Consider the following 72089-nt stretch of genomic DNA (forward strand, 5'->3'; position numbering starts at 1 on the left):
CGGTATATATAATACTTTTGACCCCATATAAGTAGTGCCTCCAAGTCTTTAATGCAAAAACAACCGCGCCTAATTCCAAATCATGCGTCGTATAATTTTGTTCGTGAATCTTCAATTGTCTAGACGCATAAGCAATCACCTTCGTTCGTTGCATTAATACACAATCGAGACCTTGCTTTGATGCGTCACAATAAATCACAAAATCATCATTCCCTTCAGGCAATGACAATATAGGTGCCGTAGTTAGCTTTTTCTTCAATAACTGAAACGCTTTCTCTTGTTCATCATTCCATTCAAATTTCTTCCCTTTATGCGTTAATGCAGTCAAGGGTTTTGCTATTTTGAAGAAATCTTGGATGAATCTTCTGTAGTAACCAGCCAATCCTAAAAACTGGCGTATGTGTTTCGGAGTTTTCGGGGTTTCCCACTTTTCAACAGTTTCTATCTTTGCCGGATCCACCTTAATACCTTCTTTATTCACTATGTGACCGAGGAATTGAACTTCTTCCAACCAAAATGCACACTTTGAAAACTTAGCGTACAATTCTTCCTTCCTCAATACTTCTAATACCTTTCTCAAATGTTCACCGTGTTCTTGGTCATTCTTTGAGTAAATAAGTATGTCATCAATGAAAACAATGACAAACTTGTCAAGGTATGGTCCACACACTCGGTTCATAAGGTCCATGAACACAGCTGGTGCATTAGTTAAACCAAACGGCATGACCATAAACTCGTAATGACCGTAACGTGTTCTGAAAGCAGTCTTTGGAATATCATCTTCTTTCACCCGCATTTGATGATACCCGGAACGTAAGTCAATCTTTGAATAAACAGACGAGCCTTGTAGTTGATCAAATAAGTCGTCGATTCTCGGTAGTGGGTAGCGGTTCTTGATGGTAAGTTTGTTCAACTTTCGGTAGTCGATACACAACCTGAATGTACCATCTTTCTTCTTGACAAACAAAATAGGAGCTCCCCACAGTGATGTGCTTGGTCGAATGAAACCACGCTCTAAAAGTTCTTGTAATTGGCTTTGCAGTTCTTTCATCTCGCTGGACTATTGGTGCAGCTCCTGGTACAAGATCTATTTGAAATTCAACGGATCGATGTGTGGGTAATCCCGGTAATTCTTTCGGAAATACATCGGGAAATTCTTTTGCAATGGGAACATCATTGATGCTCTTTTCTTCAGTTTGTACTTTCTCGACGTGTGCTAGAATAGCATAGCAACCTTTTCTTATTAGTTTTTGTGCCTTCAAATTACTAATAAGATGTAGCTTCGTGTTGCCCTTTTCTCCGTACACCATTAAGGGTTTTCCTTTTTCTCGTATAATGCGAATTGCATTTTTGTAACAAACGATCTCTGCTTTCACTTCTTTCAACCAGTCCATACCAATTATCACATCAAAACTCCCTAACTCTACTGGTATCAAATCAATCTTAAATGTTTCGCTAACCAGTTTAATTTCTCGATTCCGACATATATTATATGCTGAAATTAATTTACCATTTGCTAATTCGAGTAAAAATTTACTATCCAAAGGCGTCAATGGACAACTTAATTTAGCACAAAAATCTCTACTCATATAGCTTCTATCCGCACCCGAATCAAATAAAACGTAAGCAGATTTATTGTCAATAAGAAACGTACCTGTAACAAGCTCCGGGTCTTCCTGTGCCTCTGCCGCATTAATATTGAAAACTCTTCCGTGGCCTTGTCCATTCATGTTCTCCTGGTTTGGGTAATTTCTAATAATGTGGCCCGGTTTTCCACATTTATAACAAACTACATTGGCATAACTTGCTCCGACACTACTTGCTCCGCCATTACTCATTCCGACACCATTTGTTCCTTTCGATCTATTAACCCCTGGTCCGTAGACCTCACACTTCGCCGCGCTATGACCATTTCTTTTACACTTGTTGCAAAATTTGGTGCAGAACCCCGAGTGATACTTTTCACACCTTTGGCATAGCTGCTTCTGATTGTTGTTATTATTGCGGTTATTATTGTTGTTGGGATGATTGTTGTAGTTGCTGTTGTTGTTGTTGTTATTGTTGTTGTTGTTGTTGTTGTTGGGCCGTTTGTTGTAGTTGCGATTGATGTTGCGATTGTTGGGATAATTGTTGCGATTGCTGTTGTTGTTGTATTGGTGATTCTTATCACCGTTTTCCTCCCACTTTCTTTTGACTTGCTTCACATTGGCCTCTTCAGCAGTCTGTTCTTTAATTCTTTCTTCAATCTGGTTCACTAGTTTGTGAGCCATTCTACATGCCTGTTGTATGGAGGCGGGCTCGTGTGAACTTATATCTTCTTGGATTCTTTCCGGTAATCCTTTCACAAACGCGTCGATCTTCTCTTCCTCATCTTCGAATGCTCCCGGACACAATAGGCACAATTCTGTGAATCGTCTTTCGTACGTGGTAATATCAAATCCTTGGGTTCGTAACCCTCTAAGTTCTGTCTTGAGCTTATTGACCTCGGTTCTGGGATGGTACTTCTCGTTCATCAAGTACTTGAATGCTGACCATGGTAGTGCGTACGCATCGTCTTGTCCCACTTGCTCTAGATAGGTATTCCACCATGTTAACGCAGAACCTGTGAAGGTATGAGTAGCGTACTTTACTTTGTCCTCTTCAGTACACTTACTTATGGCAAACACCGATTCGACCTTCTCGGTCCACCGTTTCAATCCGATCGGTCCTTCGGTTCCATCAAATTCCAAAGGTTTGCAGGCAGTGAATTCTTTGTAGGTGCATCCTACACGATTTCCTGTACTGCTAGATCCAAGGTTATTGTTGGTATGTAGCGCAGCCTGTACTGCGGCTATGTTTGAAGCTAGAAAAGTACGGAATTCCTCTTCATTCATATTCACGGTGTGTCGAGTAGTCGGTGCCATTTCCTTCAAAATAATCAAATGGAACAAGTTAATCATACAGAATATTAAGAGTAGTTAATAGTATTTCGTAGCATAATATGAACTCATTTATAAAAGCTTTTTCTTCATATTAGCGTTTTATAAGTTAAAATTCGGGTAGTACCTACCCGTTAAGTTCATACTTAGTAGCTAATATACAATTCAACTACTACAATTCTATATGAAAAACTGATTATAATAATATTTCGCGTTCAAACTTTTATACAATATTTTACAAACTTACAATACCGCTTATTTTACATAAAGCATGAAATATAGCACACAATAATTTTGATACAAGATAGTTGTGAAGATAATTCTAGCTAGTACACAAGTCGTTCAGCAAAGGCAATAAAGACACGTAATTCATACGTCCAGAAACAAGTCATGCATTCTGGTTTTACTAGGACTACTTCCCATCCTTGGTCTTGTGGAACATAACTGTTATGGCTGTTGATAAGACAGCGTGTTGTAACGTCGTCAAAGGGACGAGGGTTACATAAGGTCCAACAGTCCCGTAACAATCTAAAAACCTCATTTCTTACCCCAATTACCGACTCCGTCACTTGTGGGAACGTTTTGTTTAATAGTTGTAGCCCGATGTTCTTGTTCTCACTTTGGTGAGAAGCGAACATTACTAATCCGTAAGCATAACATGCTTCTTTATGTTGCATGTTAGCCGCTTTTTCTAAATCACGAAGTCCAATATTCGGATATATTGAGTCAAAATAATTTCTTAACCCATTGCGTAAAATAGCATTTGGGTTCCCCGCAATATATGCGTCAAAGTAAACACATCGTAACTTATGGATTTCCCAATGTGATATCCCCCATCTTTCGAACGAAAGCCTTTTATAAACCAAGGCATTCTTAGAACATTCTTCGAATGTCTTACAAACTGATCTCGCCTTAAATAGTTGTGCCGAAGAATTCTGACCAACTCTAGACAAGATTTCATCAATCATGTCTCCGGGTAGGTCTCTTAAAATATTAGGTTGTCTATCCATTTTGTGTTTTTATACTGTAAAATAGACAAGAGTTAGATTCATAAAAAAAAATACTTATTAATACAAGCAATTTTTACATATATCATAAAGCATAAGCACACTATATTACATATATTACACCATGAAAGGATCCGAAACTAATCATCCGGACGGTGTCCATATTGATTACAAACGAATTACAACAGTTGATAACATCGCGAGGTACTTGACCTCTAGAAGATACATTTTACAAACGTTGCATTTATTCTTAAAAGGCAAACTATCTTTACATCAAACATTACTAAACTCGTCTAACATTTCTCAATATCCGAATGACCTATTCTGTCGTTTACTTAATAAATGTCTTTAATGAACTTCAATGACTCGAAATGCAACGTCCTTGTATCATGGCTTAAAGGGTCCCAAGTAGTATCCTTAACATGAGCTAATGCACAGCGGAAGTCTTAATTCATACCTGAGAATAACATGCTTTAAAATGTCAACATAAAGTTGGTGAGATATATAGGTTTGATGCTAGCAGCGATATAATAACCATGGACCACAAGATTTCATATATAAACATTTTCATAAAAATATTCTAAGTGGTTGAGCACTTGGTAACCATACTTAACAATTAATCACGTCGCATATTCCCTTTAATATGAAATCTTACTACACTGTACCAAGTGTAGTCACGAAACGAAGTACTGTGCAACCGTTGAATACTGGTCGTCCAGTCCGGTTGGGGTTGTCAGGCCCGATAGATCTATCAACAGGATTCGCGTTTACAATACCGCTGTAAATATTAGTTACCAAGCTACAGGGAAGTATGCCAGTGGTACAACTCAACGTAGAATATATTTTTCAGTTACTTGTGTCCATAACGTAAAACATAAAATACATGTATTCTCATCCCGAAATATTTAGAGTTTAAAAGTGGGACTATATACTCACGGTTGTCTTGAAGATATGAAATTTGACTCGGTCTCCGGTTGATATCACGAACCTATCCATATATAATATATCAATACCTTTTCTTTTTAAACAAACGTTACATATATATATATACTTGTTATACTTTTAATACTTTGAATAATTCCTTAGTCCGTAGTTAGCATTTCGATGTTAGTAATTCAATTTTAATGGTTCATTTTTAGATGTTTAATATACCCGCAATGAATATATACAACCCCCAACGAAATAAATAAAATCCCATCGTATATGTATTGGTCGAGATTAATCTTGACCCACGGTACCGGTGTTGTCAAATGACGTATTGCGTACATAAAGTACCGGTGTTGTCAAATGACGTGTTGCGTACAAACATGGGATCTTATAATTAATCTTCTCGTGTTGTTTACGGGTGATCCTGAACCATATAAAATTGAATTATAAGTACATATATATAAAATATCATGTTATCTTAGAAATATGTGATTTATATAATTTTTTTCCAATTGATCCCGAAGTTGAAAAAGTCTAGGATAACCAATTTTGTTTCGGTCATAGTTTCTTCGTTACAAGTCCGTTTTCGTTGATTCAAATTGCCATCTTCTTGGATCGAGTTCTTCTTTAAGACTATGAACTGGAAATACCTTGGTTTGTATTCAAAATCATACGGCATAGGTGAAACATTAGTGAAACATATGAAGTTAAACATTTTGTTACAAAAAAAATCATTTAATGACCATTTTTCTAAAAATACTTATACTTTGAAAAACCAAGTTTTACCTTGTTAAATTAGCATATAATTAAGTTATATTACAGGTCTTGAAGTATTTTAAAAGTTAAGTTAGAAGGATCTATTTAGTTTGCAAACAAGTTTGAAAACATTCAAACTATGTTCTTGTTGTTTAACTTTTATACCACAAAATAAGATAGCTATATATATATGAATCGAATAAGGTTACGAACATAGATTCTACCTCAAGTTCCTTGGACTAGGTTGCTGTAAAAGAGAAGTAAAAAGCTAGAATCAAAAGAGTGATGGAAGTGGATGAAAGATTGGAAGTAAGTTGGTGTTCTTGGAAGGATTTCTTGAAGTGTTGTTGTAAGAGTTTTCTTATGGTGTTTAAGTAAGGTTTTTATGGCTAGATCTTCTTGGTAATTTGCTGGATTGTTATGGAGTTCAAATCTCTTGAAAGTGTGTGTGTTTTTAGCTAGAGAATGGAAGTAAAATGAATCAAAAATGATGATACATATATACTCCTAAAAATGTGATCTTTAAGGATAACATGACAAAATTTTAGTTTGTATTTTTGTAATTAGTCTTACAATCATTCAAAAGTAATTACCTTATACATAAGGCATTGAACAAGGCTGGTTAGGTGGTGATTTGATGTGTATATACCAATAGTAAATACGTATAGAAGCTAGGTATGATACGAGTACAAATACTCTAGATATACGTATAGAAATTTTGTGAAAAATGGAATGAGGATTCAAATATAGCTATCTTTTGTGAATACACTTATATGGTTTTATGTATTTAAGTCCTTAAAAGTGATTAAATACATTACTTATACGATATATGTATAAACATTATAAGTCTTAAGTATTTATGTCAAATAACGTTACGTATGGTTATCGTTTTGAAAACTTAAGTTAGTAGTTTCAAAATATACTTATAACTTGTTGTTATTAATACAAAATGAGGTATTAAAACATTCTTAGATCATGTTAAATATGTATATATACATATATATACACAAACGTATAATTATCATATATTGTATAGTTCGTGATATCATCGGTCAAACTAGACGGTCAAACGTTGTGTAAAACTCTTTTCGAAAATATAAATCTCAACAATTTGGATTGCTTATCATGTTGGTAAGGTTTAATTTATGTAAATATTAATCTTATAAGTATAGAACGATCGAAAAAGTGTGGGTCAACTTTAGGGTTTTTGCTTATCGTGTCGGAACCATATAGAGATTAGAGTTTAAATTTGGTCGGAAATTTCCGGGTCGTTACAGTACCCATCCGTTAAAGAAATTTCGTCCTCGAAATTTGGTAGAGGTTGTCATAAATAACAATAGGAATGTTTTCATGACAAATATGAGGTAATAATGAAATTTTATCATTATTGAAAGATTTAGATAAAACGATTTGGTTATGTGAGACGCACGAGCGAAGCTATCACAAAAGAGTTAAATGAGTAAATATAGAATTGTTGTAACCGATGACGTGATTAGGATTGATTTCCGGAATTTATGGAAAATCTTACGTAATAAGATTTGGTTCTTTGGCGATCAAGATCTTCTTTGATTTAGTGCGGCGATCTGTTTCGATTTCTTTGTCGAATATATTGCTATAAATCCATTTCCTTCTCTTCCTTATTTCCACAACTCACATCTTCTATCCTTTCTCCTTCAACTCATACCTTAAAGTATTCTTTTAAATGCTCCATCCCGTTCTAATTCTTGTTATACTTCTAACTTTCATATCTTTCATTCTTCTCTTTCATTTATCGCCAGAAGAATCTATTTACTTCTATCCTTTCCTCGGAATTATAATATTTTTAATTCTCCCGTGTCTTTACGTTGCAATACGTATTGATATACACGGTTTGTAAATCCTGGGTGATTTTCGGCCTTTGTATTCTTCATTATTTTTCAAAGCTTCATACTTTCGTTTTCTCTTCCTGACTTCGAGTCAAGCGAGTAATGGTCCGGAATTTGTAGATATGAGATTCGAAATGAGTATAGCTAATGCTCTAAGAAAGAAATGGTAATAGGACAAATTTTAATTTGTCAAATTACCAGAATACCCCGGAAAAGATAGAACTGTCAGGATGACATGTTCCTATTATGTTTGAGAATTGGATAGAATGTAAGAGCCGTGTAACATGGCACATGATGATGGTACTGTGAATCATCACATTTCATTAGAAACTTAACATGACTTACTGTAATATAATGAAGTTGATCAAGTTTCATTATATTATACTAATTCATGCATCAGTTCCCAACACTGCTTCAGAACATTCCTATTTTAAACTTGAAGGTTTTAGAACTTAGAAACTAACACAGTTTCTTTTATGTTGTAACGCAGATATTACGGAGAGATAAATATTCTCAGATAAGAATAGTTGTGAAAATATCTCCAGAAATATGGAGAATATGTATAACGGAAGATATGAAGATATCTTATAATATCTAAGATAAGATGATGATGAAGAATATCATCGGAAAAGGTTTAGGATAAGGGGTAGGGTTTTTACTAATGGTTTCAGCAGGCACTGAATCGTTTGAATCCTTTGAAAGCAGATTCAGTTCTTGTGATTTATCTACATCCTCCTTCATACTTTGCTCAATCCGTTTTCCAGTTCCAACTCTCCTCTTTTTCTAAGCTTTACCAACACAATGTACTTCATCATTAAACTTTTGACTGTTAAAGTCGTTTACAGTTTTTGCTGCTTCTTCAGCATTTCAAGAACTACTTCATAGTCCAGGATGTTTTTCAGAACTTTACATTCGAAATATGTAATTCTTAGGGATAGTCGTTCTTGGTATAACTGGGAGAATTTCTACGAGATTTTCAAAATACTGATTGCGGATTTCGCCAAAGAGATAACGAGTTGCTGGTACGTCTGCTGATGATGTTGTGAAAAAGGTTCTCCGGTAACAATGGCGAAAGGACAAAGTATAAATATCGAGATTATAATAGGAGTAGTCTCACTGAGAAGTCGAAGTGGAGCTGTGACAAAATTAGCTTCTTGAAAAAGAATCGTATGATTGTTTTTGATAATGAATAATAAGGAATTCGACGCGGATACATTTTAACTATAACTTCGGTTTCGAAAATTTTTCAGGTGCATCACTGTATGCATAAATCTTTCTTCCGTAAACGAGGTGAGGCTGGTTCAACTTCTCGATCGAGGTGTTTTCAAGAATCATGAAAAGATTTGAATGAGGATTATAATTATCGAAGTACAAATGAGGTTTAGGATGAAATCAAGTGGCAAACTTGAAGAATTGTTTAGTTTCATATGTTATAATCAACATTTTATTTTATTTTAATTGTCCAATGTTTCTTCTTTATGCCACTTGTTGGATTTAGATAGGTAAAAATTCAAATATGAAATTTAAATGGAAATGGTTATTCTGGGGTGAACGGATACGTATATCGATGGTTGTAAGTAGAATAACAAATGACCGTTGAATCAGATTCAAGAATGTACAATATAACTTATTAATGTGAATTCTAAATATTCCTCGGGTACTACCCACCCGTTAAAATATTTTCATCATTAATAGTTTGTACGAAGGAATTTTTAATTACTATCTTTATGAAAATATACTTGCATATATATTTTCTTCAGAGATAATCATAGATTTAATGAGTCAATAAGATATTAAACTCATTTGATTTATCGTTAATTCTAGATTACATAATCTCTAAGACTTTAAAAATTACATAATCGTCATACGATACGTAAAGCGAAGATAATCGATGTAGAACGATATATAGAACGAAGATCATACTCGAAGTACAGATATTGAGTCGTGTGATGTTGATATTCGAGATACAGATTGTGATGTTGAGATTTTGGGGTGACAAGAGTACTGTCGGCGTTGATGATGGTGGTATAGATTATGCTGCTGGTGCTGCTGCTGGTGTTTGTAACCTTCGCACCGTATTTTCTAAAGCCACTACCCGAGCGCGAAGCTCGTTGACCTCTCCTATTATACCGGGATGATTGACGGTTGGAACGAGCGAATGAACAAGATTCGAAATATGGGATAGTATGTAATCATGACGAGATACTCTAGAAATGAGCGAGAAAATGGTGTTTCGAATAGGTTCGCCGGTAAGTGCTTCAGGTTCATCGTTAAGAGGACAATTTGGTGGATGGAATGGATCACCTTCTTCTTGCCTCCAGAGATTTAGTATATTACGAACCCATCCCCAATTCATCCAAAATAGATGATGGGAAATTGGTTGATCCATTCCGGTGACGCTGTTCTCAGAGCTCGAATGGAAATCCATATCGGCGTAGCTATCGAAGTCGGAGGAATTCGAACTGGATGAAGAATCCATCTTGTATAGTCGGAGAAATGAATTTTTTTTTTTTTTTGAAATAGATTATAGGAGTTGGGTTTGGTACTCTTCAATACATAATTTACATATGTATATATAATATCAAAATCCCATGATTTACGGAGAATCTTTGAAATACGTCAGGCAATGTCTATAGTAACAGATACGCTAAGATATGAATTTTGTCTATACACTATCGATGCACTAAATGCAGTAAGACGTGTCTAGACTTAAGAATGATAAGCAGGCAGTTCCCTAAGGATGATAAGCAGATGATTTCTGACTAGGATTGATAAGCAAAACTTTTGACAGGCAGACACGGTCAAAGTCCAGACTCACTTAATGTATCCTAACAACTACTAGTTAGACACACTAATGCAAGGCCTGGTTCGCTAAGACCAACGCTCTGATACCAACTGAAAGGATCCGAAACTAATCATCCGGACGGTGTCCATATTGATTACAAACGAATTACAACAGTTGATAACATCGCGAGGTACTTGACCTCTAGAAGATACATTTTACAAACGTTGCATTTATTCTTAAAAGGCAAACTATCTTTACATCAAACATTACTAAACTCGTCTAACATTTCTCAATATCCGAATGACCTATTCTGTCATTTACTTAATAAATGTCTTTAATGAACTTCAATGACTCGAAATGCAACGTCCTTGTATCATGGCTTAAAGGGTCCCAAGTAGTATCCTTAACATGAGCTAATGCACAGCGGAAGTCTTAATTCATACCTGAGAATAACATGCTTTAAAATGTCAACATAAAGTTGGTGAGATATATAGGTTTGATGCTAGCAGCGATATAATAACCATGGACCACAAGATTTCATATATAAACATTTTCATAAAAATATTCTAAGTGGTTGAGCACTTGGTAACCATACTTAACAATTAATCACGTCGCATATTCCCTTTAATATGAAATCTTACTACACTGTACCAAGTGTAGTCACGAAACGAAGTACTGTGCAACCGTTGAATACTGGTCGTCCAGTCCGGTTGGGGTTGTCAGGCCCGATAGATCTATCAACAGGATTCGCGTTTACAATACCGCTGTAAATATTAGTTACCAAGCTACAGGGAAGTATGCCAGTGGTACAACTCAACGTAGAATATATTTTTCAGTTACTTGTGTCCATAACGTAAAACATAAAATACATGTATTCTCATCCCGAAATATTTAGAGTTTAAAAGTGGGACTATATACTCACGGTTGTCTTGAAGATATGAAATTTGACTCGGTCTCCGGTTGATATCACGAACCTATCCATATATAATATATCAATACCTTTTCTTTTTAAACAAACGTTACATATATATATATATATACTTGTTATACTTTTAATACTTTGAATAATTCCTTAGTCCGTAGTTAGCATTTCGATGTTAGTAATTCAATTTTAATGGTTCATTTTTAGATGTTTAATATACCCGCAATGAATATATACAACCCCCAACGAAATAAATAAAATCCCATCGTATATGTATTGGTCGAGATTAATCTTGACCCACGGTACCGGTGTTGTCAAATGACGTATTGCGTACATAAAGTACCGGTGTTGTCAAATGACGTGTTGCGTACAAACATGGGATCTTATAATTAATCTTCTCGTGTTGTTTACGGGTGATCCTGAACCATATAAAATTGAATTATAAGTACATATATATAAAATATCATGTTATCTTAGAAATATGTGATTTATATAATTTTTTTCCAATTGATCCCGAAGTTGAAAAAGTCTAGGATAACCAATTTTGTTTCGGTCATAGTTTCTTCGTTACAAGTCCGTTTTCGTTGATTCAAATTGCCATCTTCTTGGATCGAGTTCTTCTTTAAGACTATGAACTGGAAATACCTTGGTTTGTATTCAAAATCATACGGCATAGGTGAAACATTAGTGAAACATATGAAGTTAAACATTTTGTTACAAAAAAAATCATTTAATGACCATTTTTCTAAAAATACTTATACTTTGAAAAACCAAGTTTTACCTTGTTAAATTAGCATATAATTAAGTTATATTACAGGTCTTGAAGTATTTTAAAAGTTAAGTTAGAAGGATCTATTTAGTTTGCAAACAAGTTTGAAAACATTCAAACTATGTTCTTGTTGTTTAACTTTTATACCACAAAATAAGATAGCTATATATATATGAATCGAATAAGGTTACGAACATAGATTCTACCTCAAGTTCCTTGGACTAGGTTGCTGTAAAAGAGAAGTAAAAAGCTAGAATCAAAAGAGTGATGGAAGTGGATGAAAGATTGGAAGTAAGTTGGTGTTCTTGGAAGGATTTCTTGAAGTGTTGTTGTAAGAGTTTTCTTATGGTGTTTAAGTAAGGTTTTTATGGCTAGATCTTCTTGGTAATTTGCTGGATTGTTATGGAGTTCAAATCTCTTGAAAGTGTGTGTGTTTTTAGCTAGAGAATGGAAGTAAAATGAATCAAAAATGATGATACATATATACTCCTAAAAATGTGATCTTTAAGGATAACATGACAAAATTTTAGTTTGTATTTTTGTAATTAGTCTTACAATCATTCAAAAGTAATTACCTTATACATAAGGCATTGAACAAGGCTGGTTAGGTGGTGATTTGATGTGTATATACCAATAGTAAATACGTATAGAAGCTAGGTATGATACGAGTACAAATACTCTAGATATACGTATAGAAATTTTGTGAAAAATGGAATGAGGATTCAAATATAGCTATCTTTTGTGAATACACTTATATGGTTTTATGTATTTAAGTCCTTAAAAGTGATTAAATACATTACTTATACGATATATGTATAAACATTATAAGTCTTAAGTATTTATGTCAAATAACGTTACGTATGGTTATCGTTTTGAAAACTTAAGTTAGTAGTTTCAAAATATACTTATAACTTGTTGTTATTAATACAAAATGAGGTATTAAAACATTCTTAGATCATGTTAAATATGTATATATACATATATATACACAAACGTATAATTATCATATATTGTATAGTTCGTGATATCATCGGTCAAACTAGACGGTCAAACGTTGTGTAAAACTCTTTTCGAAAATATAAATCTCAACAATTTGGATTGCTTATCATGTTGGTAAGGTTTAATTTATGTAAATATTAATCTTATAAGTATAGAACGATCGAAAAAGTGTGGGTCAACTTTAGGGTTTTTGCTTATCGTGTCGGAACCATATAGAGATTAGAGTTTAAATTTGGTCGGAAATTTCCGGGTCGTTACACACCACACGAATACAACTATCTTATTCCGACTCGCTTGTTTCTTCTTCTTCGGTTTTGGTTCGTTTTGCCAAGTTTCTAGGGATATATGATGTTCCCCTAATACGAGCCGTCGTTTTCCACATTGGTTTAGAAAAACCTGGTGGTTTAGAGGTTCCCGGGTCATTGTTACAACTTAAGGACTTCGGGGGTTGACGATACATATAAAGTTCATCGGGGTTGGAATTAGATTTCTCTATTTTTATGCCCTTTCCCTTATTATTTTCTTTTGCCTTTTTAAATTCAGTTGGGGTAATTTCTATAACATCATCGGAATTCTCGTCAGAATCCGATTAATCGGAGAATTTGTAATCCTCCCAATATTTTGCTTCCTTGGCGGAAACACCATTGACCATAATTAACCATGGTCGGTTGGTTGAGGATTTTCTTTTACTTAACCGTTTTATTATTTCCCCCACTGATAATGCTAAAAACGAACATATATTTCATAGCATTATTCCTCAAGAAAGACAAGCTTTTAGTAGCAATTGTTCTATTTACAAGTAATATTCGTTTAAATAATAAAAGGTGAAGACAAAAGACAGATTCGACGAATTGAAGACGCAAACGACCAAAAAGCTCAAAAGTACAAAGTACAATCAAAGAGGTTCCAATTATTGATAAGAAACGTCTCGAAATTACAAGAGTACAAGATTCAAAACGCAAAGTACAAGATATTAAATTGTACGCAAGGACGTTCGAAAATCCGGAACCGGGACCAGAGTCAACTCTCAACGCTCGACGCAACGGACTAAAAATTACAAGTCAACTATGCACATAAATATAATATAATATTTAAATAATTCTTATAATTATTTATATATTATATAAATAATAAAAATCCGTCGGCAAGAAAGACTCCAAAGTTTGTGAGCTGGAATTTCAAACTCCGCGACTCGCGGAGTTTGAAGGCAAAAAATGCCGCGAGTCGCGGAGTACCCCTGAACTCAATTCCCTATAAAGCCAACCGAATTCTGATCATTTTTTATAACATATATCTATCTCTCTCTCTATATATACGTAAAAATATATATATAATTTATATTTTAATTTTAATTTTAATTTTAAATCCTAATAATAAGGGTATGTTAGCAAATGTTGTAAGGGTGTAAGTCGAAATTCTGTCCGTGTAACGCTACGCTATTTTTAATCATTGTAAGTTATGTTCAACCTTTTTAATTTAATGTCTCGTAGCTAAGTTATTATTATGCTTATTTAAAACGAAGTAATCATGATGTTGGGCTAATTACTAAAATTGGGTAATTGGGCTTTGTACCATAATTGGGGTTTGGACAAAAGAACGACACTTGTGGAAATTAGACTATGGGCTATTAATGGGCTTTATATTTGTTTAACTAAATGATAGTTTGTTAATGTTAATATAAAGATTTACAATTGGGCGTCCCTATAAATTACCATATACACTCGATCGGACACGATGGGCGGGGTATTTATATGTACGAATAATCGTTCATTTAACCGGACACGGGAATGGATTAATAGCCACTAGAATAATTAAAACAGGGGTGAAATTATGTACAAGGACACTTGGTATAATTGATAACAAAATATTAAAACCTTGGGTTACACTCAGTCGACATCCTGGTGTAATTATTAAACAAAGTATTAAAATCTTGTTACAGTTTAAGTCCCCAATTAGTTGGAACATTTAACTTCGGGTATAAGGATAATTTGACGAGGACACTCGCACTTTATATTTATGACTGATGGACTGTTATGGACAAAAACCAGACGGACATATTAAATAATCCAGGACAAAGGACAATTAACCCATGGGCATAAAACTAAAATCAACACGTCAAACATCATGATTATGGAAGTTTAAATAAGCATAATTCTTTTATTTCATATTTAATTTCCTTTATTTTATATTTAATTGCACTTCTAATTATCGCATTTTTATTGTTATTGTATTTAATTGCACTTTTAATTATCGTACTTTTTAATTATCGCAAGTTTATTTTATCGCACTTTTATTATTCGCAATTTCATTATCGTTATTTACTTTACGCTTTAATTTAAGTCTTGTATTTATTTTTAATATTTTACATTTGGTTTTAACTGCGCCTAAAGTTTTAAAATCGACAAACCGGTCATTAAACGGTAAAAACCCCCCCTTTTATAATAATAATATTACTTATATATATATTTGTATTTTTATAAAAGTAAACTAATATAGCGTTAAGCTTTGTTTAAAGATTTTCCCTGTGGAACGAACTGGACTTACTAAAAACTACACTACTGTACGATTAGGTACACTGCCTATAAGTGTTGTAGCAAGGTTTAAGTATATCTATTCTCTAAATAAATAAATATCTTGTGTAAAATTGTATCGTATTTAATAGTATTTCCTGCTAAAATTAATAGCTATTTTATATACACCTCGCAATAACATCAAGTATTTTTGGCGCCGCTGCCGGGGAATCGCTTAAAAGCCGGAAGCGCAACGCTAATTAAAAAAAAAGATTTTTAGTTTACTTCTATTAAAATTCGTTTTTATAAAAATACGTTTTAAATATTCGAAAATATTAAAAGAAAAAAAAAATATAAATATTTTTAGGAGTTTGATAAATATTTAAGTTTTATAAAGTTTTTTTAGTTTGTAAAAATATAAGTTTTATTTAATTTATTTTATAAATATATTTTATAAATAAAAAACCAAATTTTTTTTAATATATATAAATCTATTTTTAAGATATTTTTAAAATTATAAAGTAGTTTTATTTTTATTCTAGTTTTTAAAATATAAGTTTTTATTATATAAAAATTTTAGATTATAAAACAGAAAATATAAAAAAAAAAAAACAAGTCGAATTAAAAACTGTACCAGAGTTGAATTTTGAAACCCCGCGACTAGCGGGGTTTGCTGCTTGGAATACCGCAACTCGCGGAGCCACCCTGACACGCACCTGACAGAACCCTAATCTACATTAAATACGGAGTATTATTAATTGTTATTAATTAATTTGTATTTAGGGTTAAATATTTAATTAATATAGTATTTAATTTAAGTTTTATTTAATTTATATAATTAGTTAAATTAGTTTAACTAAATTGTAAAATTAATAGTTTTAATAAATAAATAATATAAAAATAATATTTTTATAAAAATTGTACTTTTTACAACTTTTTGTATATTTTTATATTTTGTCCCTTTTTAATTGTTTTAGCGTAATATTTGTATTTTTCGCTCATATTTAGTTTTAAACTTAGTTTTTTTTGCCATAGTTATTTTTACTTCTAGATTTTTAGGCTTTGCCGTAGAATTCCTTAAGTGCTTTTTCTTTAGACTAAGATTTAGGTGCTTTAGAATTTTGCGACGCCTTTTTAAGTTTTAGTTTCTTTTTAAGTTATTTCCATTTGGAATTTAGTTCTTCTTGTAAGCTTTAATATTTTTAGACGACTTTTACCTATGTATCAATTATCATTCCAATTAGTAATCTCAATTTGCGATTATAATTTTAAGTTAGTTGTAGTAATAAGGTTAGGTTAGTCAAGTGTTTTTAAGTTTTATAAGTTTCTTTTATTTTTCCGTCACCTTTTATTTTTCAACCATTTTTCTTTTTCGACCTTTTTCGACGAACTCTTTTTCTTTCTTATTTCTCGCTATTCTAGTTTTAGGACATAGATTTTTATTCTACTTCTTATCTAATTTTCTTAAAATTATGAAAATTTATTTTAAGTGGTTAAATTGATAGACATCAAAATTTTCTGGTTCGTACTAATAGTTGGATTTGTACGTGGACCGGGTTATTGGAGCCAAACATTCCTCAATTATATTGAGACCAAACGAATCCTGCCCCTCTGCTGCATCTTTTGGCTATTCGAAACGTGGGCAAAATCAGAAAAGTCTATTGATTAGATAACTTATTATAATTTTTCTTTCCTTTTAAAAACTAATAGGATATTCAGTGAATGCACCGAGCAAGACGTTCACCACCTTTTGTACGTTCACCACCTGTAACTAGATCAAGACATTTAGCAAATATTACTGCCGTTGATTTTTCTTTAGAATCGTCATCCAGTCGACCAAGTACTCCAGTTCAAATTTCCGATAATCCATTTTTTGAACCCGACCTCACAATTGAGAATCCGGAGAATATTCAGGAACGATTCGTAGATCCTGAACCATTAAATTTTCCTCCGGAACCACCAATCATTCAAACAGAGATTGTTGAGGAACGAACCATTAAATCAGAATCCTCTAGTGATTTCGATTCAACAAATTCAATTATGGAGAATCTGGAACCTTTAAGTATGGAAGACCGAATGAGAGCTAAACGCACTGGCCAAGGTCACGCAATTACTCATCCAGACATTAATGCGCCAGATTATGAAATCAAATGACAAATTCTACACATGGTGACTAATCAATGCCAATTTAGTGGTGCACCGAAGGAAGATCCAAATGAACATCTACGTACCTTTAATAAGATCTGCACACTATTTAAAATAAGAGAAGTGGAGGATGAACAGATATATCTCATGTTATTTCCCTGGACTTTAAAGGGAGAAGCCAAAGATTGGTTGGAATCGTTACCTGAAGGGGCGATCGATACATGGGACGTTTTAGTTGAAAAATTTCTTAAACAATTCTTTCCTGCATCTAAAGCCGTAAGACTTCAAGGAGAAATTGTTACGTTCACACAGAAGCCAAATGAAACTCTATATGAGGCGTGGACTAGATTTGGAAAGTTGTTAAGAGGATGTCCGCAACATGGTTTAGACACCTGTCAAATAGTACAAATATTCTACCAAGGATGCGACATCACTACAAGGAAAGACATAGATATAGCAGCTGGTGGTTCTATTATGAAGAAAACCGAAACTGATGCTTACAAAATTATTGATAACACTGCTTCCCACTCACACGAGTGGCACCAAGAAAAAGATATCGTTAGATCATCTAAAGCAGCTAGAGCCGATTCTAGCCATGACTTAGATTCCATTTTCGCAAAGATAGATGCTGTCGAGAGACGAATGGAAAAGATGACTAAAGATATTCACTCAATACGAATTAGTTGTGAGCAGTGTGGAGGACCACATTTGACAAAAGATTGTCTCAGTATTGAATTAACAATGGAACAAAGAGAGAATATTTCATACATAAACCAAAGGCCTGGAAATAATTATCAGAATAATTATCAACCGCCAAGACCGATTTACAATCAAAACCAGAACTATAACCGAAATATTCCATACAACAACCAACAAGGTCCTAGCAATCAACAAGTATCCAATAATACTTACAATCAGCAAAGACCTAATTTTCAAAACAAACCACCACAACAAACCGATGATAAAAAGCCGAATTTAGAAGATATGATGACGAAGCTAGTTGAAACTCAAACGCAGTTTTTCACATCTCAGAAACAAACTAATGAACAAAATGCTCAAGCATTTAGAAATCAACAAGCTTCTATTCAAAATCTGGAACAAGAAGTAAGTAACCTAGCAAGGTTAATAGGTGAAAGAAAACCGGGAAGTCTACCTAGTGATACAAATGCTAACCCCCGGAATGAAACAGCTAAAGCCATTACCACAAGAAGTGGTACAACACTTAAACCACCTGAAATACCTGTAACTTCTGATGAAGCTATTCCTACTCCACAAGAACCACAACCTGATCAAGATAAGGAAAAAGGACCGGTAGTTGAAAAGGTTAATGAAGATAACACAGTTAAGGCTAAACCTTATGTTAAACCATACCAACCACCACTTCCTTACCCGAGTAAAATGAAGAAAGAGAAACTTGAAGCCGAGCAATCCAAATTCTTGGATATGTTTAAACAGATAAATGTAAATCTTCCTTTCATTGATGTGATTTCAGGAATGCCTAGATATGCTAAATTCTTGAAAGATCTAATCTCAAATAGAAAGAAAATGGAAGAACTCTCGGCTGTTACCATGAATGCTAATTGTTCAGCAGTGCTGTTGAATAAGATACCAGAAAAATTATCTGATCCAGGAAGTTTCACAATTTCTTGTTTTCTGGGTAGTCTTAGTTCAATAGAAGCATTGGCAGACTTAGGTGCTAGTATAAATCTAATGCCGTATTCACTATACACTAAACTAGACCTTGGAGAATTGAAACCAACCAGAATAAGCATACAACTAACCGATAGATCACTAAAATATCCTAGAGGGATAATGGAGAATATGCTAGTTAAAGTTGGTACTTTAGTATTTCCAGTAGATTTTGTTGTTCTGGACATGGAAGAAGATTCTCAAGTTCCTCTCATATTAGGAAGACCATTCTTAAACACGGCTAAAGCAATGATAGACGTGTTCGGTAAGAAATTGACCCTAAGTATAGAGGATGAGAGTGTTACCTTTTCAGTTGATAGAGCAATGCAACAACCACAATCTGCAGATGATACATGTTATTATATTCAAACTATAGATGCACATGCAGAATTATTAGAAGAATTTCCAGAATTACAAGGAACAGGAGAATGTTCTTTAGGAGAAGGTAATGAACCAATTAATGAAGCTGAAATGTTAGCTACACTTATAGCTAATGGATATGAACCAACAACAGAATAAATTCAAATGCTAAAAGAAGAAGACAGATATCGATATAAATCATCGATAGAAGAACCTTCGAAATTAGAATTAAAGCCACTTCCAAACCATTTGGAATACGCTTATTTACATGGTGAATCTGAATTACCTGTAATAATATCGTCTTCTCTTACTGAAAATGAGAAATCACAACTCATTTCTGTGTTGAAAGCTCATAAACCAGCCATTGCATGGAAGATTCATGATATTAAAGGAATAAGTCATTCGTATTGCACACATAAAATCCTTATGGAAGAAGGTCATAAAACGTATGTGCAACGCCAACGAAGACTAAATCCTAATATGCAAGATATAGTTAAGAAAGAGATTATTAAACTGCTAGATGCAGGTCTAATTTATCTAATTTCTGATAGTCCATGGGTAAGCCCAGTTCAATGCGTGCCTAAGAAGGGTGGCATGACTGTCATTACAAATGAGAAAAATGAGCTTATTCCTACTAGGACTGTAACAGGATGGCGTGTGTGTATTGATTATAGAAAATTAAATGACGCCACCAGAAAAGATCACTTTCCCTTACCTTTCATAGATCAAATGTTGGAATGATTAGCCGGAAATAGTTACTATTGTTTTCTAGATAGATTTTCCGGATATTTTCAAATTCCAATAGCACCCGAAGATCAAGAGAAAACCACATTCACGTGCCCTTATGGTACTTTTGCTTACAAATGCATGCCATTTGGACTTTGCAACGCCCCTGCAACCTTTCAAAGGTGCATGATGGCGATTTTTCATGACATGATAAAAGAATCAGAAGTTCAAAAGAATTTAAAGAAGGAGACAGAGTTCTTCTTTTCAATTCACGATTTAAGCTATTTCCTGGAAATTTGAAATCAAGATGGTCTGGACCATTCATAGTCAAAAGAGTTTTCCCATACGGAACCATAGAATTAATAAATTCAAATGGGATGGAATTTAAAGTTAATGGTCACAGAGTTAAACACTACATAGATAGTCCGATGGAAGTCGACAACGAAGTTAATCACAATTTCGACACCACAGCTAACTAAGTGTGGGGAGAATCAAGTCTTTAAAGGATAATATGTATTTCTGTTAGAGTTAGATTGTCTGTTTTCGTGTAGTTCTCAAAAATGGAACCCGAATGGTCTTTCCCTAGCAGACCCTAAAGAACTAGTCTTCTCCCCCCATTCCGAATTTTTATTTTTTTAGGAAATGAAGACTGCCTGTGAACTAAACCATGGTCTAATGCTACACGCTTTGATCACTAAACGTAATAATGACACACTACCGAGTGAAATAGTATCAGTAATCAGAGAAAGATTGGACGGAGTTAGAAAAGAATCCAGATGCGAAGATAATAAGTTACAATTTGGAAAAGGAAAATCAAAATCCGCAGCGAAAAGAAGAGCACGACACCTAGAAAGATGTCACAAATGCGGAAAATGGTCACATGGAGGTAAATGTTCAAATAATCAAACCTATTCAAATACCGAATTTGTTACTTTATGCAGAGACGTACCGTTCATATGTTTAGAAGAAAAGACACTGAATGCTCAAGGTTACGCCTATGTAGCTATGGAAAACTAATTAAACCGACTATCTTATGAATGGGATAGATCATATAACTAAGAATACTATCTCACAGGTAAGTCTGTACAGTTTTTATTTTTTTTTATTTTTAACCTTTTGATAATAAACGCTAATTTGTTCGCTATAAAGTATTAAATTGGTATTGAATAAAATTAGGTTTGGCGACCGAAATTATTGATATCATTCAAAAATTTATTACATCACTGCGAAATTTAACGTTTATTCTTAAGGTATAAATATCTTTAAACAATCAACCCAAAATATTTCAAAAATTCGTCATGAGTTAAATTAGGTCTTGGAACCGAAATTACTTTACCGAAAAGAGGGGCGTATATTTTTGATAATATTTGATTGATTAAAGTGGGATAAAAAGCCAAAAAGATTTTTAATTTTATTTTTACCATGTTTTTAAAATTAATATTTAAATCTTAAATTAATATTGTAAACTTTATAAAAACTATATATTTAAAATTGTAAATATTTGAAAAATTAATATAAGTTTGGTGTGAATTTATAATATGAATTTTTAAATTGTAAGTTTGGTGTGAATTTTTAATTTTTAAAAATATGAATTTTATTTTTATGCATTTCAAATTTTAAGTTTGGTGTGAATTTTTAATATTAATTTTGAATTTTATATTTAAATTGTGTGAATTTAAAAACAAAAATTTACTTTATCTCATTAAGTTAAAAATATGATTTTTAAAATTCATCGTAAGTTGAAAACTAGGTCTTTAAACCGAAATTGCTTTACCCAAGGGAGGGACGAGAACTTTTATTATCATTATTTTTAATCTTATTGAATTAAAGTATGCCAAAAACATTAAAAAACCCATAAATCTTAGCTTTTAAAACAATCGCTACAAAAAGCAAATTTTAAAATTTTGTCGAAGGACGGACTAGGACATCGATCCGAAACGACCTCGTCCTAAATAACAAGGGAAACAAAATTTTAAAATTAATTACTTAATTGTTTTAATTAATATAAGATGTTATAAAAAAATAAAAAAAAATAAACAACTCCGCGAGTCGCGGAGTTTGAAGGGTCAAATACCGCGACTCGCGGGAGGACCAAAAATCAGAAAAAAAAATAAAAACGCAGAACAGCTCAGTTGCAACCCACCAACAAGAAAAATACTGCGAAAATACTCCACAAAAACCCGAAAAAACACCCCCAAAATCACAATTTTTAACCGTTAATCATCAAATCTTTTACTAAAATCATGTTGAGAAGGATGCTATCAAGGAATTACTCAAGAAAAACGGTAAATTTCTACACCTAAACACCATTTAATCCGAAAATTAGTGTTCTTGAGCAAGTTTTTTCCCAATTTGATTTTGATGCTTTTTAGTGTAATTATGCTTAAATTATTTATGTATTATGCTTGTATAACCTAGATTGATGCTATTTAACATGATTAGAAGCCTTAAACTTCAAATTTTGAGTAATCTAGGGTTTGTGTTCTTGAGAAAATTTGGGGCTTTTTGATATAAACAGGTTATGGTCGATTTTTGTCATGAATTGTTGCTAAATTAAGTAGTGTAACATGTTTAGGTAGTTAAATGATCCAAACTTTGAGCCTAAACATGATTTTGAGAATTAAAGTGGACTTTTTCAAGTCTAAAATTCATGAACTTGATTTTTGAGAGATAATGCCATTTGAAACGTGTTTAATTGCTAGTAATGATTATTTTGACATGTTATTTGAGTTGAATGCTTATGAACTTGGCGAACATTTTCGTATATGCTTATTTAAAAAAGTGTAGATTTGATAAAAATATGAAAATGAGCTTAAGTTTGATATAAATTGATCATGTCATTGTAATTATTCTGATTGATGATTTTGCTGACACTAATGCATATTTGGATGCACAAAAATTGTGTTTGATGTGTTTTGCAGACTGAAAGGGGTGAATCTTCATCCCAAGCTCGCAATGCTCCTGCTGAGAATGCGGAACAATAGGAGGTGGATAGCTACTACAAGCAAGATATACCTCATCCAGTTATGACATTTTCTGATATGCACTTGGAAGATTTGCACCCGAACCTGAGATTTGACAGACTTTGGATAGATTATCCAAAATACCAAAGGGGTTTGCATACTCTTCATTCTAAAGTTGTTGAGGTACCTAGGGTCATAGAATGGGGACCATTAGAAGCTGTAGAATTGGCCGGGCCAATTAGGGAATTACTTGCACAGAGGTATGGTAATTCTACTTTTAACGACTGGGTACGTTTATTCACCATGCGTAGACCTGTATATAAAGTATGGTGTGAAGAATTGTTGTGTAGTATAGAATTAAATGATCGGGTAGCTAGTTTAACCGATCGATCTTTTATTAGATTTTTGTTAGGAGGTTCGATGCGCCACATGTCTTTACTAGACATGGCTCAGGCTTTACGTATATATACGCCTGAGGAGTTAGCATCTGCCGATTGTAGAGGGTTGATACTAAATGGTAGAAAGATAGATGAAAATTTTGATACACATGGTGTATGGAGTCAAATGACAAGTCATCACCGATTCAAAGGGGGAAATTACTCTTATTTGGATATAGATAGAGCTGAATTAAGAGTGATTCATAGGTTTTTAGCTAATTCGATTACACAAAGAGGTAAGAACAAGGAAAAGGTAAATGAACAGGATTTGTTTTACCATATGTGTATTCGAGACCCACAAAGCGCTGTAAGTATACCTTATTGTGTGGGTTATTATTTATCAGCTATGGTTAGGGGGATGAGACCGCATAGCATAATAGGAGGTGGTATTTTTATTACTTTGATTGCTGAATATCTCGATGTGGATATAAGTCGGGGGGGATTATTAGTCGAAGAACCAGAACCCCGCGATACTATAGGTTTAAATGTATACCATGGTGCGAAAGTTTTGAAGAGGCGAAATAACGCCGCAGTACGATACCATGGTAGACATCCACAGGTTGAGAGAAACCAACAGCAAGGTAATGTAGGAGGGAGAAATGAAATGCAAGAAATGCAAAGGTTTATAGCTTCACAGGAGTACGAAAATGCTAGACAGAGAGCATTTGAAGATTGGCAAGTTCATCAAAACCAAATCATAGCTCATTGCCAACATATAGGTAGAAACTATATTCCTACTCCAAAACCCATATTCCCTCCCTGGTCTATAGAGATGCAACCACCGTATCCTACGTATAACCCTGCTGAAGCATTTTATAGCACCTATGGTTATGCATGGAACCCCTATTGGTATCAGTATCATCCCTAGTCTACTTAGTTTTATTTATTTTGTAATTTGTAATGTTGATACGTTTAATACTTATGTTAATATTGTAATAGTTTTTATAATTTTCTAAATTTTATTCTTAGATTTTAATAATTTTTGAATGTGGGGTAATATACCAAACTTCAAAAATATGTATATATGTTTGCAGTTTATCTTATGTACACAACAGGGTAAAACAACGCATTTTCAAATACTGGCATTAAGTTCAGCAAAAGCAACTAATTTTGACGAAAAGATGCAAAATATATGTGAAATAACAACAAGACGGAATGAACAAATGATGTGCAACATTTATCATTCAGCAAACAAACGCCAATATATTTGGAAACTTTGGTAAAATTTAATCATTTTCACACAAATCACCCTCAATAATTTAAATTGTTACTGATTTCTTGCAAATGAGGGCATTGCAAGATCTTAAGTGTGGGAAGAGGTTAAATTCTTTCGGATTTTAAAATTTTTACTTTATACACTTGGTTACCATTAGAAATACTAGTAAAGTAGTAGTTGTATTAGAATCTAGTGCTCTCTGATAATAAAGAACAGCCCTAGTCTTATATACTGACTACCCAATTCTAGTAAAATTTTTCAAAATCTTCAATTAAATGAACTCAAAATCATGTTTATACATATTTATGAACGATAAAACTAGGTTTTAACACCGAAATTATTGTTACCTCAGAAAGGACATAAATTGAGAAACAAACCAAAATGTTAAAATTCATTTAAAATTGAATAGAGGACGATAAAAAGGAAAATAAAAGCCAAGTGTGGGAAAATTTACCAAGTTATCTTAAACATATGTCACATATATCTGTAACAAATAACTGAAAATACTTTTGCTTTGGACTAAACTAAACTGTTTTACCTGATTTACTGTAAGAAAGATGGATCTACACGATGAATCAATTCCATCATTAAAAGGAAGTAAAGTCTTCTGAAAAAGACACGTGCTTCTTGATTTAGGTCAAGAAGTTGTCGTCCAGACCAGCTGTAGGTTGACGAAAAATCTAGAAAAGTCATCACTAAAATCAGCAGGAAATCCACGGACCTCAGCATTAAACAGGGTCGCCAAGTGGTCAGATTTATCCTAACCATGAGAAGGATTTATCTCGTAAAATGGGGGGCACCATGCAAATTAGCTGGATAAGACTAATGAATCAGATCCCCAGAAAGGATAATCTCCTTAAAAGATCAAAAATCAGCTTTTAAGCCTGATATTACTCAATCCTTAAGATTGACCTTAAAGATTGAGAATTACAAACTCATGGAATTCAATGATATCTAAACTCGAGCTTGAACGAGAAAATATTTTGATCAAAATTACAAACCGATTTGTTTTCTGAAAACCCTATTTTCAATGCGTTCATTACCATTGAACGTAAAATCCTAGGAATTCACCTAGAATTCATTAGGTCACCTGAACTAAATCGGGTGTCAACCGTAAGAACGGTGGTTGCATAGTGGTCAAAGACAGGACCTTGTGCCAGACCGAAAAATCATAAGGGTGAGCTTTACTATTGCTCCTACCAAGGATAGTAATTGCGTCCGACACGTTATAGACCATAATTAAAAGCATGTCAGGGGACATTGCCTTAACAGTTGCTTGTTCAACTCTTTCCTTTACAACCGGACGGTAGTTACCGAAAGGTAATATACGGGACAAGTAAACTGGACGTGTTGCTTTCCAAATACAAGGTTAGCAAGTGGGTGACAAAAAACCGCAAGTTTTGAGCTAAAATTTTCAAATCTGAAACCCACCAAACCCACAAAAATATTTTGCAAACACCGGTGAAGGGTTATTCCGGAAAACTTATCTAGGGTAAAAACTAGATTTAATTTTCAAAAGATCAAATGTTTTCATAAAGATCCAATTTTCTTAATGGATCTAAATTTTTATAGTCATGTGGGACTGTAAACCATATCGTTACTACCATTGTTTATACCGCCGTATAGAAATCACTGATGTACAAAGTGTGAAGAATAAAGAAGTGATTCTTGTATTTCAAGACGATATTGCTTGAGGACAAGCAACGCTCAAGTGTGGGAATATTTGATAATGCTAAAAACGAACATATATTTCATAGCATTATTCCTCAAGAAAGACAAGCTTTTAGTTGCAATTGTTCTATTTACAAGTAATATTCGTTTAAATAATAAAAGGTGAAGATAAAAGACAGATTCGACGAATTGAAGACGCAAACGACCAAAAAGCTCAAAAGTACAAAATACAATCAAAGAGGTTCCAATTATTGATAAGAAACGTATCAAAATTACAAGAGTACAAGATTCAAAACGCAAAGTACAGTATATTAAATTGTACGCAAGGACGTTCAAAAATCCGGAACCGGGACCAGAGTCAACTCTCAACGCTCGACGCAACGAACTAAAAATTACAAGTAAACTATGCACATAAATATAATATAATATATAAATAATTCTTATAATTATTTATATATTATATAAATAATAAAAATCCGTCGGCAAGAAAGACTCCAAAGTTTGTGAGCTGGAATTTCAAACTCCGCGACTCGCGGAGTTTGAAGGCAAAAAATGCCGCGAGTCGCGGAGTACCCCTGAACTCAATTCCCTATAAAGCCAACCGAATTCTGATAATTTTTTATAACATATATCTATCTCTCTCTCAATATATACGTAAAAATATATATATAATTTATATTTTAATTTTAATTTTAAATCCTAATAATAAGGGTATGTTAGCAAATGTTGTAAGGGTGTAAGTCGAAATTCTGTCCGTGTAACGCTACGCTATTTTTAATCATTGTAAGTTATGTTCAACCTTTTTAATTTAATGTCTCGTAGCTAAGTTATTATTATGCTTATTTAAAACGAAGTAATCATGATGTTGGGCTAATTACTAAAATTGGGTAATTGGGCTTTGTACCATAATTGGGGTTTGGACAAAAGAACGACACTTGTGGAAATTAGACTATGGGCTATTAATGGGCTTTATATTTGTTTAACTAAATGATAGTTTGTTAATGTTAATATAAAGATTTACAATTGGGCATCCCTATAAATTACCATATACACTCGATCGGACGCGATGGGCGGGGTATTTATATGTACGAATAATCGTTCATTTAACCGGACACGGGAATGGATTAATAGCCACTAGAATAATTAAAACAGGGGTGAAATTATGTACAAGGACACTTGGTATAATTGATAACAAAATATTAAAACCTTGGGTTACACTCAGTCGACATCCTGGTGTAATTATTAAACAAAGTATTAAAATCTTGTTACAGTTTAAGTCCCCAATTAGTTGGAACATTTAACTTCGGGTATAAGGATAATTTGACGAGGACACTCGCACTTTATATTTATGACTGATGGACTGTTATGGATAAAAACCAGACGGACATATTAAATAATCCAGGACAAAGGACAATTAACCCATGGGCATAAAACTAAAATCAACACGTCAAACATCATGATTATGGAAGTTTAAATAAGCATAATTCTTTTATTTCATATTTAATTTCCTTTATTTTATATTTAATTGCACTTCTAATTATCGCATTTTTATTGTTATTGTATTTAATTGCACTTTTAATTATCGTACTTTTTAATTATCGCAAGTTTATTTTATCCCACTTTTATTATTCGCAATTTCATTATTGTTATTTACTTTACGCTTTAATTTAAGTCTTGTATTTATTTTTAATATTTTACATTTGGTTTTAACTGCGACTAAAGTTTTAAAATCGACAAACCGGTCATTAAACGGTAAAAAACCCCCTTTTATAATAATAATATTACTCATATATATATTTGTATTTTTATAAAAGTAAACTAATATAGCGTTAAGCTTTGTTTAAAGATTTTCCCTGTGGAACGAACCGGACTTACTAAAAATACACTACTGTACGATTAGGTACACTGCCTATAAGTGTTGTAGCAAGGTTTAAGTATATTCATTCTCTAAATAAATAAATATCTTGTGTAAAATTGTATCGTATTTAATAGTATTTCCTGCTAAAATTAATAGCTATTTTATATACACCTCGCAATAACATCACCCACCGGTTCCGATTCTTCTTCCGGTTCCGATTCTTCTTCCGGTTCCGACTCTTCTTCCGGTTCCTCTTCGGGAACTTGTGAATCAGTCCACGAATCATTCCAATTTACATTTGACTCTTCATTATTATTAGGTGAGTCAATGGGACTTGTTCTAGAGGTAGACATCTATCACATAATATCAAACGCGTTAAGATATTAATATATCACATAATATTCACATGTTAAAAATATATAGTTTCCAACAAAATTTGTTAAGCAATCATTTTTCAAGTAAACACGGTCGAAGTCCAGACTCACTAATGCATCCTAACAAACTCGATAAGACACACTAATGCAAAATTCTGGTTCTCTAAGACCAACGCTCGGATACCAACTGAAATGTCCCGTTCTTATTGATTAAAAACGTTCCATATTAATTGATTTCGTTGCGAGGTTTTGACCTCTATATGAGACGTTTTTCAAAGACTGCATTCATTTTTAAAACAAACCATAACCTTTATTTCATAAATAAAGGTTTAAAAAGCTTTACGTAGATTATCAAATAATGATAATCTAAAATATCCTGTTTACACACGACCATTACATGATGGTTTACAATACAAATATGTTACATCGAAATCAATTTCTTGAATGCAGTTTTTACACAATATCATACAAACATGGACTCCAAATCTTGTCCTTATTTTAGTATGCAACAGCGGAAGCTCTTAGTATTCACCTGAGAATAAACATGCTTTAAACGTCAACAAAAAATGTTGGTGAGTTATAGGTTTAACCTATATATCAAATCGTAACAATAGACCACAAGATTTCATATTTCAATACACATCCCATACATAGAGATAAAAATCATTCATATGGTGAACACCTGGTAACCGACATTAACAAGATGCATATATAAGAATATCCCCATCATTCCGGGACACCCTTCGGATATGATATAAATTTCGAAGTACTAAAGCATCCGGTACTTTGGATGGGGTTTGTTAGGCCCAATAGATCTATCTTTAGGATTCGCGTCAATTAGGGTATCTGTTCCCTAATTCTTAGATTACCAGACTTAATAAAAAGGGGCATATTTGATTTCGATAATTCAACCATAGAATGTAGTTTCATGTACTTGTGTCTATTTTGTAAATCATTTATAAAACCTGCATGTATTCTCATCCCAAAAATATTAGATTTTAAAAGTGGGACTATAACTCACTTTCACAGATTTTTACTTCGTCGGGAAGTAAGACTTGGCCACTGGTTGATTCACGAACCTATAACAATATATACATATATATCAAAGTATGTTCAAAATATATTTACAACACTTTTAATATATTTTGATGTTTTAAGTTTATTAAGTCAGATGTCCTCGTTAGTAACCTACAACTAGTTGTCCACAGTTAGATGTACAGAAATAAATCGATAAATATTATCTTGAATCAATCCACGACCCAGTGTATACGTATCTCAGTATTGATCACAACTCAAACTATATATATTTTGGAATCAACCTCAACCCTGTATAGCTAACTCCAACATTCACATATAGAGTGTCTATGGTTGTTCCGAAATATATATAGATGTGTCGACATGATAGGTCGAAACATTGTATACGTTTCTATGGTATCTCAAGATTACATAATATACAATACAAGTTGATTAAGTTATGGTTGGAATAGATTTGTTACCAATTTTCACGTAGCTAAAATGAGAAAAATTATCCAATCTTGTTTTACCCATAACTTCTTCATTTTAAATCCGTTTTGAGTGAATAAAATTGCTATGGTTTCATATTAAACTCTATTTTATGAATCTAAACAAAAAAAGTATAGGTTTATAGTTGGAAAAATAAGTTACAAGTCGTTTTTGTAAAGGTAGTCATTTCAGTCGAAAGAACGACGTCTAGATGACCATTTTAGAAAACATACTTCCACTTTGAGTTTAACCATAAATTTTGGATATAGTTTCATGTTCATAATAAAAATCATTTTCTCAAAATAACAACTTTTAAATCAAAGTTTATCATAGTTTTTAATTAACTAACCCAAAACAGCCCGCGGTGTTACTACGACGGCGTAAATCCGGTTTACGGTGTTTTTCGTGTTTTCAGGTTTTAAATCATTAAGTTAGCATATCATATAGATATAGAACATGTGTTTAGTTGATTTTAAAAGTCAAGTTAGAAGGATTAACTTTTGTTTGCGAACAAGTTTAGAATTAACTAAACTATGTTCTAGTGATTACAAGTTTAAACCTTCGAATAAGATAGCTTTATATATATATGAATTGAATGATGTTATGAACATCATTAATACCTTAAGTTCCTTGGATAAACCTATTGGAAAATAGAAAAATGGATCTAGCTTCAACGGATCCTTGGATGGCTCGAAGTTCTTGAAGCAGAATCATGACACGAAAACAAGTTCAAGTAACATCATCACTTGAAATAAGATTGTTATAGTTATAGAAATTGAACCAAAGTTTGAATATGATTATTACCTTGTATTAGAATGATAACCTACTGTAAGAAACAAAGATTTTTTGAGGTTGGATGATCACCTTACAAGATTGGAAGTGAGCTAGCAAACTTGAAATTATTCTTGATTTTATGTAACTAGAACTTGTAGAATATATGAAGAACACTTAGAACTTGATGATAGAACTTGAGAGAGATCAATTAGATGAAGAAAATTGAATAATTAAAGTGTTTGTAGGTGTTTTTGGTCGTTGGTGTATGGATTAGATATAAAGGATATGTAATTTTGTTTTCATGTAAATAAGTCATGAATGATTACTCATATTTTTGTAATTTTATGAGATATTTCATGCTAGTTGACAAATGATGGTTCCCACATGTGTTAGGTGACTCACATGGGCTACTAAGAGCTGATCATTGGAGTGTATATACCAATAGTACATACATCTAAAAGCTGTGTATTGTATGAGTACGAATACGGGTGCATACGAGTAGAATTGTTGATGAAACTGAACGAGGATGTAATTGTAAGAATTTTTGTTAAGTAGAAGTATTTTGATAAGTGTATTGAAGTCTTTCAAAAGTGTATAAATACATATTAAAACACTACATGTATATACATTTTAACTGAGTCGTTAAGTCATCGTTAGTCGTTACATGTAAGAGTTGTTTTGAAACCTTTAGGTTAACGATCTTGTTAAATGTTGTTAACTCAATGTTTATAATATCAAATGAGATTTTAAATTATTATATTATCATGATATTATCATGTATGAATGTCTCTTAATATGATATATATATATACATTAAATGTCTTTACAACGATAATCGTTACATATATGTCTCGTTTAAAAATCATTAAGTTAGTAGTCTTGTTTTTACATATGTAGTTCATTGTTAATATACTTAATGATATGTTTACTTATCATAGTATCATGTTAACTATATATATATCCATATATATGTCATCATATAGTTTTTACAAGTTTTAACGTTCGTGAATCACCGGTCAACTTGGGTGGTCAATTGTCTATATGAAACATATTTCAATTAATCAAGTCTTAACAAGTTTGATTGCTTAACATGTTGGAAAAATTTAATCATGTAAATATCAATCTCAATTAATATATATAAACATGGAAAAGTTCGGGTCACTACAATCCATCTTCATTTATTTCATTAGACTCAATTTGAGTTGGCATTATTTCCATAGCATCTTGTTCTATCACATCATCATCTTCTAAAGGTTTAGTCTTAGGTGGAGGAGGATTTTCATTGAATGTGACATCTAGGGATTCTTCTATGACATTGGTGTATTTATTTAGAACCCTATATGCCTTACTCTCTAATGAATATCCTAAGAACACTCCCTCGTAAGCTTTGGGTTCAAACTTTGTAAGATATTCCTTTTTGTTTAAGATGAAACATCTTCACCCAAATACTCTAAGATGACTTACGATTGGTTTTCTACCATTTAAGACTTCATAGGGTGTTTTATCCATTGATGGCCTAATTAAGACTCTATTTTAAATGTAGGTGGAGGTGGCAACGGCTTCACTCCAAAACTTTTGAGGTATAGATTGTTCATTTAACATTGTTCGACTCATTTCTTGAAGAGTTCGGTTTTTTTCTTTCAACAACCCCATTAGATTGAGGTGTGCGAGAAGCCGAGAAATTATGAGAAATACCATTTAAATCACAAAATACTCCAAATTGAGCATCATTATCAAATTCTCTACCATGATCCGTTCTTATTATTACTATAGACCAAGTAAGTTTTGTATTTTGGTAGCAAAAATTATAAATCTTTCACACGCTTCATTTTTATGCTTTAGAAATAGTGTCCATGTATATCTTGAGAAGTCATCTACTATTACTAAAGTATAAAAATTCCCTCCATAACTTTGAATGGCCGATGGCCCAAATAAATGCATGTGTAGAAGTTCTAGACATCTTTTAGTAGAGATAAAATTCTTAGGCTTATGACCTGCATGAACTTGTTTTCCTACTTTGCATGCATCACAAAAATGACTTTCATATTTCAATTTAGGCAAGTCTCTAACTATGTCTTTTGATGAAATGTTATGAATTAATTTCATATTAGCATGCCCTAGTCTTCTATGCCACAAACTAGTAGTATCATGTATAGAGGTTAGACAAATATCTACATGTTTGAAGTCATCTAGTTTACATGTATAAATGCCTTTCTTCCTAATTCCATTATGAAACTTTTACCATCTTTTATTATGTGTGAGGAGTTTTTGGTAAATGTCATGTTATAACATTTATCACATATTCTTCCTACACTTAGCAAGTTAAAGCTTAGGTTTTTAATGTGTAACACATTGTCAAGTGTAATCTTTTGATTAGTAATATTACCTTTACCGATGATTTTTCCTTTTACATCGTCACCAAAGATTACATCACCTCCATTGTGCTCCGTATACTTTGTGAAGAACTCTTTGTTGCCTGTCATGTGTGTTGTACATCCGCTATCAATTATCTAATCTTCATTTTGTACAACACCATTGAGACAAACCTATATTTGATCAATTAATAACTTTGGTACCCAATATTTATTGGGTCCGGGATGATTAGCATCAAAGATTCCTACTCTAACCCATCTTTTCACAATTTTGACATTATTATTCTTTTAGATATGTGTCTTAGTTTCGGTCTTGTTACTCGTAGTATTTTGATTAACCATTCTTTTTAAAGGATTTTGCACAAGTCACTTGAATTCTTTCCTATTTGTTTCAACTCGATCAATCATGTTAGCCTTTGTTGATTTTTCTTCTTTTGATTTTTCTATTACTTTGAGTTTTTCTTGGGGTTTAACAAACACAATTGTTTTATGTTTAGATGTTTCTACTTTAAGAGTATTCTCCTTATATCCTAACCCTTGTTTGTTATTCTTTGGTTTTTGAACATTCAAAATATTTTATAGCACTTTACTACTTCCATCATATTTTGAAAATTTAATTCGATTTTCGAGTAGTTTGTTAGCTTTGTTTAAAATAAGGTTTTCATGTTTTAAATCATCACATGTGAGACATTCTTGTGAGTTAGAGATTCTTTCTTTGAGTTGTAAGATTTCTAGCCTAAGTAAGTTGTTTTCTTCCTTAAGGCTTGTGTTGTTATTACTTACTCTATTACTCAAAACACATAATTTAACAAAGTTGTCAATATTAAATTCAAATGTATTTGAAAGTACCTCATTGTCAGTTTGTCCGACTTATGATGCTTCCTCGTCGTCAATTGGATTATTAATGGCCACGAGACACGTTTCTTTTCCCTCTTCTTGTGTATCGTTTTCTTCATCATCCCATGCACCTCCAAGAAATGCCTTTTCATTCTTTCTCTTGGGACATTCACTTATCAAGTGATTTGGATCACCGCAACCAAAGCATTTTTGCACAAACTTCTTCTTGGAATCGAACGGTGTCTTCTTTGGTTCGATTGGAGGACGAACATGGTTTCTCGGCCTTCGATAAAATTTCTTAAATGAGAGAACAATGAATTCAAGTTGTTCTTCATCATTTAGAATGTCGTCATCATCATCATCATCGACATCATATTCTTCATGAATCTTAGCCTTTAGAGCAATTGACTTGTTCGTCTCTCTTTTGGCCTTTTCTACTTCATCATCTTTGTCTAGTATGACCTCATGTACTTTGAGATTTCCAATGAGTTCATCTAGAGTCAACTTTTCCGCATTCTTTGATTCGTCAATGGCCGTCACTTTTGGTCTCCATCTTGATGGTAGAGCTCTCAAAAATTTTCGAACATATTGCTTATCCGTATCGATTGTACCTAGAGCTTTCAAACTTGAACAAATATTGTTAAATCTAGTATAAGCACTATCTATTTTCTCATAATCTTCAATAGCAAATTGTTCAAATTTAGTTATAAGCAATTCTACTTTATATTCTATTACTTGCGGGTTTCCATGATGAGTAACCATGATACTATTTCAAATTTCTTTAGCACTACCCATCATAAAAACTCTCTCATATTCTTTCCTAGGCAAAGCATTAAAAATGGTCATTTTTGCTTCATAGTTTTTGCCTACATCTACTTTGTGTTCCTTAGACCACTCTTCCGTGGGTATAAGGATTTTAGTTTATCTATCATCACCAAGCTTAAATGGAACATAATCACCTTTAGTAGTGATGTTCCAATAGTCTATGTCTTTGGAGCGGACATACGTTTCAAATTGATGTTTCCAATAACAAAACCCTACACTTTCAAGAAGTAGAGGCCTTTGCATGGAGCATCCTTCACTATAGTTCAAGTTCTCAAACTTTTGTTCCATGATCTTAAACTCTAAAATTTTCAAAAACTAGTCTTAATTCCAAATTAGTAATTTTTAGCAAAACGTTTAGAGCAACCGCTCTGATACCAATTGTAAGTAACTAGAGGGGGGTGAATAGTTACTTAGTCGATTTTAAAAAAAATTCTTTACGTTTTGTTGAACTTGATATAGTGTGATTTGAAATGTTTGTTCTTAAACTCTACGTATAAAATATATGTATGCGTAAATGTAATCAAAAAGATAAGGGAAGAGATAACAAACACAACGATATATAGTGGTTCGGGAAGATGTTAACTAATCTTCCTTAATCCACTCCCCAATTCTACGAATTGAGATTTTTCTTCACTATGGTACTCCAAACTCGGTAAAGTGTCCGGATACAACATTAGTACTTTGATAAGCCGCAACTTGTGAACCCTTACGTCCCTTTGAAGACATCACAATCACCTAAAGCTCTTACCACAAGTGCCTAATGCACTATCCTAGTGAAAACACAACTGCCTTTTAGATCCCTTTAAGAAGATAATTTATAAGTAAACTTACAACTTAAGCTTACAAGTACTCTTGCTAGAATCACTCTAAAAGATTACAATGAATTATAAGAATGATATCAATAAGTATAAGAAAATATGAGTTCAAGAGGTGAGTCTTCAAATGCTCTAAGCCTTGGCTTTTATAGAAAGAGAAATCTGTCTGGAAGCTGTACAGCTCACTGCACGGTCGACCGTGTACCTCTGACATCTGATTCTTATAGCCGTTTTTATCCTTTGAAAATTGTCATTCTCCGTGTTGAATAGCTGCAACTAAAAGCCAATTATCTCTGAAATTATCCCCATTACCCCTTTTGTTTTGGACATAAGTATAGAAGTTGACATGTCCATAAAAGAAGAAAGTCTTCAAGCTTTGACCATTTGTCATTGATTACTTAATAGGGTAATTGCAGAATTTTGTCTCTTAACAAAGCATTATCTTCCAAAACTTCATCAACCTTTCTTTATTACTTGTCACTTTGCTAATGGAAGCATTTTGTCCTTTGAAATCTTGTTTCATTTCAATTGAACTAGGTTGAATCTAGTTTGAGCTTACTTGGAGATTATTACATCAATAACTTACTAGTTCATAATTACACATACAAAAAAAAATGATACATAAAAGTTATGGGAGAGCAACTCTTTTGTTGGGACTTTTAATGACCATCATTTGTATGTATTTGAATGACATTTTGTAACAAGTGAAAAATAAAATACTTATGTGTTTAACCTTAATTGAGCTTAAAATGTCATTAAGATGTCATTGGGTGTGATTAGTAAAAATTAATATCTTTTGATTCAAAACTCTCTTGAGATCAAAAAGGACAACTTGTGATAACTCGGATTTTTCCGACTTGGTTTTCTTAACCTAACTTGAATGACTTAAGTTCCGACACGATGAGAAATTTGATTTCTTGAGTCTTTTTAGCCTTTTGTGAGATTTATATTTATTTTGTAAACATTTAGGGAACTACTACATTCACCCTAACTTTAATTCACAAGGTAACAACAAATAAAAGACTATAACATTTTTATTCATGCCCATTACATAAGTGTATGTATATTAATTTACTAAGTACTTACTATGGTATATAAAAGACCTTATTAACAAGTAACATGTAAAATACATCTTTTAATATCAAAGTGATACATGAACATGTACATTAAAATGATACTTGCATCATTTAAACAAACTAGCAACCATTAACTTTTAAACACGTGATTAGGTGACTAGTTACAATTACTTATACTTAATCAAGATTAAGCTTCCACGCATGTCATTAGCATCACTTAAGCAAACTTAACCTCCAAGTATCCTTACATGCAAGATCACATCATGTTATTTAATAATTGCATGGAACTTTTGACTTGTCTCCTCTTTTTCCTTCCCTAAATCACGACACCACCACCACACTCTCACATCATTTTCTAAATCTTCTTACTTACACTTCCTTTCAACCTTCATCCATCTTCATATACCTTCAAGTAAACCTTCAAGCATCTTCATCTTCATCTTCATCTTCATTCATCTTCATAAAGGTATAAAAATCTAACTAATTTCTTCATCTTTTACAAGCCCTCTAACAAGATCAAACTTGGTGAGAATACTTGAACTAGTGTTTTAAACACAAGGATGTTCATGTGCCAAGCCATGATCTTGTCAAGTTATGGATATATTTATATACTTACATATATGTTATATATCACTAATAAAAGTTATTTTCAAGATTTGAACACTAAAACACAAGAAAAACTAACTAAAACACTTAGAAACTTCATAACCTTGAATCTGTCCAAAACAGCTTTTGTAAGTTCATCACTCAAAAACCAACTAAAACTTTAGATCTGGGCTTTATAAATTTAATACATGTTCATATATATGTTCTAAGCTCTCTGTAAAGTTTTCTTGATTTTTCTCAAAGAAAAAGGTATTTTTAATTTTTATTTTCTCACTATGTGTCAGACTTTGAACTGATCTGACCAAGGTCAAAGATTGGGGTATAAATTAAAAACTAAAAAGGTTCTGGAAAAACAATATTTTAATATTTAAATAGGACACATAGTGGAGTAAATCCCAATTTGAACCACTAAAAAACATGTAATATACATGGAGAAATTACCTTTTCTAATTGACCTATGAATTTTTTGTTGTCTAAATTAGGTCTAGAACACCACTTGTAAAAACTAAGTAAATGGAGACCCGGAGTCAAATCTTTTTAAAAATATGTTATTTTATGTCTTCTAAACCCTTTGTAAAGATCTTAAGTCAAACAAAAGTGTTTTACTAATTTTAAGCTTGCATGAGAACTAATAGTGTAAATCTGGACAGTTTTGCACACCTGTGGAAACATGCAGTTTTTACCGACTTTTGTTTTGATTCTTAAATAGAGACTTACATATTTGTAAAGAGGACTCAAAGACCTTTCCAGAGGTGGTAATCTCATACTAAATGGATGTGTATATTGGGAGAAACACTACAATAAAAATAGTGGTTCAAAATAATAAAATCTGAAAACACTAAGTTAGGAAACTAAGTACTAAACGAAACCAAAAACCAAAACGAACATGTAAAACTTACCAACTCAGATAATAAACTTCACTAAATACTATATTAAATATAGTATAACCTCTGACTTTAATTCATATATTTAGGTCTCGATCCCGGATCACCGCGAAACATTTAAAACCACACTTTCTGAGCTTCGCACCGTGTTACATCGATAGTGAGTTTCATAGTTTCCCATTTTCCAATATTTTTGGGATGAGAATCATGCTTACTATTTTAATACATACTTGATGTTTATTTCATACTTTTCCTTATCAAAACATGTTTACTATTTTACTACATGCTTTATACGTTTCTAAAAGCGGTTTATTGTTTTAAATACTTTTTATGTATTAAGTATTCCATAGTTGATATATGTGAACTTTGTGGTTCTTTTTAAATACTTTGTATCTTGAAATGAGAATTATGTTCTCTTATGACTTACGATGTGGACGCAAGTAACCAAACTATATTCTATGGAGTAACATTTATAATCCACTCAAATCCTGATTCCAATATTGTTAATTACTGGGTTATGGTAAACACGAATAATGGGGATAGATCTATCTGGGTTTGACAACTACATCCGGACTTAGTAGTTAAAATAATTGGATGCTCAGACTTCGTCATTGGTCACTTTTAGATTATAAGTGACTAAACTTTTCTGGTACGGATACTTATGTATCTAATTGGTTAAGTTCAATATTGGGAGCTCTAGTATATGGAATATGTATTTATCTGTTTTCAAACAAACTTGATAACCGTTTGGAAACTAGCTTCAAACATGAACTGTTATTATATTAAAAAATCTTGTGGTCCACACAACTGTTTGATAACTGTGAAAACTTATTATCCGTAGAACTGTTTATAAAATTGAAATTTTGTGAAACGTGAAATAATTTATAAACTTGAGATTTGGTTAACTATATTACAGTCAAACTATTTATGTACTTGAATTCTTGCAATCCGAGTTACTAGTCAGCTATTTTAAACTTTTGATCTTATGATCCTACTTACATTCAGGCTGTTAGAAATATTAAAACTAGTAAATCATGAAACCTTTCATGAACTTGCGAACTTGTGATTTGTTTTACTGTTAACTTAAGTGTGATCTGTGAAACCTTTTAACTATTTTCATGATAGATCACTAACTGATTTGAACTGTGAACCCTTGTGGTCAAATGGTTTTACTTGTGTAATTAAAACCTATGAACTCACCAACGTTATGTTTACCGTCTTTTTATGCATGTATTCTCAGGTTTGTAGCTAGCTTCCGCGCACTCTGATAGGAGACTGCCTGGGACCATGAAGTCACGCCACGTCATAAAGGGTCAGGCGAGGGTGTGACACAACTATTATAAGTATGTTTAAAAAGGTTTTGTAAATTATATATGCCTCAAAGTGGTCTAACTTAAAGTGGATGAATTTGGTAACAGAGAAAACTGCGGTTGAACTTTGGTCATCCGTGAGGTTGGTCGCAGATCATATTTTTGAAAAGGATTGCAGCCGTTGGTACAGGGCATCCACGGTTAGACCCACGGTCGACCGTGGTGCAGCCGCATAGCAATTTTACCAAGTAAATTATTTATGCATTGGTTTTTTGCTAGAGATAGTGTAGGCTTATGAACTCATGCTGTCTTACATATGATTAAGCACTTATCTCTTTTGTGTCATCATCAAAATAAGGTGATTAAATTTTGAATATTATGATTGGAATCTTAACCAACACACACTATCTAACGAAACGAAAAGCGCGTTATGTGAACTTTTGGCAAACAACGCAGACGTGTTTGCTTAGCAGGAGTCAGACATGACGGGGGTGTTGCGTAGCGTCGCAGAACACTGTTTAAATGCTAATCCCAGTTTGACTCCGGTACGGCAAAAGAAACAAGGTATGGCGCCGGAACGCAGCGTTTTCCTTAAAAATGAGGCGGAGAAATTGGTACAAGCTGACACATTGCGGGAGGTCAAGTACCAAACGTGGGTTGCTAATCTGGTGCTGGTCAAAAAGGCCAACGGATCGTGGAGAATGTGCGTAGACTTCAAGGATATCAATAAAGCTTGTCCCATGGACGATTATCCGTTGCCAGAAATTGACTGGAAGGTGGAATCGTTGGCCGATTTTTCTTTTCAAGTGTTTCCTTGACGCTTATAAAGGTTATCACCAAGTCCAAATGGTGGAACGCAATGAAGACAAAACTGCGTTCTACACATATCAGGGTATTTTTTGTTACAAAAAGATGCCTTTTAGGTTGAAGAATGAAGGCGCAACGTACCAACGAGTAATAGACGCCGCGTTCAAAGAACAAATTGGTCGCAATGTTGAAGCATACGTTGACGATATCGTAATCAAAAGTCATACCGAAGAGGACCTTTTGAAGGACATTCAGGAAACGTTTGACTCGTTACGAAAAATTAACATGGAGCTAAATCCAGAGAAGTGTTTTTTCGGATTCGAGGAAGGGAAATTCTTGGGACACGTCGTTACGGCACGCGGCATCATGGAAAATTCCAAGAAAATCCAAGCCATTTACGAAATGGCTGCGCCGAGAACAAAAAAGGAGGTACAAAGCCTAAACGACAAGCTGGCGGCACTGTCTAGGTTCCTGTCAAAGGAAGCGGAAAGATCGTTACCCTTCTTCAAAGTGTTGAAGGAAAGCGTTGACCGGAACTTCGATTGGACACCCGAAGCAGAACAAGCCTTTCAGGAGCTGAATGCTCTAATCAGGACGCTACCGACACTAACAGTCCTGGTACCGGGTAAAGTATCCGTTTTATGATATTTTTTACAAATTATTTTGTAAATATAAATCTTTTGACGTTAAAGTATTGAGCTTTCAGGAGAAACTTTGACAATTTATCTGGTGACGGGAACTGAAGCGATCAGCTCGGTACTCGTCGTGGAGCGAGGCGGCACACAGATGTCAGTTTATTTTGTTAGCAAAGTACTGCAACATGGCGAAGTTACTTACAACCCAATTTAGAAACTTATTTTTACGTTTGTCCATACCGCGAGACGGTTGAGACGGTACTTCCAAGCGCACCCGATGCTAGTGCTAACCGATTCGCCTATCAAATAGGTACGGTACGACGATTGAGGCCAGAGCATTGTGGAGGAAATTTTTATAATAAATTTTTCATGCAGGTATTGAGCAAAACGGAGGTTTCTGGCAGGCTAGCCAAGTGGGCAATTGAACTAGGCGAACATGAAATCAATTACGCCCCCCCTGCGTACTGCGGCTAAAGGGCAGATCATGGCAGATTTTATGGATGATTTATATGCTCCGCTCCACCAGAGCCGGCTGTTGAAGAAGTGTGACGACCCGGAAATTTTCGACCAAATTTAAACTTAATCTTTATATGAATTCAACACGATAAGCAAAGCCTGTAATGTTGAGTCTCGAAAATTGTGGAACTATGTTCATATAATCAATTACCTTTGATTGTGCTCGACGATTCACGAACAATTAATTGTAAATAGATATGTGTGTATGTATATATAAATAATAATTTGAAATATAATTTGAAGTATTATATGTTGTTGTTATTAAAAGCAAATAAAATAAAAATATGATATTATGATAATTATTATTTAAATATATCTATATATAAATATAGTATATTAAATATATATTTGGTGATTTTGAATCTATTTAGTAAACGACGATAACATTCAATTGCGATTCGATGGATATTAAACAAGTTAAATACGAACTTATATGATTTTAAAATAAACAGTGATCCGAAAATGAGTTTTATAAATTTTAGGCTTACTAAAAATGTATTTAGGATCTACTTAATGAATTTTAATACTTTTTATATTTTACCCAGAATTGGGAGGGACAGTTGATGTAATTTTTATTTAATAAATTAATGATCAAATCTAATACCATAATGACCAAAATAAATAAATATAGTTAATTTGAAAATATGGAATTTTTTTCGAAGAATTTTATCCATTACTAATTATCAACGAAGTACGAAATAATACCTCTAATAAAAGTTTCGGCTCAATAAATAAATTGATTCTTCAATTTACACGTTTTTAGATTATTATAATTATATTATTAATTTAATATTACCTTTTTGATTGTTGGATGACAGAATTATATGATGTATATGTGTGCAAGAACATAAACGTCAATGAACATAATACTACTGTGCCTAATTGAAATTTGATTTTTACTGTGCTTCACTGTGTGCTTTTGAATTCTTAATCGTCATAAAGTATTATATTAATACATAGATATATAGATATATCTTTCTGTACACAAATGGTGGAGTGAGATAATTGAGTTAATAATTATAAGTAACTGTGTTTTACTGTGTTTGGATTCGTTTACATCACATCATTAGTTCATATATGTATATAAAATGTACATACATGTCCATTTGGAATTCCACCACAAACACCACCGAAAAAAAAAAAAAGAAATTACAAGTTGTTGTGTATGCTTTTGCTCAACCAATCACCACCTACTACTTTCATCGAATTTACCCCCACCTTTTTGAAAATGGAACAATCAACTTCATAAAACAACACATTAAGTTGTTAAATTTCTTTTGATGTTTATCTCTTCTGCTTGTTGGTCGAGAACCAACCCAATTCATCACAATCGAACCACCTACAACATCACCATCCCTTCACTTTAAAATCACGACTAACATCACCACCATATCCACTCTTTTTATTGCTTCTGTTTTCCATTGTTTTGCTCGATCGTAATAACCCAAAACTTCTCGTTTCCATGTATTGCTACAGCAGTTTTACTGCAGCAGAAACTGAAGCAAAACACACAAACTTGTAGCTGCTATTCAACATTTGTTTTCTGGTCCTGTTATGACAACGTATAACGAGAGTGTATGAAGTATTGATACTGTAGCAAGTGGTAATGATTAAGAGATGTATGTGATGTTAAATTTTGAAGGAGAAGATGATGATAATAATAAATATATAGATGATGATGACAGAATAGAGGATGAGAAGTTTCAAGATGATGATGATCTTGAGGGTATGCGACTGTGAGGTACAAGATGATGATGGGATCACGAGTTGATGAATGCCATTATGATAATGATACCGTATGTATCTATGATGGTCGTGGTTATGAATTATTTTGATGATGATGTTAACCGTGGGTGTATATGATGAAGAGAAAACGAATGATGATACGTTGTACTGTGAATATGATGATTTTAAGATTTTGATTTCGATGATGATGATGCTAGTAAGAAGATGATAATCAGTCACTTTTCAGTTAAATATATTCAAGGTTTACATAAGATCAGATGTGAGCTAGTAGCTCGATGGCTTTGAAGGTGGGATACTGAGCGAGGGGTCACAGGATCGAACCTAGCCGGCTTCAAATTTTTTTGAATTATAAATAGAAGCTGTGGGCTTGAGTGCTTGTAATCTTTGGGCCATAACTGGCTCTTGGGCTGCCAATTATATGGGTTTCATTTGAAAAGTTAGGCCGAGATCAAAAAAAAAAATTTAACACTTGGGCCATTCTTGTTTAATTGAGTTTATGAACTTTATGTTGGGCCGTAATAAACTAGTTAAGTATATATGGTTACGGGTTATATCAGAAAAACAAGGTAGCGTGAATGGTTAAGGGTGTTAGTGGGATAGCGGGAGGTTGCGAGTTCGAGCCTGGCGTGGAGCATTATTTTTTAGGCCTTTACTTTGAGGTAGTCGTATTATTATTATTATTATTATTATTATTATTATTATTATTATTATTATTATTATTATTATTATTATTATTATTATTATTATTATTATTATTATTATTATTATTATTATTATTATTATTATTATTATTATTAGTAACTCATTGATATCAAAAACTACCTTTTTAAGCAGATAAATATTTGTACATAAAATATACTTTTTACATGTACTATGATTATATTAAAATTTCACATAACTATGTATATATATATATATAACCTACTAATATTATTTATATAAATACTTACAAATAACAAATTATCGATTTTTAAATATAACATTAAACAAGAAAGTATGTAAATATAGATATATATTAATATAACTATATAAATATTAACTATTATGAATATATACATAATTTAAACATACATAATATATAAATTAAAGGTATAATAAGCAAATTTGGTCAGTTATGATTATATGTTTTAATATAGATATACAAATGATATAGGTTTGTGAATCCGAGGTCAACCCTGCATTGTTCAATATCGTCATATGTATTTTTACTACAAAATACATTAGGTGAGTTTCATTTACCTTTTTACCCTTTATATTTTTGGGCTGAGAATACATACGCAATTTTTATAAATGTTTTACGAAATAGACACAAGTAATCGAAACTACATTATATGGTTGAATTATCGAAATCGAATATGCCCCTTTTTATATAGTCTGGTAATCTAAGAATTAGGGAACAGACACCCTAATTGATGCGAACTCTAAAGATAGATCTATCGGGCCCAACAAGCCCCATCCAAATTATCGGATGCTTTAGTACTTTGAAATTTATATCATGTCCGAAGGAGGATCCCGGAATGATGGGGATATTCTTATATGCATATTGTGAATGTCGGTTACCAGGTGTTCAATCCATATGAATGATATTTTTGTCTCTATGCATGGGACGTATGTTTATGGGAAATGGAATTATGAAATCTTGTGGTCTATTTAAAATATGAAATGATTATTTATGCTAAAGTAATGAACTCACCAACCTTTTGGTTGACACTTGAAAGCATGTTTATTCTCAGGTATGAAAGAGACATTCCGCTGTGCATTTACTCATTTTAAAGACAGTATTTGGAGTCGATCATCGCAATGAAACCAGTTGTTGGTGACTTCGTCCAGATGGATTAGGACGGGTCCTTTCAGTTGGTATCAGAGCGGTGGTCTTAGCGAACCATGTCTGCATTAGTGTGTCTAACTGATAAGTCGTTAGGATGCATTAGTGAGTCTGGACTTCGACCGTGGCTGCATGTCAAAAGTTTTGCTTATCATTTTGTGTCAAAAATTACATGCTTATCATTCTTAGAGAATCACTTGCTTATCATTCTTAGTCTAGACACGTTTTACTGCATTGACTGCATGAATAGTGTATAGACAAAATTCATATTTTAGTGTATCTGCTAATTCATATCTTAGCGTATCTGCTAATTCATATCTTAGCGTATCTGTTACTGTAACTTTGCCTGACAACTTCCGTAGATTCCTCCGTAACTTATGGGATTTTAGTATTATATATGCATATGTAAATTATGTATTGCAGGGTACTAATCTACATCCTATAATCTATTTCTTATCGAAAATCCTTCATCTGATTGTACGGGATGAATCCTTCAACCAGTTCGAGTCCCTCGAATTCCGATAGCTATTCCGATAGTTATTCCGACAGCTATTCCGACATAGATGTTCACTTAAGCTCCGAAAACAGCGTCACCGACATGTATCAACCAATCAGCCATTATCAATTCATCTAATGGGTTCGTAGTCGACTTAATTAATGGAAACACGCAGAAGGCAATCCCTTCCACCAATCGAATTCACCTCTTGACAATGAACCTGAAGCATTTACCGGCGAACCTGTTCGAGACACCATTTTCAGTCTCATTTCCAGGGTAACTCGACAAGATTATATTCTATCCACAATTCTGAACCTTATTCATCCGCTCGTTTAGATCGACAATCATCCTAGAGTAATAAGTCAACGAACTTCGCGCTCGAATAATCAATTCGGAGAATATGGTACAAAATGTACCAGCTTCAGCAACATCACCGGCACCAACAGTACCATCAATAACAGCACCAGTACCATCAACAATCCATGTTTCAATATCATCATCTGTACTTTGAGTATGATCTTCGTTCTACGTATCGTTCTACCTCATTTATCTTCGTTCGACATGGCGAATATGTAATCTCTAAAGTTTTAGAGATTATTTATTCTAGTTCCAACCGAAAAGCAAATGAGTTTAATATCATATTAACTCATTAAGTCCATGAATACATCTGAAGAAAATATATATGTATATATGTTTTCATAAAGATTGTAATTAAAAATTCTATTGTACAAACTGTTAATGGTGAAAATATTTTAACGGGTAGGTAATACCCGAGGAATATTTAAATTTCACATTAATAAGTTACATTGTACGTTCTTCGAATCTGTTTCAATAGTCATATACTATCCTACTTACATTCACCGATATACGAATCCGTTCACCACAAAATAACCATTTTCATTCAATTTTATATTTGGATTTTGACCTATCAGAATTCAACAAGTGGCATAATGAAGAAATAATTGACACAATAAAAATTGATTAGAAACAGACTAACTGACAATATGAAATTTTGTTAAGAAACCACGCTAACAAAATCCTAGCTAACTGTTCCTAGCTAACTGTTAATCCCGTATTACATTTTATTTATCGCAATTTAATTATCGCAATTTATTTTATCGCAATTTATATTCTCGCAATTTTATTTATTGTCATTTAATTTCTGTTATTTACTTTACGCACTTTATTTATCATCATTTAATTTCTGTTATTTATTTTACGCACTTTAAATATCGGGACACGTATACAAGTTTTGACATATCATATCGACACATCTATATATATTATTTGGAATCACCATAGACACTCTATATGCAGTAATGATCGAGTTCTCTATACAGGGTTGAGGTTGATTCTATAATAATATATATACTTTGAGTTGTGATCGAGTCTGAGACGTATACGGGTCACGACACCTATTAATTAATTTGAATATTATATTAAACTATATATGAATTATTGAACTGTCGACTGTGGACTATCGACTGTGGACTAATAACATTGGACAATTAAAATGAATTAAAATATTGATTATAACATATGAAACTAAACAATTCTTCAAGTTTGCCACTTGATTTCGTCTTAAACATCATTTGTATCTTCACGACTACATTATGCATTCAAACCTTTCATAATTCTTGAAAACACCTCAATCGAGAGGATGAACCAACCGCACTTCATTTACGGGAAAAAAAAAATTTGATGCATATAGTTATGCACCTGAAAACACTCGGAGCCTGAGTAAACGTTTAACACATAGCTGTGCTAATTCCTTTAGTATTATTATTACCCAAAATAACTTGGTAATTCCTTTCAAAGTAGCTAATTTTGTCACAGCTCCAGCAAGTCAACTTCAACTTTTCGTTCAAAACAACTTCATTATAACCTTGATACATACGTTGTCCTTTCACATTCGTTACCGGGGAACTGTTTATATCCCACCACATTAACAGTAAACGTACCAGCAACTTCACTACTCTTTGGCGTAAGTCACTTCGATAAATCACTATATTTATTCATAAATACAATATCATATACTCATCCTCGTTTCGTAACAAGAATTGCCTTACCGGGAATCAGCAAATCAGTATTTTAAATCTCGCAACGGTTCTACATCAACAGTTATATGTATGGTATTTATCCCTTAGAATTATGATCTTTCATTTTGAAATTCTGAAAAGCACTCAGTCTACAAATCAATACTTTGAATGTGGAAAAAGCTGAATGAAGCAGCAGAAACCGTAGACAACCGTAAATGACCTTAATCATCGAAAGTTTGATGATAAAGTATAGTATGTTGGAAAAGCTCAGAAACATTGGAACTGGAAAACGGATTGAACTAACCACGAAGGAGACCAAGGACAAATACAAGGACCAAACCCTATATTCAAAGGATCCAGGTAATTCTGGATCCGATGAAATCTTTAGAGAATATCTTGCTCCGAAGTCATGTTAAAATCTTGCAGAAAATCTTTCTCCATCAACCATCGAACTTAGAAATTTCAAAATATCATCATCAATATCTTCGATATTTCTGAGGATATTTTCATAACTATTCTTATCTGAAATCATTAAGCTATTCCTGATATCAGTGTTACATCATATAAAAATACTGTTAGTTTCTATATTCTGTAAACTTTCGAGCTTAAAATATGAATGTTATTGAAGTAATGTTGGGAACTGATGCATGAGTTAGTATAATATAATGACACTTGATCAATGTGATTATATTACAGTAAGTCATGCTGAGTTTCTAAATGGAACATGATGATTCACAGATTATAACGTCATCATGTACCATGTTACACAACCCTTTCATTCTGCTTAACTTCTGAACATATCCAAAAAATATATTCTTGATAGTTCTATTCATAGTGATTCTGGTAATTTGACAAATCAAATCATGCTAATACATTCTTTCTTGTTTAGAACATGATGTTCATTCGAAAATTCATACCTACAAATTCTGGACCATTACTTGCTTTATATAAAGTCGGGAAGAGAAAACAAAAGGCAAAGAGCTCCAAAATGTAAGAGAAAATATAAAACCCAATAACAACAAGAAGGTTACAAACCATGGATATTAATACGAATAGCAATATAAAGACACGGTATAATTAAGAATAGTATCACCCAAAAGTAATAGTTGAAGTAAACAGATTTTTCTGGTGGAAGATTGAAAAGAAGGATGACAGAAATGATAATTAGGAAAATATCAGGGATTAGAACTGGACTAAGCATTTTTGCAATCTTTTGGATGTATGAACTAAGAAAGAAAGTATAGGGATGGTGAAAGTAATGGAACGGAAGCAGTTCATTTATAGTGGAAATACCGGACCGAGCAATCGAGGCAGATCATCGCATTTAATTAAATAGATCTTAATTTTCTTTTTCACCGAAGAATCAGATCTTATATAGATTACGATTTTTATTTAATTTCCTTGAATTTCGGAAATCCACCATGACTACGTCAGAAGATAAGACAAATCTCTATTTTCTCATTTCACTATTTTGTGATAGCTTCACTCGTACGCTTCGAGTAATCGAATTGGTTATCCATATTAATCAATAATGATAAAACTCTATTTGTCAACTCATAATTGTCATAAAAACATTCTTATTGTTAGCCATGACGACCTCGATCAAATTTCGGGACGAAATTTCTTTAACGGGTAGGTACTGTGACGACCCGGAAATTTTCGACCAAATTTAAACTTAATCTTTATATGAATTCGACACGATAAGCAAAGCCTGTAATGTTGAGTCTCGAAAATTGTGGAACTATGTTCATATAATCAATTACCTTTGACTGTGCTCGACGATTCACGAACAATTAATTGTAAATAGATATGTGTGTATGTATATATAAATAATAATTTGAAATATAATTTGAAGTATTATATGTTGTTGTTATTAAAAGCAAATAAAATAAAAATATGATATTATGATAATTATTATTTAAATATATCTATATATAAATATAGTATATTAAATATATATTTGGTGATTTCGAATCTATTTAGTAAACGACGATAACACTCAATTGCGATTCGATGGATATTAAACAAGTTAAATACGAACTTATATGATTTTAAAATAAACAGTGATCCGAAAATGAGTTTTATAAATTTTAGGCTTACTAAAAATGTATTTAGGATCTACTTAATGAATTTTAATACTTTTTATATTTTACCCAGAATTGGGAGGGACAGTTGATGTAATTTTTATTTAATAAATTAATGATCAAATCTAATACCATAATGACCAAAATAAATAAATATAGTTAATTTGAAAATATGGAATTTTTTTCGAAGAATTTTATCCATCACTAATTATCAACGAAGTACGAAATAATACCTCTAATAAAAGTTTCGGCTCAATAAATAAATTGATTCTTCAATTTACACATTTTTAGATTATTATAATTATATTATTAATTTAATATTACCTTTTTGATTGTTGGATGACAGAATTATATGATGTATATGTGTGCAAGAACATAAACGTCAATGAACATAATACTACTGTGCCTAATTGAAATTTGATTTTTACTGTGCTTCACTGTGTGCTTTTGAATTCTTAATCGTCATAAAGTATTATATTAATACATAGATATATAGATATATCTTTATGTACACAAATGGTGGAGTGAGATAATTGAGTTAATAATTATAAGTAACTGTGTTTTACTGTGTTTGGATTCGTTTACATCACATCATTAGTTCATATATGTATATAAAATGTACATACATGTCCATTCGGAATTCCACCACAAACACCACCGAAAAAAAAAAAAAAAAAAATTACAAGTTGTTGTGTATGCTTTTGCTCAACCAATCACCACCTACTACTTTCATCGAATTTACCCCCACCTTTTTGAAAATGGAACAATCAACTTCATAAAACAACACATTAAGTTGTTAAATTTCTTTTGATGTTTATCTCTTCTGCTTGTTGGTCGAGAACCAACCCAATTCATCACAATCGAACCACCTACAACATCACCATCCCTTCACTTTAAAATCACGACTAACATCACCACCATATCCACTCTTTTTATTGCTTCTGTTTTCCGTTGTTTTGCTCGATCGTAATAACCCAAAACTTCTCGTTTCCATGTATTGCTACAGCAGTTTTACTGCAGCAGAAACTGAAGCAAAACACACAAACTTGTAGCTGCTATTCAACATTTGTTTTCTGGTCCTGTTATGACAACGTATAACGAGAGTGTATGAAGTATTGATACTGTAGCAAGTGGTAATGATTAAGAGATGTATGTGATGTAAAATTTTGAAGGAGAAGATGATGATAATAATAAATATATAGATGATGATGACAGAATAAGAGGATGAGAAGTTTCAAGATGATGATGATCTTGAGGGTATGCGACTGTGAGGTACAAGATGATGATGGGATCACGAGTTGATGAATGCCATTATGATAATGATACCGTATGTATCTATGATGGTCGTGGTTATGAATTATTTTGATGATGATGTTAACCGTGGGTGTATATGACGAAGAGAAAACGAATGATGATACGTTGTACTGTGAATATGATGATTTTAAGATTTTGATTTCGATGATGATGATGCTAGTAAGAAGATGATAATCAGTCACTTTTCAGTTAAATATATTCAAGGTTTACATAAGATCAGATGTGAGCTAGTAGCTCGATGGCTTTGAAGGTGGGATACTGAGCGAGGGGTCACAGGATCGAACCTAGCCGGCTTCAAATTTTTTTGAATTATAAATAGAAGCTGTGGGCTTGAGTGCTTGTAATCTTTGGGCCATAACTGGCTCTTGGGCTGCCAATTATATGGGTTTCGTTTGAAAAGTTGGGCCGAGATCAAAAAAAAAAAATTTAACACTTGGGCCATTCTTGTTTAATTGAGTTTATGAACTTTATGTTGGGCCGTAATAAACTAGTTAAGTATATATGGTTACGGGTTATATCAGAAAAACAAGGTAGCGTGAATGGTTAAGGGTGTTAGTGGGATAGCGGGAGGTTGCGAGTACGAGCCTGGCGTGGAGCATTATTTTTTTTAGGCCTTTACTTTGAGGTAGTCGTATTATTATTATTATTATTATTATTATTATTATTATTATTATTATTATTATTATTATTATTATTATTATTATTATTATTATTATTATTATTATTATTAGTAACTCATTGATATCAAAAACTACCTTTTTAAGCAGATAAATATTTGTACATAAAATATACTTTTTACATGTACTATGATTATATTAAAATTTCACATAACTATGTATATATATATATATATATATAACCTACTAATATTATTTATATAAATACTTACAAATAACAAATTATCAATTTTTAAATATAACATTAAACAAGAAAGAATGTAAATATAGATATATATTAATATAACTATATAAATATTAATGATTATGAATATATACATAATTTAAACATACATAATATATAAATTAAAGGTATAATAAGCAAATTTGGTCAGTTATGATTATATGTTTTAATATAGATATACAAATGATATAGGTTTGTGAATCCGAGGTCAACCCTGCATTGTTCAATATCGTCATATGTATTTTTACTACAAAATACATTAGGTGAGTTTCATTTACCTTTTTACCCTTTAAATTTTTGGGCTGAGAATACATACGCAATTTTTATAAATGTTTTACGAAATAGACACAAGTAATCGAAACTACATTATATGGTTGAATTATCGAAATCGAATATGCCCCTTTTTATATAGTCTGGTAATCTAAGAATTAGGGAACAGACACCCTAATTGATGCGAACTCTAAAGATAGATCTATCGGACCCAACAAGCCCCATCCAAATTATCGGATGCTTTAGTACTTCGAAATTTATATCATGTCCGAAGGAGGATCCCGGAATGATGGGGATATTCTTATATGCATATTGTGAATGTCGGTTACCAGGTGTTCAATCCATATGAATGATATTTTTGTCTCTATGCATGGGACGTATGTTTATGAGAAATGGAATTATGAAATCTTGTGGTCTATTTAAAATATGAAATGATTATTTATGCTAAAGTAATGAACTCACCAACCTTTTGGTTGACACTTGAAAGCATGTTTATTCTCAGGTATGAAAGAGACATTCCGCTGTGCATTTACTCATTTTAAAGACAGTATTTGGAGTCGATCATCGCAATGGAACCAGTTGTTGGTGACTTCGTCCAGATGGATTAGGACGGGTCCTTTCAAGAAGTACCAAATACCGTTGTGTGGGAACTATTTACTGACGTAGCGTCAAGTTCTGACGGGGCAGGTGCAGGTCTAATTTTGATTAGTCTAGAAGGCGAGGAACACACTTACACATTGCATTTCGAGGTCTCCGCCTCCAACAATGAAGCCGAATATGAGGCGTTGCTGTCTGGTTTACGGATAGCTGAAAAGATGGGGATAAAGGCCCTGAAAGTGTCGGTTGATTCTCAGCTTGTGTCAAATCAAATGAATGAGATGTTTGAGGCTAGGGATCCGGCCATGCAAACATATCTGAAATTGGCAGAAGAGATGGCCAACAAATTTGAACTTTTCTCAATCACGCAAGTACCTCGGTCCATGAACAAAAAGGCCGACGCTTTCAACAAACTTGCAACGAGCATATTCAGTCACTTCACCAAGGACGTTTGGGTAGAGGTCCTAAGTCAAAAATCCACTAACGTATTACAGGTATCGACGCGCTTCAATAATAAATACGTTATACACATAATCAATTTGAAACACAACGTATACTAGCATGTATTAATTTCCTTGCAACGTAACATATTACAGGAAGTGGCTCCCGTGGAGGAAGTCGAGACATGGATGAGTCCCATCACTGCGTATCTTAAGCACGGGACGTTGCCGGTTAACGGGGCAGCAGCAAGAAAGATCCGTATGAAAGCACCTTTGTACACTCTAAGGGATGGCATCTTGTTCAGAAAATCCTTTACCGCACCGCTGTTAAGATGCGTCGGTCCGTATGAAGCAGAAATAATAGTAAGGGAGGTCCATGAAAGGACTTGTAGCATGCATGCCGGGTTTAGGACCATTGTGGGAAAGATAATGCGATTGGGTATTTTTGGCTTTCAATGTATCGCAATACAAAAGAAATCATAAAATCTTGTGCTTCGTGACAGCGTCACGCTCCACAAATTCACATACCGTCGCATGAGCTAATTCCCGTCACGTCTGCTTGGCCTTTCTAGAAATGGGCAATTGATTTGGTGGAACCTTTCCCAGACAAAAAACACTTGGTCGTTGCAATTGATTTCTTTACCAAGTGGGTTGAAGCCAAACCATTGAAAACCATAACGGGAAAGCAAATTGTGAACTTTGTTTGGGAAGAGATAGTGTGTCGTTTTGGGGTACCACACTAAATTGTAACTGAAAATAGCAAAAAGTTTTCTCATGATTCTTTTCGCTCATGGTGCAACGGCTTGAACATCAAACAAAACTTTAGTTCTGTTGCCCATCCGCAAGCAAACGGGCAAGTCGAAGTTACCAACATAGACATTGTTACGGGGATTAGGGCTAGGTTGGACACGGATAGAAAAGGTTTGGTAGATGAGCTTCCGCAAGTCTTATGGGTGTTCCGAACCACATCCAAAGGAAGTAACAGAGAAACGCCTTTCAGCCTTGTTTATGGCTCCGAAGCGGTATACCGGCTGAAATCGCCGTTCCGACCCAACACATTATGGAATTCAATGATGAGTCCAATATTATTAGCTGAAAGAAAATTTAGACTTATTGGAAGAGAGGCGTGAACTCGCCGCTATTATATACTATAACCGACGTGTAAAGGAACGTACTTTTTGTCCCGGCGATTATGTGTGGCGTAATAACAATGCCAGCTGGGTTGAGGATACTGGCAAATTGGGACCAAATTGGAAGAGTTCGTATGTGGTTGTCGAAGCTCTTGGCAATGGAGCATACAACTTGAAGACACATGATGGCAAGTTTGTGCCGCGTACCTGGCACGCAACCAATTTAAAGGAGTTTTATGTCTAAGTATTTTGAAATTTTTTATTGCCCGTTATTAGGAAACTTTTTCATTTTTTGTGATTGATCACCACAAATGTAAGCGCGTTGCGCATTGAACTTCTTGGTTCCGGTTCTTTTTCAATTCAACGCATTTCCCATTTTAATATTTAAATGTGTTATGTAACTATTATGGCTGCGCTTCGTCGTTATAAATATAAGTCCATTCACATGTTACTTATGTCATGAACAAAGATATCATCTAATCTTTGGACGGCATTGGTAGCGCCAGGCGTATTGGAAGTACGTCTTGGCATCAGAACAGGATGCCTCCGTATTTCGTATCCATCCCAGCATTAAGTAGATGAATGCAATGTCATGACAATCATCAAGTGTCACCTTGAAAAACGTTACGCCACCGTGACGACAGGGCGTACATCCACATATGTGACGATACCTTTGAGCAAGTTATGAACATTTATAAAGGTAATAAAATAAAGAAAGTATACTGTGAACAAACGATATTTCATTAATTACAAACGCCTGTTACATATGAAGTAAAATTACAGCGTTAGTTGTTACTCAAATAAACAAAAAAATCCCTACAACAAGCTAAGGGATCATATTCTTCACCTTCTGCAAAACAAGGTCCAGCATTGACCCAATCTGCTCAATAAACGGCACCTTAATCATCGCGCAAGCAGTTACCGCCGCGTCATGAAGGTCATAGGCGTCCTCATTCTCCATCTCCTGAATCGCTACCGGTACCGGGTAAGGCACTTCAAAATTTTCCATAAGTACAGTGTACGCGTCTAAGCGCTCCACCTTTTTCATCGCGTCAACCAAGTTCTGAAATGGTTCCTTCACTTCCAGCGCCTTAAGAGCCTTTGAAAAAAAATGGCGGGGATGAGGGCGCAAAGTTTGTTGTCGCGTCAACCAAGTCCTAGGGGGAGTTTGTTGGTGCATATTTAGTCCCCGAGTTCATTACGATCACGTTGAAGTGTTTATCATTTAACTTTCTCTGTTGCAATGCAACCGTACGGTTGCAGGTATGCAACCGTACAGTTAGACAGGCAACCGCATGGTGGCAAGGTGCTACCGCACAGTTGCACACGCTGTATGTATATAATGGGTATTACGAGTTCATTGTTAGGGTTACGAATCCTAACCTATTCCATACGTACAATTCGATACCCCGGTGTTCTAACATTCATCTAAGTTGATCATTAACATATCTAAGTCGATTTATTCATTAAGATCAAAGGTTTTCATCGGATTTTGAGTATAAAACCCAATAACGAGATTTTCCTCACTCGTTATTGAATCTAAGATCGTTTAATCCTGTTTACACGATCCTACAAGTGGTATCAGAGCCAGTGTGATTGATTAAACATTCGGTTTTTGTCAAAATTCGTTTAGATATTGTGTTTTTATTGTTTTTGTCAAAAAACCACTTATAATCATAATTTTTACGTGTTGATTCGTGTTTTTGCTAAGTAAATGTGCTATTTTGGTCAAAAACTGTATTTTGACCGTCAAACACTTGTTGATTTTGTTCCAGGTTGAGTACTAGATCTACCTAAACCATAAACCCAAGTTTCTATGCAGTTTTCTGCCCAGATTCGCCCAAGCCTACAACCGTACGATTATACGCTACAACCGTATGGATACATCACCTGGATACCACAACCGCACGGATACTTCTTGCATCCGTGTAATTTTCATCCATTTAAACTTCAATCATACACCACCACAATCGTACGGATACATCCTGTACCCGTCTGGTTACACATTGCAACCGTATAAGACAATCCGGTTACACTCTGCAACCGTGTAACCTGCATCCATGTTAAAACTTGCACCCGGATAGTGCAACTGTGTTAATTTCTGCATCCATGTCTTGCAACCGTACGGTTACAATGTCAGATGTTTTTGAAACTTCAGAAATGCAGTCAGCTCTTGTCGATGCTTCTTTGTCGGGTCTTCATCACCTATTTAAGACAGAAAATGAGATTGGTAGTTCTTACCGTGTTCCTAGGCTTGAATCATTGGATGACTTTGTTGAATGGAAACCTAGGTTTTTGATCGCATTGAATGGAATAGATTCTAAGTTGTATAATTTCTTGAAGGCTGAATATACGTTTCCAACTAAGGATCATGGGGAAACCAAGACTCCCATGGAACTTACTGCAGGTGAACGAGAAGACTATAATCTTGAATGTAAAGCATACAGTCATCTTACACATGCTCTTTCTAAGGAAATTTTCCATCAGTTTGAGACACATTTGACCACATACGCTTTGTGGAATGCGCTTGAGAGTGGAAATGAGGGGACTGCTGAGTACAGAAAAACAAAGGGTAAGGTTCTGAAGAAAGAATGGAAAATTTTTGCCGTTCAGCCTGACGAATCTCTGAAAGATGCTGTTGCTAGGTATCGTCACTTATTGATGGAGCTTAAACGTGTTGATATTGTTGATGTACGCCGGGTGTAGTACGAAATACTATTATTTTTATTACGAAATATGATACAAATTACACAAGTTATTTATTTATTTATAGAATGGATATAGCTAAACCTTGCTACAACACTATAGGTAGTGTACCTAATCGTAGAGTAGTGTAGTTTTCAGTAAGTCTGGTTCGTTCCACAGGGAGCTAGCTAAGTTTAACGCTATATTTATTTTAAACTATATTTGTATAAAAGATATATAATTATATAAGTAGTAATGATATCATATAAAAGGGGGGTTTACCGTTTAATGACTGGTTTGTCGATTTTATATTTTTAAGCGTAAAGATAAATGACAATAATTAAAGTGCGTAAAATAAATAACAATATTAAAATGACAATAAATAAAATGACAGTAAATAAAAGTACGATGAGATATAAAATAAAACAATTATGCTTATTTAAACTTCCGTAATCATGATGTTTGACGTTTTGATTTTAATTTATTACTATGGGTTAATTGTCCTTTGTCCTGGATTGTTTGATACGTCTATCTGGTTTTTGTCCATAATAGTCCATCAGTCATAATTATAAAGTGCAAGTGTCCTCGTCACATTACCCTTATACCCGAAGTCAAATATTCCAACTAATTAAGAATTTAAACTGTGACCCAGTTATCACTTCTGTCAACAATTACACTAGTTATCACTGTATGTAATCCACCCCTATTTTGATTAGATATGAATATTAATTTACCCACTTGATCAGTTTGAATAATCAATTACCCAACCCGAATAATTAATTAAATGATTATAATAGATTCCGTATGAACAACCACAATCATTTTTAATTATTAGGTTAATTAATTTAAAGATAGGTTCGACAAACTCCAATGAGTTATCACTCGATTAGACAATACCCCCATCTATTAATAGTCAATAGTCAAATTTCCACAAGTGTCGGTCTTTTGCCCAAACCTTAATTATGGTACAAAATCCAATAACCCCATCTTCAATATTTAGCCCAACATCACAATTACTTCGGCTCAAATAAGCATATTAATAACTTAGTTACGAGACATTAATTTAAAAGAAGAAGAACGTAGCTTACAGTGGTGATTAATCGCGTAGCGTTACACGGACAGAGTTCCGTCTTATAAAACCTTAAAACATTTCTTACAATAACCCAATTATTATTAAACTTAATATATATATATATATATATATATATATATATATATATATATATGTGTGTGTGTGTGTGTGTGTGTGTGTGTGTGTGTGTGTGTTTTCATTACAGAGAGGGAAAAGAAAAAATGTGTTTTACATCGCTGAAAACGTTGCCTTTTATAGCACCTGACCCAACTTTTGGGGCCATGAGATCGCATGTCCTGGGTGTGTTAATCCCATGCGATCGCATGGTGACTGGTACCAGCTCACTTTCCCTTGTTTTCTAGCTTGTCGACATATTTATTAAATATATATATAATATATATAATTTATATTAATTATATATTATATTATATTCTTGTGCATAGTTGACTCGTAGTTTTAGGACCGTTGACTCGCGCGTTGATGCTCGGTTTATGTCTCGGTTCCGGATTTTCGAACGTCCTTTCGTACGCGTAGATATCTTGTACTTTGCGTTCCGCGGCTTGTACTCTTGTAATTTTTAGACGTTTCTCATCAATAAATTGAATCACTTGAATTATATCTTGTACATTTGAGCTTTTTGGTCATTTGCATCTTCAAATCGTCGTTTTCTTCTTTTATCTTCGCACTTATTTATTTAAACGAATATTATATAAAAATAGAATAATTGCAACTAAAAGCTTTACATATTGGAAGGATATTGATACTAAATATATGTTCATTTAGAGCACTATCAATTGTATTCCCTAATAATAAGTTGGTACAGTGCTTTCGTGAGGGTCTACCAATAAAGTGGGATCCCATGATTATTGAGATTGAGAAGTCCTTTGCTATTTTGGATAATTCCTTTAGTGCTTTTGTCACTAAACTACATGCAAAAGAGCTTGAGTTTCAAGAGAGGTTGAAAAGGTTGGAGACAGTTCAGAATCCGGTGAAGTATAAAGCTCCAGAAATTGGTTCTGTCGATAAGAAACACGCCCCACCCCAGACTGCTTTTGCTTCAAATACTGAGAAGATAACGTCCAGCTATGTTGCTCCTGCATCATAAAGTGTAGTTTCACATACAACTTCAAGTAAGGATGCAAACTTCGAGGTCTTGAGAACTGAGCATATGCGATTGCGTACAATTAAAGGAGTGGAGGAGGATATGGCACTGGTCGCTATGGTGGTGAATTCCTACAATGATCTGTTACTGGAAGAATAGGGAACAATCATTTGGAACAGGAGGACTATGATCAGATAGATAAAAATGTGATGGAGAAAATGGATATCCTCTGGGCTATGAGAAGTGTTATTCGCAGGGCAAAGAGGTATATTGAAAAGACTGGGGAGAAGAACTTGGGTGTGAACAAGAATACCAAGTTTGGCTTCGACATGAAAAAAGTTAGGTGTCACAACTGTCAAGAGGTGGGTCATTTTAAGAGAAACTGTACTAAGCCGAAGCAACCAGGCTTTCATAATCCATTCCATAATCAGAAACGAGAATCGAAAAATACAGTCAACGTTCCAATTGTGGATGAGTCCTCAAAGGCCTTAGTTGTTACATATGATGATGAGTCCTATGACTGGTCTATTGATGTAACTGATGCTTTCGATCATCATGTGAATGTTGTGAGGGTTCAAATGTCTGAGGAAGAGGCTAAAAAAGAAAAGGATGAAAGAGAGAAGATGGGTTGTGTAGGAAGAGATAAGAAATGCAAATGCCTGGGGTGCAGAATCGAAGATAGGATTGACAGAGCATGGTACTGGGTGAATTACTTGCGTCGAGGGTATGTGAACAAGAGGGTACAAGAGAAGTTTAAGTGGGCCATTCACAGTGATGGGGACATTTGGACAGACAGTGAGTCATCCTCTTCAGACGACAACTCAAAGAAGTCTTGTGTGTATGTTGGTCAGTCTTCTGTGTGCAACTCAGCAACTGTTAGGACGAAGACATTGAATGAGGAAAGGTTGGTCAACTTGAATCTTGGTTCAGATAGCTTGAGTTCAGAGTCGGAATCAGAATCCGAATCAGAGTCTGGTGAAGTTAAAGAGAAGGCTCCACATCTCCATGCGTTTATGGCAGACTCTTCAAACAACTCTAAGGTAACACCTGAAACTAATAATGTCTGTAATAATTGTGTTAGCTTGGATTTGCAACTGCATGAACTTAGGGAGTCTGTAAAGATGTGTAGTAGAAGTGTGACTTTAGAGGATCAGGTTAAAAGATTGTTTGACATTTGCCTGAACTGTAATAACTGTACTGCCTTAGAACAGGAAAATGATGTGCTTCAAAAGGGAAATCAACTTCTTAAGAAGCAGAATGAGGATAATATGTACCTTAAATCTAGGGAAAATGAGTTTAGGGAAATAATTAAAACATTAGACGATCAGGTGACCGATTTGAAGTCGAATGTGCTATTAAATACTCAGACCATTATGAGACAGATCACTGAGATAGATGAGCTTAAGCGAGATAAAGAATCCTTTAGGATTAGTTATGAGACAGAAAGAGATAAGGCTTATATCTATAAGAGGTCTGCTTTTGTGCTAGAGTATTGTCAAAACGTAGGAGGAAAAGAAACTAGTGGTGATTATAAACAGTGTCCTCCTCCGTTTGAGCATTCTTATAGTTTCTCACCACCTGAGAAACAGTTCGGTGAAGATTATGTTCCAATTCAACCAACTGCGACCGAAAAAGAAAAGGGTAAAAGGATAGGTACATCAGAGACTCCTAAGGTAGGGGTAGATAACACTGAGAAAGTAGAGAAACCTAACCCTAAACCTGTTAATATTTTGAAAAACCCAGCAAATTAGAGACCTATCAGGATTAGGAACCGATCACCGATTAAGTTCGTTAAAGGTCCTAATTTTGAGGAGGAGGACTTCTTAAAACCAGCATGTAATTCGCCATCAAAGTATGTACCTCCACCCAAAAGGTCTCTGGTTCAAACTCCTGAGAGATCCCCTGTGAACAGGAGGTCTCCACCCAGACCTCAGAGACATACGTCTCGACCTTTAAATAGACCTAGATTCAATTCCTATTTTAGGGATGACAATATAGAAACTACGCGTTCATGTTTGCATTGTGGGTTGGGAGGTCATAGGGCTGTTCACTGTTCAAAACGATTCATAGCACCCAGAAGGAGGATTGAGCTGAGCCCCCCTAAAATCGTTCATAAATTTCGATAAGCTTCTCCTCCTAAGCATCAGATGTCGTCTAGACCTAATTCTCAAGGGTCTAATCAACATGTGATTTATGAAAATCCGTCCAAGACTGATAATGGTAAAATGGTTAAACAAGATAATGTTTATTTTAAGAAACTCTTACATAAAATTCAAATATGGGTAACAAAAGAGGGAAGTAATGGGGCTTGTGGTTCGGGTACCGCTTACAGGGAAAATGAAAAAGTTATCAATGTTAATGGGAAACCCATTACCGATAAGGCATGGGTATCCCCCTCAAACTAATCATTTTTCTAATTATTTGTGCAGGTCGCCTACAGTCCAAACAAAAATACTTGGATTGTTGATAGTGGGGCATCCAGGCACATGACAGGAAACATGTCTCTGCTGCATGATGTTAAATCCATTAAGGGTAGACCTGTTTCTTTTGTGGGTGATTAAGGAGGGTTCATAACTGCTCAAGGGATGATTTCAAATTCCTCGGTCAGTTTTGACAAAGTGAGTTATGTAAAGGAAATGGCAAATAACCTACTGTCCGTTTCTCAAGTGTGTGATAAGAGGCATAAAGTTCTATTTGACGAACAACAGTGTTACATCATGAGAAAGGATTATAAAGTTCCTGAAAATATGATTCTTATAACGGCACCTAGATGTCAAGATTCGTACATTCTTGATATGTCAAAGGCTTATGTAAAGGCGGCTACAGGGCATCAGGCTTTTGTGTCTAAGGCCACTGAACATGAGTCTATGTTATGGCATAAAAGGATGGGTCACTTATGAAATGTCCCGTTCTTATTGATTAAAAACGTTCCATATTAATTGATTTCGTTGCGAGGTTTTGACCTCTATATGAGACGTTTTTCAAAGACTGCATTTATTTTTAAAACAAACCATAACCTTTATTTCATAAATAAAGGTTTAAAAAGCTTTACGTAGATTATTAAATAATGATAATCTAAAATATCATGTTTACACACGACCATTACATAATGGTTTACAATACAAATATGTTACATCGAAATCAGTTTCTTGAATGCAGTTTTTACACAGTATCATACAAACATGGACTCCAAATCTTGTCCTTATTTTAGTATGCAACAGCGGAAGCTCTTAGTATTCACCTGAGAATAAACATGCTTTAAACGTCAACAAAAATGTTGGTGAGTTATAGGTTTAACCTATATATATAAAATTGTAACAATAGACCACAAGATTTCATATTTCAATATACATCCCATACATAGAGATAAAAATCATTCATATGGTGAACACCTGGTAACCGACATTAACAAGATGCATATATAAGAATATCCCCATCATTCCGGGACACCCTTCAGATATGATATAAATTTCGAAGTACTAAAGCATCCGATACTTTGGATGGGGTTTGTTAGGCCCAATAGATCTATCTTTAGGATTCACGTCAATTAGGGTGTCTGTTCCCTAATTCTTAGATTACCAGACTTAATAAAAAGGGGCATATTCGATTTCGATAATTCAACCATAGAATGTAGTTTCACGTACTTGTGTCTATTTTGTAAATCATTTATAAAACCTGCATGTATTCTCATCCCAAAAATATTAGATTTTAAAAGTGGGACTATAACTCACTTTCACAGATTTTTACTTCGTCGAGAAGTAAGACTTGGCCACTGTTGATTCACGAACCTATAACAATATATACATGTATATTAAAGTATGTTCAAAATATATTTACAACACTTTTAATATATTTTGATGTTTTAAGTTTATTAAGTCAGCTGTCCTCGTTAATAACCTACAACTAGTTGTCCACAGTTAAATGTACAGAAATAAATCGATAAATATTATCTTGAATCAATCCACGACCCAGTGTATAAGTATCTCAGTATTGATCACAACTCAAACTATATATATTTTGGAATCAACCTCAACCCTGTATAGCTAACTCCAACATTCACATATAGAGTGTCTATGGTTGTTCCGAAATATATATAGATGTGTCGACATGATAGGTCGAAACATTGTATACGTGTCTATGGTATCTCAAGATTACATAATATATAATACAAGTTGATTAAGTTATGGTTGGAATAGATTTGTTACCAATTTTCACGTAGCTAAAATGAGAAAAATTATCCAATCTTGTTTTACCCATAACTTCTTCATTTTAAATCCGTTTTGAGTGAATCAAATTGCTATGGTTTCATATTGAACTCTATTTTATGAATCTAAATAGAAAAAGTATAGGTTTATAGTCGTAAAAATAAGTTACAAGTCATTTTTGTAAAGGTAGTCATTTCAGTCGAAAGAACGACGTCTAGATGACCATTTTAGAAAACATACTTCCACTTTGAGTTTAACCATAATTTTTGGATATAGTTTCATGTTCATAATAAAAATCATTTTCTCAGAATAACAACTTTTAAATCAAAGTTTATCATAGTTTTTAATTAACTAACCCAAAACAGCCCGCGGTGTTACTACGACGGCGTAAATCCGGTTTTACGGTGTTTTTCGTGTTTCCAGGTTTTAAATCATTAAGTTAGCATATCATATAGATATAGAACATGTGTTTAGTTAATTTTAAAAGTCAATTTAGAAGGATTAACTTTTGTTTGCGAACAAGTTTAGAATTAACTAAACTACGTTCTAGTGATTACGAGTTTAAACCTTTGAATAAGATAGTTTTATATATATGAATCGAATGATGTTATGAACATCATTACTACCTCAAGTTTAGTAGGTAAACCTACTGGAAGTGACAAGAAATGATCTAGCTTCAAAGGATCTTGGATGGCTTGAAAGTTCTTGAAGTAGGATCATGACACAAAAACAAGTTCAAGTAAGATTTTTACTCGAATTAAGATAGTTTATAGTTATAGAAATTGAATCAAAGTTTGAATATGAATATTACCTTGAATAAGAAAGATAACCTACTGTATATAACAAAGGTTTCTTTATCTTAGATGATTACTTGGAATGGATTAGAAAGCTTGGAAGTAAATTAGTAAACTTGAAGAGATTTTTGAAGTGTTCTTGAGGTGATCTTCCTATGATGATTATAACTTGATTCTTGAAGTGATTTTTGATGAAGATGATGATTAACTACTGGAAAAATACATTCATAATAGTGTGTGTGTGTTGAGAGAGAATTAGAAAGAGAATTGGAAGTGAAATGGAGTGAATGATGAGTGGTAATTGGTGAGTGGTGAGTGGGGTTAAAAGGAGTTCTAGTTAGTTGACTAGCTCATGGTAGAAGTTAAAATTGATTAGTCATACATGACATAATCAAGAGTGGAATCCCATGCTAGTTCCTATTGGTATATACCCATAGTATGTACGTTTTGAAGCTGTGTATAATACGGGTAAGAATACGACTAGAATTCTTGATGAAAGAAAAGAATGGGAAAGTAACTGTAACCATTTTCGTTAAGTATGAGTGTTTTGATATATGTCTTGAAGTCTTCCAAAAGTATTTTAATACATCTAAATACACTACATGTATATACATTTTAACTGAGTCGTTAAGTCATCGTTAGTCGTTACATGTAAGTGTTGTTTTGAAACCTTTAAGTTAACGATCTCAATTAATGTTGTTAACCCATTGTTTATTATATCTAATGAGATGTTAAATTATTATATTATCATGATATTATGATATATTAATATATCTTAATATGATATATATACATTTAAATGGCGTTACAACGATAATCGTTACATATATGTCTCGTTTCAAAATCCTTAAGTTAGTAGTCTTCTTTATATGTATATAAATCATTGTTAATATACTTATGGAGATACTTACTTATCATAATCTCATGTTAACCATATGTATATATCCATATATATATCTTCATGTCGTTTTTACAAGTTTTAACGTTCGTGAATCGCCGGTCAACTTGGGTGGTCAATTGTGTATATGAAACATATTTCAATTAATCAAGTCTTAACAAGTTTGATTGCTTAACATGTTGGAAACATTTAATCATGTAAATATCAATCTCAATTAATATATATAAATATGGAAAAGTTCGGGTCACTACAGTACCTACCCGTTAAATAAATTTCGTCCCGAAATTTTAAGCTGTTGAAGGTGTTGACGAATCTTCTGGAAATAGATGCGGGTATTTCTTCTTCATCTGATCTTCACGCTCCCAGGTGAACTCGGGTCCTCTACGAGCATTCCATCGAACCTTAACAATTGGTATCTTGTTTTGCTTAAGTCTTTTAACCTCACGATCCATTATTTCGACGGGTTCTTCGATGAATTGAAGTTTTTCGTTGATTTAGATTTCATCTAACGGAATAGTGAGATCTTCTTTATCAAAACATTTCTTCAAATTCGAGACGTGGAAAGTGTTATGTACAGCCGCGAGTTGTTGAGGTAACTCAAGTCGGTAAGCTACTGGTCCGACACGATCAATAATCTTGAATGATCCAATATACCTTGGATTTAATTTCCCTCGTTTACCAAATCGAACAACGCCTTTCCAAGGTGCAACTTTAAGCATGACCATCTTTCCAATTTCAAATTCTATATCTTTTCTTTTAATGTCAGCGTAGCTCTTTTGTCGACTTTGGGCGGTTTTCAACCGTTGTTGAATTTGGATGATCTTCTCGGTAGTTTCTTGTATAATCTCCGGACCCGTAATTTGTCTATCCCCCACTTCACTCCAACAAATCGGAGACCTGCACTTTCTACCATAAAGTGCTTCAAACGGCGCCATCTCAATGCTTGAATGGTAGCTGTTGTTGTAGGAAAACTCTGCTAATGGTAGATGTCGATCCCAACTGTTTTCGAAATCAATAACACATGCTCGTAGCATGTCTTCAAGCGTTTGTATCGTCCTTTCGCTCTGCCCATCAGTTTGTGGATGATAGGTAGTACTCATGTCTAGACGAGTTCCTAATGCTTGCTGTAATGTCTGCCAGAATCTTGAAATAAATCTACCATCCCTATCAGAGATAATAGAGATTGGTATTCCATGTCTGGAGACGACTTCCTTCAAATACAGTCGTGCTAACTTCTCCATCTTGTCATCTTCTCTTATTGGCAGAAAGTGTGCTGATTTGGTGAGACGATCAACTATTACCCAAATAGTATCAAAACCACTTGCAGTCCTTGGCAATTTAGTGATGAAATCCATGGTAATGTTTTCCCATTTCCATTCCGGGATTTCGGGTTGTTGAAGTAGACCTGATGGTTTCTGATGCTCAGCTTTGACCTTAGAGCACGTCAAACATTATCCTACATATTTAGCAACATCGGCTTTCATACCCGGCCACCAAAAATGTTTCTTGAGATCCTTGTACATCTTCCCCGTTCCAGGATGTATTGAGTATCTGGTTTTATGAGCTTCTCTAAGTACCATTTCTCTCATATCTCCAAATTTTGGTACCCAAATCCTTTCAGCCCTATACCGGGTTCCGTCTTCCTGAATATTAAGATGCTTCTTCGATCCCTTGGGTATTTCATCCTTTAAATTTCCCTCTTTTAAAACTCCTTGTTGCGCCTCCTTTATTTGAGTAGTAAGGATATTATGAATCATTATATTCGTAGATTTTACTCGAATGGGTTCTCTGTCCTTCCTGCTCAAGGCATCGGCTACCACATTTGCCTTTCCTGGGTGGTAACGAATCTCAAAGTCGTAATCATTCAACAATTCAATCCACCTACGCTGCCTCATATTCAGTTGTTTCTGATTAAATATGTGTTGAAGACTTTTGTGGTCGGTATATATAATACTTTTGACCCCATATAAGTAGTGCCTCCAAGTCTTTAATGCAAAAACAACCGCGCCTAATTCCAAATCATGCATCGTATAATTTTGTTCGTGAATCTTCAATTGTCTAGACGCATAAGCAATCACCTTTGTTCGTTGCATTAATACACAACCGAGACCTTGCTTTGATGCGTCACAATAAATCACAAAATCATCATTCCCTTCAGGCAATGACAATATAGGTGCCGTAGTTAGCTTTTTCTTCAATAACTGAAACGCTTTCTCTTGTTCATCATTCCATTCAAATTTCTTCCCTTTATGCTTTAATGCAGTCAAGGGTTTTGCTATTCTGGAAAAGTCTTGGATGAACATTCTGTAGTAACCAGCTAGTCCTAAAAACTGGCGTATGTATTTCGGAGTTTTCGGGGTTTCCCACTTTTCAACAGTTTCTATCTTTGCCGGATCCACCTTAATACCTTCTTTGTTCACTATGTGACCGAGGAATTGAACTTCTTCCAACCAAAATGCACACTTTGAAAACTTAGCGTACAATTCTTCCTTCCTCAATACTTCTAACACCTTTCTCAAATGTTTACCGTGTTCTTGGTCATTCTTTGAGTAAATAAGTATGTCATCAATGAAAACAATGACAAACTTGTCAAGGTATGGTCCACACACTCGGTTCATAAGGTCCATGAACACAGCTGGTGCATTAGTTAAACCAAATGGCATGACCATAAACTCGTAATGACCGTAACGTGTTCTGAAAGCAGTCTTTGGAATATCATCTTCTTTCACCTGCATTTGATGATACCCGGAACGTAAGTCAATCTTTGAATAAACAGACGAGCCTTGTAGTTGATCAAATAAGTCGTCGATTCTCGGTAGGGAGTAGCGGTTCTTGATGGTAAGTTTGTTCAACTCTCGGTAGTCGATACACAACCTGAATGTACCATCTTTCTTCTTGACAAACAAAACAGGAGCACCCCACGGTGATGTGCTTGGTCGAATGAAATCACGGTCTAAAAGTTCTTGTAATTGGCTTTGCAGTTCTTTCATCTCGCTGGGTGCGAGTCTGTAAGGAGCACGAGCTATTGGTGCAGCTCCTGGTATAAGATCTATTTGAAATTCAACGGATCGATGTGGGGGTAATCCCGGTAATTCTTTCGGAAATACATCGGGAAATTCTTTTGCAGCGGGAACATCATTGATGCTCTTTTCTTCAGTTTGTACTTTCTCGACGTGTGCTAGAACAGCATAGCAACCTTTTCTTATTAGTTTTTGTGCCTTCAAATTACTAATAAGACCATATATAACCCTGCCTGTGACGTCACAGGCAGATTGTACACTTTTTGGCCAAAAAGTGCAATCTGCCTCTGACGTGGCAGTGTCACCCTCTGACACCAAAATAACCCTGACGCCCCTCCAGTGTCAAATAGGTCCCACCAGTTTTATTTTTTCTTTTTCTTTTTTATTTTATTATGCATACAAATTATATTACATATAATTAAAAAACATATAAAAATTAACCATTACATTAAAATTTAACCATTACATAAAATTTAACCATTACATAAATTATTGAGTTTGATGTGTTAAAAATGATAGGTTTTGATGGGTTTATATAGAAAAGAATATAAATAATTCAAATAAAAAAAACAAAACAAAACAAAACAAAAATATTTGAATGAAAGTGTTAAAATGCGAGAAAAAATTGAGTTTGATGTGTTAAAAATGATAGGTTTTGATGATTATATATAAAAGAAAATAAATAATTTAAATAAATAAAAAAAAAATTGAATGAAAGTGTTAAAATGAGAGAAAATATTGAGTTTGATGGGTTAAAAATGATGGATTTTGATGTGTTTATATAGAAAAGAATATAAATAATTTAAATAAAAAAAAACAAAAACAAAATTAAAATCATTAAAATACGTGGACCAATCAGAAACCCTGACGCATTATTTTTTTTCGTGAAAAAGTTGACTGACGCCCCTCCCGCGTCAGCCGTAACGCCCCACTAGGGGCGTCAGGGGGCGTCACCCACTGCCAGCGCGTCTGACGGGACCCCTCTGACGCCGCGTTAAAAATGGTCTAAGATGTAGCTTCGTGTTGCCCTTTTCTCCGTACACCATTAAGGGTTTTCCTTTTTCTTGTATAATGCGAATTGCATTTTTGTAACAAACGATCTCTGCTTTCACTTCTTTCAACCAGTCCATACCGATTATCACATCAAAACTCCCTAACTCTACTGGTATCAAATCAATCTTAAATGTTTCGCTAACCAGTTTAATTTCTCGATTCCGACATATATTATCTGCTGAAATTAATTTACCATTTGCTAATTCGAGTAAAAATTTACTATCCAAAGGCGTCAATGGACAACTTAATTTAGCACAAAAATCTCTACTCATATAGCTTCTATCCGCACCCGAATCAAATAAAACGTAAGCAGATTTATTGTCAATAAGAAACGTACCCGTAACAAGCTCCGGGTCTTCTTGTGCCTCTGCCGCATTAATATTGAAAACTCTTCCGCGACCTTGTCCATTCGTGTTCTCCTGGTTCGGGCAATTTCTAATAATGTGGCCCGGTTTTCCACATTTATAACAAACTACATTGGCATAACTTGCTCCGACACTACTTGCTCCGCCATTACTCGTTCCGACACCATTTGTTCCTTTCGTTCTATTAACCCCTGGTCCGTAGACCTCACACTTCGTCGCGCTATGACCATTTCTTTTACACTTGTTGCAAAATTTGGTGCAGAACCCCGAGTGATACTTTTCACACCTTTGGCATAGCTGCTTCTGATTGTTGTTGTTGTTGCGGTTATTATTGTTGTTGGGATGATTGTTGTAGTTGCTGCTGTTATTGTTGTTGTTGTTGTTGTTGTTGTTGTTGTTGTTGTTGGGCCGTTTGTTGTAGTTGCAATTGATGTAGCGATTGTTGGGATAATTGTTGCGATTATTGTTGTAATTGCTGTTGTTGTTGTATTGGTGATTCTTATCACCGTTTTCCTCCCACTTTCTTTTGACTTGCTTCACATTGGCCTCTTCAGCAGTCTGTTCTTTAATTCTTTCTTCAATCTGGTTCACTAGTTTGTGAGCCATTCTACATGCCTGTTGTATGGAGGCGGGCTCGTGTGAACTTATATCTTCTTGGATTCTTTCCGGTAATCCTTTCACAAACGCGTCGATCTTCTCTTCCTCATCTTCGAATGCTCCCGGACACAATAGGCACAATTCTGTGAATCGTCTTTCGTACGTGGTAATATCAAATCCTTGGGTTCGTAACCCTCTAAGTTCTGTCTTGAGCTTATTGACCTCGGTTCTGGGACGGTACTTCTCGTTCATCAAGTGCTTGAATGCTGACCACGGTAGTGCGTACGCATCGTCTTGTCCCACTTGCTCTAGATAGGTATTCCACCATGTTAACGCAGAACCTGTGAAGGTATGCGTAGCGTACTTCACTTTGTCATCTTCAGTACACTTACTTATGGCAAACACCGATTCTACCTTCTAGGTCCACCGTTTCAATCCGATCGGTCCTTCGGTTCCATCAAATTCCAAAGGTTTGCAGGCAGTGAATTCTTTGTAGGTGCATCCTACACGATTTCCTGTACTGCTAGATCCAAGGTTATTTTTGGTATGTAGCGCAGCCTGTACTGCGGCTATGTTTGAAGCTAGAAAAGTACGGAATTCCTCTTCATTCATATTCACGGTGTGTCGAGTAGTCGGTGCCATTTCCTTCAAAATAGTCAAATGGAACAAGTTAATCATACAGAATATTAAGAGTAGTTAATAGTATTTCGTAGCATAATATGAACTCATTTATAAAAGCTTTTTCTTCATATTAGCGTTTTATAAGTTTAAATTCGGGTAGTACCTACCCGTTAAGTTCATACTTATTAGCTAATATACAATTCAACTACTACAATTCTATATGAAAAACTGATTATAATAATATTTCGCGTTCAAACTTTTATACAATATTTTACAAACTTACAATACCGCTTATTTTACATAAAGCATGAAATATAGCACACAATAACTTCGATACAAGATAGTTGTGAAGATAATTCTAGCTAGTACACAAGTCGTTCAGCAAAGGCAATAAAGACACGTAATTCATACGTCCAGAAACAAGTCATGCATTCTGGTTTTACTAGGACTACTTCCCATCCTTGGTCTTGTGGAACATAACCATTATGGCCGTTGATAAGACAGCGTGTTGTAACGTCGTCAAAGGGACGAGGGTTACGTAATGTCCAACAGTCCCGTAACAATCTAAAAACCTCATTTCTTACCCCAATTACCGACTTCGTCACTTGTGGGAACGTTTTGTTTAATAGTTGTAGGCCGATGTTCTTGTTATCACTTTGGTGAGAAGCGAACATTACTAATCCGTAAGCATAACATGCTTCTTTATGTTGCATGTTAGCCGCTTTTTCTAAATCACGAAGTCCAATATTCGGATATATTGAGTCAAAATAATTTCTTAACCCATTGCGTAAAATAGCATTTGGGTTCCCCGCAATATATGCGTCAAAGTAAACACATCGTAACTTATGGATTTCCCAATGTGATATCCCCCATCTTTCGAACAAAAGCCTTTTATAAACCAAGGCATTCTTGGAACGTTCTTCGAATGTCTTACAAACTGATCTCGCCTTAAATAGTTGTGCCGAAGTATTCTGACCGA

General features: G+C 33.9%; 1 protein-coding gene across 1 annotated transcript; it reads left to right on the forward strand.

Moving 5' to 3' along the window:
* Positions 1-43474: 43474 nt before the first annotated feature.
* On the forward strand, positions 43475-54942 carry LOC139841555 (uncharacterized). Its single transcript, XM_071831764.1, has 5 exons — positions 43475-43583; positions 53198-53622; positions 53725-53843; positions 54329-54590; positions 54661-54942. The coding sequence occupies exons 1-5, from the start codon at positions 43475-43477 to the stop codon at positions 54940-54942; spliced, it is 1197 nt and encodes a 398-aa protein (XP_071687865.1).
* Positions 54943-72089: the final 17147 nt, after the last annotated feature.

Source organism: Rutidosis leptorrhynchoides, chromosome 4 (assembly GCF_046630445.1).
Source record: "Rutidosis leptorrhynchoides isolate AG116_Rl617_1_P2 chromosome 4, CSIRO_AGI_Rlap_v1, whole genome shotgun sequence".
NCBI classification, from domain to species: domain Eukaryota; kingdom Viridiplantae; phylum Streptophyta; class Magnoliopsida; order Asterales; family Asteraceae; genus Rutidosis; species Rutidosis leptorrhynchoides.

Coding starts and splice junctions, on each gene's coding strand:
- LOC139841555 (XM_071831764.1), top strand. CDS start 43,475: ATGTATGTGATGTTAAATTTTGAAGGAGAAGATGATGATAATAATAAA. Junction 53,623..53,724: donor AATCCACTAACGTATTACAG/GTATCGACGCGC, acceptor AACATATTACAG/GAAGTGGCTCCCGTGGAGGA. Junction 53,844..54,328: donor ATCCGTATGAAAGCACCTTT/GTACACTCTAAG, acceptor AACTGAAAATAG/CAAAAAGTTTTCTCATGATT.